This window comes from Silene latifolia, chromosome 8 (genome assembly GCF_048544455.1).
Source record: "Silene latifolia isolate original U9 population chromosome 8, ASM4854445v1, whole genome shotgun sequence".
NCBI classification, from domain to species: Eukaryota; Viridiplantae; Streptophyta; class Magnoliopsida; order Caryophyllales; family Caryophyllaceae; genus Silene; species Silene latifolia.
This window is the reverse complement of record NC_133533.1, coordinates 96796383-96868471: the sequence shown is the minus strand read 5'-3', so window position 1 is coordinate 96868471 and position 72089 is coordinate 96796383. Positions and strand designations below refer to the sequence as shown.

Sequence of the window (72089 nt, the reverse complement as noted above, 5' to 3'; positions counted from 1 at the left end):
AAACTTTGTCTCACTCTTATTATATCTAATGGATGTTGAACACTCTATTTTCTCTCCTTAAGAACAATAAGTTTTCTCACCAAATTATATTAATTTGCTTCTCTTATTTTTGTGTGTATTAAAACTATTAGCACCAATAGCTTTTTATACTACACTAATCTCAAAACCTCCAACAAGTTATTAATTGTTCTAATTAAAACAATCTCATAACATATAGTGCATTGTATGTTCCATCTTGTAAAACGTAATCCATCTACACATTTACATTGTAACATCAACACACGTATTTCACCATTTAGTATTAGGAGTTTTGGGGAGATTAATCCAACAATTTTCTCCCTCGACCCAAAGCTCCAAAAATTTCCACTATTTCAGAAAAGCGGACTTTCTTCTTTACGTCGGCCTTCCTTTTCACGCTATGTCCTTCCACATAGCAAATATTGGTTTTCGTCTTCCTCCCTTGCACCACCAAGCTTCTCCCACGATACACTTTGCACCACTTACTGTGACACCCCCATACTCCAAGTGCCTTACCAGGACCACTCAGGTATAGAAATGTCACCATCTCGGTTTCCCGAGGCAATGATAATCAAATGACAATAACGAAACATCATTTAAATAGTATAAAGTTTAAAGTGATTAAGTCCAAATTCAAACTGATAAAAGTATAAAACATGTTCTCCAAAAACCAAGTGTCTAACAACTAAACAAAATGTCTGCAACAGCGGAAGACTCTTCTAACTGCAAGTGATGACTCATCCCAGCTAGCCCATAAGCACCGTATCAAACCTGCTCAACAACTGCTCGCCATCCCCGAATGGATCACCACAGTTATACAAAACAAAGACGGGGTCAGTACTAATCACACAAATATATAATCACAATAAGACAGAAATCAACACAGCTCAATCGTCACATCAACCCAAAATCCATCACCAACTCCTCAAACTGACTACACACTAAAGTGTGTAGCCCTGCCAGAGTACCCATCGCAACAGGTTACTCCTCGCCGCCAGTGGGGGACCGCAGCCGTTCCCACCTAAGCCCCGCTCATCTCCGCGAGCGATAAACCCAAATCCATTAATGTGCACATCCCTTCTGTGGCGAGTTCCACAGAAGGCGAATAATGGGCGTGAAGTCACTACCTCAAATGACTCCACTCAGCCAGGGACGCACCCCGAAGAACACAGACAGATACAATTACAATAATCAACAACAACCAAATCCAACATTTATTCTGTAATACCCAGGATATTCAAGGACTTTGTTGACCGACCCTGTTGACCAAGACAGACAGTAGGGATGAATAGGTGAGGGATCAGGCTTATAACATGAGCTTTATAGGATTGCTTACTCGACCTAGCAGAGGCTACTCGGCCGAGTATCACCTATAATCGACCGAGTAGAGCCTACTCGGCCGAGTACTCCAATACTCGGCCGAGTATGGCTGCTGTCAACGCGTTAATATAAAACGCAAGTTCGCGAGATTCATTTCATTTTTCATTTCTTCGACAATTCCTCTTTCTCTAACCCTAGCCTACCTCCATCTCCTATCACCCAATTTCTACACACTCTCATACATATAGCCTAAACCTCCACCATGGGAAGGACGGGGTTCGCTTAGGAAGGATGGCGTGCGTGGTGGTCGTCTATGTCGCCGTCGATGCGCTTTGTTAGGTAAGTCTCTGCCTTGTGTTTCTTTTGGGTATTTTATTGAGGATAGTTGTGTAATAGGAAGTGGTTATCGTTGTAGGATGCATATTGGAGTCCTGCTTGGTTGTATATGGATGTCTTTCATGGTTTGTGACGAGGTAGGGTTTCCCTACTCAGTACTGTTAATTGATTGAGATTGTTATTGTTCCATAATTATTGTTATCTGCTGACCATCGGTGTCCGGGCTTTGTTGTGACGGTGTTGGTGTGGAGATGTGGTGACAGATGTGATGTTGTGTGTGTTGTGTTTGTGGTGGAGTCACTTGCGGGAGTGGCTTCACACCCTAGTTCGCCCTCCGTGGAACCCGTCACGGGAGGGGATGTGCACATTAAGGGACAGGGATTGTTAGTCGCTCGTTGATGAGCTGGACTAGGTGGGATGGGCTGCGGTCACCCACTGGCGGCGAGGATTACCTGTTGCGATGGGTAATCTGGCAGGGCTACACACGTCAGTGTGTAGTCGGTTACTGTGCGAGATCGGGAGACTGGGTTAAAGGATGATCAGCCGGTTACATTGTTTATTTGTTTTACTTTTGATTAGTCAGTACTGACCCCGTGTTATTTTGTGGTATCTGCGGTGATCCATTCGGGGATGGTGAGCAGTTGGCTTAGCAGGTACTGTTAGACCTGACAAACAGATCGGGTCATATCGGGTTCGTGTTCGTGTCACATGTAAACGGGTCACAGACCCTCCAACCCAAGCCCGACCCAATTAAATTTTGTGCCGTGTTCGTATCGACCCACTTACATAAATGGGTCATCAAGCCTCAACCCTAACCCATTAATTTCGTGTCGGGTTCGGGTCGTGTTTTCGTGTCTTGTCCATATTTGGAAAGTTTAAGTATATTTATGTGATGAAAGATCAAGAAAAATTAGGATTAATTTAGTAAACAGATCTTTCGTGTCGGGTTCGTGTTTAGAGAGCTCAACCCAAACCCAACCCAATTAAATATCGTGTCGTGTTCGTGTCAACCCACTTACATAAATGGGTCATTAAGCCTCAACCCAAACCCGTTAATTTCGTGTCGGGTTCGTGTCGTGTTTTCGTGTCGTGTCATTGTTTGCCAGCTCTAGGTACTGTTGCTTGTGGCTGCTAGGATTGGAGAGATCGAGTCATCACGCTACCGGTCTAGAAGTGTTGTAACACGAGTGTAGTAGTTCTTATCTTTATAGAGGAATGTACACCGAGTTATGTTGTATAAGATACATTAATGCGTTATAAATGTTCTTTTATTGTCCTCTTTGATCTACTTCCTCGGGAAACCGAGATGGTGACACCCTCAGACACGGGGATGGTCCTTGGTAAGGCATTCTGGTGCATGGGGGTGTTACAAAGTGGTATCAGAGCCGACGATTTTGGAACCTGAACCAATGAATCTCATGAATGTAGGGTGTCAACTAAAATGAACCTGGTGTATGTGCGTTGGGAGCCCCAGCCGATGCTAGATTTTGGGTGAGTAGGCGCCCTCATTTCAAAATCATGGCCCCATCGAACTTAAGCCAGACACGGGAAAAAGAGTAGCTAGTAAGAGTCGTTGATTGCTTAGTGATGGTTGTTGTGTGCATCTATGTTTATGATAATGTGTGTCAAGGTATGTGTGGAAAAGCCTAGAATGAACGAATGAATTGTTGCAATGTGTGGCCATAGGTGAGTCAATTAATTGTTAGACAATGGTTGCGTTGTGTGATGATTGCTGTCTTGTAAATGTTGGTTAAAGGTGAATACATTGTGGTCAGCGGAATGTGTGATGAGGTAGTATAGGAGCTAAACCTTGGCAGGTACTGCAGTTAATTGCTACGTGTGTTACACCCCTCGATGAGGCATCAAAAGAACTATTAATTCTAAGCGGAAAATACGATATTTTTAAAACCTTGAAAAGTTTGAAGTGTGAAATCCACCAAAATGATCAAATAAAAGTGAAAAGTAAGATAGTTAAGTTTTACAATTAAAAACGAAGTGCGTTGGGGAAAAGATATCCCACGAATAGGTACAAGCCTAAAGATAGGTGAGTCTAAGAAAACGATAACTAAGGTCCAAGGGTCAACGTTCTCGCTAGCCCACTACAACTCAAGACGGGAATTATTATTATTATCATCATTATTATCCGACCAAAATATTTATTTTGTATAACTTAAGCTTTAAAAATCATGTTTAATAATGAAATTAATTAAATTGAATAATTTAAAATATAAATAAGACAGTAGATGGTTAATTAAATTATAAATGTCAAAATGGAAAATTCGCGGGTGTTACAATCACCCCATCTTTTAAAAAGTTTCGTCCTCGAAACTTGAAAATAGAAATGAAATGTCATATAAAAATAAAACCGGAATGTTGAAATCGGTAACCCAAAACATTAAAAGGTTACTTATTGTAAGAATTAAAATTTCCTTCAAAAGTTTCAAGTAGGGTTTTCCAACAACACCAATTCTCGTCAGAGGAACGTAGGCGTTCTCGTTGCGCATTCAAGAACGTCACATTCCAAATCAAAGATAAGGCCAAAAGCAAATTATTTGTATAAATCGAAAGTCAAAGTACTTTCAAAAACATTAATGAAGAATTTTCAAAAGTATACGTCTCATTCATGGAACGGAATTGTTCTTGTCGTGCACACAAGAACGCTAACTTTCCAAGTCATAGAGAGATTTAAAACAAAAATCATTCGCCGACAAGCGTAAAACAAGTTATTAAATGTCGCTAATAACGTGTTCTAACATCCGATCAACGTTAAAATCAAGAGAAAAGGTGATCCACTCAAGTTTTCCTTTTACAAAAGCTAAAATAGAAGTAAAAGTTTCACTTTTAAACTCAAAAGGGAGTCAAGTTTGTGAAAACATAACCTCAACTTTGACAAAGAAATCATAAATAGATCAAGGTTAGTAGAAATTGTTTAACATATCAAGAAATCTCGGGTTTAGCAATTCAAAATCATGATAAATAAGTCCATACTCAAAGAACAATTAGGGGACTAAATCAAATTTCCTTTTCAAATTTGTTTTTAAAGTATGTAAGATTTGTAAGAGTAACATCAACTTTTAACAACGAATCAAAACTGGTATCTTGAAAGTTTGGATAAATGGAACAAAGGTACAGTAACTAGACATCATGGATATCGATATGCAAAAAGGATTCAACTTAACTAATCAAAAGAGCTATGATGAAATTCCCAGGGTAAGAATTAAAGTAAGGTCAACAAGGAGGTTAAAGATAGAGTTTCACAAGTTACGAGTGTCAAACTTAAAGGAGGAGCATGATGAAGCGAGAAAGAGAGGTATGAACGGTAACACTTATGGCCAAAGAAGCAAGGGAATTAGTCAACAAGGAAACGCTAGGTACTCAAACCTCAAACAACAACATCATCCTAAACTGTTCCGAAAACTTCTTAAAAACAAAACTTATAACCACAACACTCCCAAAGATTTCCTCAAATCACTTATGTTACTTCACCCTAAGCAATTCCATGAAACAAGGCACTCCACTATGAGTGTAATCTCATCACTCCAAATCCTCAAACATCTACAAACCACTTCCATAAGATCAAAGTCAAAGTTTCCAACAAAGCTATACTCATATTCAACTGGTCTCATCTGTAAGTTTCCCAAAATGGTAAAATCCTCAATCAAGGATCCTAATCTCAAGTTCTAAATTCCAGGTTCCTCAAACATCCCACACGGTTCTCATTTCAAAGCAAGGTGGTAACAACTCAACCTAAAACTCTTTCCATGAAAGTTCATCCTACTACACATTCTTTTGAGAAAGATACATAATCACCCAAGTTTGAAAAATCAATAGGTTCTCGAGTCCTTCTCTCCCTTTACTTATTACGGTTTCCCAAAAGTGGAACTATACTCAACTACAACATCATCCCATCATATCAAGTACTCAATACCACCACAAAGTTTATAAAACTATAGGGTTAACAAATACTTCTCAATACTAAGTCTCTCTCAATTGAAGAACTCTCAAGGGTCAACTAATATCAATCACATCACCAATCCATTATGGTCATCAACATCCCAAGGAGTATTCTTTCAAATCTGACATCCTAGAACTTTAGTTACCAACAAGTCCTCAAGAAACAAGATCTTAGTTGTCACAACGCCTTACCACCTCATATTTCCTCATTCTAATACCAAAAATTGAAACTATGTCCTTTAACTTAACAATTGGCGTCAACCATACCATTATCCTTTCTAGCTACTAAAACAAGCGCTAAGACTTCCCAACAACGTAGCTTGGTCTCACTCTCATACCATGCCTCAAGTAGTAAACAAGATCACTCACTTAGACCAACTAATAATCCCACAATTAGCATTTTTCATAAGGAAAAATATACATTATCAAACTCTTATGTCCAAGGTAATTACGTAAGCCAATCACAAATTCGACTTACTTAGTCAATCCTATATCCTCAAATCCACCATTCAATTCCATCCATTTTAAGTCAAGTACTAAGCACTAGTATCCCAAGACACGTCTCACTATACTTCCCAAGCCTCTCAAATCCCAAACATAAACAACAAAGCTAAGTTCTATAACCTTAGTAGCAAATGAACCTCACACCTGACACACGGAATCCACCAATCAAATATACTTAATTTATCAAGGATCTAGGTATAAGAATTACTAAGTATGTCTCATCATACCACCTAGGTCTTTCCAACATCACAGCCTTTCAAAACCAGGGTTAAGGGTCCGACACAAACAATCTCCTTAAAAGCCAACTTATTCGACCAAGGTTAACATCCCATAAGGCCAAGATGAAGGTGTACATGAGGGGTCTAATAAGGAGAAAAGGTACAAAGATAACTCCCAAGATACGGGATAAGAGTTGTGAAAGGTATAGAAGCACAAAGATGAGGGAATGTGACAAGGCACTCGAAGAGAGGGAGGTATCTTCAAGACGGGAAAAGACATCCCTCAAGAGAAAGAGATCCACAAGCAAGATGTTATGGAAGAAGAAACAAAAACGAAGGATAGGTCGGGTGAGTACTAAACTAGTTCCCAAGGTTACGCAAAAGAGAGTTTAAAAGGGAAGGATGAGCATCATGGGATACAAGTAAGGAAAGTTTGACCAATGATAGAAAATACACCCGTAGCGGTGTCGGGAGGAACGGCGGCTCCAACTCGATTCCCGACAAGGAAGAATCTTCTTGGCTTGGCTTCCGGAGCATGAGGGAGAGGAGAAGGGGTAGTCTTCTTCTCGGGGCAATTCTTAACGAGATGTCCGGGCTTCTTGCAATGGTAACACTTCAAGGGCGTATTATAGCATCCAATCCCGGGGTGATAAGCTTGCCTACACTTGAAGCACTTGCGGTTCTTCTTAAGCCTATTAGTAGATGTAGGGACTTGTCCTTTCGGCTCTTGCATTATTGGCTCTTGTCCTCCATGGTCTTGTACTCCTTGTCCTTGGACTCTTGGCACCAACCTCTTCTTGCTAGAAGGTGACGAAGATGAGGGCATAGATGGCCTCTTGCCACGGCGGTTAGAGCGATGATTAACTTGAGCATTGGCATTCCGTTGATTCCGAAGAATTAGAGTAAGGGCTTCCATGATAGTATTCTCCACCTTGGTTGGTCGTGCCATCTTCTCAAGACTCAAAAAAAAAACAATCATGTTAGCACCTAACAAATAGCATGCACAAAGAGACTACCAACTTAGGTCCTTAATTCTACCCATCTCTCATTCATTATTCAAGGTCAGGTTCATATTTAAATTCGGGGTACACGTGTGTGCGTCGGGAGCAACATATGCTCTGATACTAACTGTTACACCCCTCGATGAGGCATCAAAAGAACTATTAATTCTAAGCGGAAATACGAGATTTTTAAAACCTTGAAAAGTTTGAAGTGTGTGTAACACCCCCCATACTCCAAGTGCCTTACCAGGACCACCCAGGTAAAAGGATGTTACCATCTCGGTTACCCGAGGCAATGATAATCAAATAAACAATAATGAAACAACATTTAAATAGTAATACTTTAGTGAAAGGTTACAATCCAAAAACCAAACCAAAATACGAGTACATGTTCTCAAACTGACTGTCTACTGATTTAACTGAAATGTATATAAAAACTACTAAGCTACAGCGGAAGACTTCTATCATCAGGTCGTGGCACATCCCAGCTATCCCAGTACTCAACTCATACCTGCTCAATATCTGCTCACCATCCCCGAATGGATCACCGCAGGTTTTAAAAACAATAACCGGGGTCAGTACTATTTACATAAATTATATAACCAAGAGAACAGTAAACAATACAGCTCATACAATCATACACAATCATTCACTCCACTCCATCTCCGTCACCGACCGTCCCTTTGGACCACCCGCCAGTGGGGACCGCACCGTACCCACCAAATCCCCGCTCATCATACCGAGCGATAACCCTGTCCCATTAATGTGCACATCCCCTTCCGTGGCGGGTTCCACGAAGGGCGAAACTAGGGCGTGAAGCCACTCCCTCAAGTGACTCCACTCAGCCGAGAACGCATCTCGAGAACCACAGACAAACAATCACAATATCAACAACCGTCTGAATCTATCAACAATGTATAATCACAACCGTCTGAATCAATCAAGCACACTAACTACAGCACAATCACCACACATTATGTAAGTAATACTGAGTAGGGAAACCCTACCTGGAAAGGACAACAATCAGACGATCTCACAGCTGATATCAAAAAGCTTCCTCTACGAAACCTCCTCCTAACATAGAAACACATAATCACCACCATGCATATAACACAACAAAACCCCCAATTCCCAATATTAGGGTTTAACTAACTTTAAAGAAACATCATAAAAACGGTATATAGGTCTTACCCTCGACGCAAGGATCACAACGGTGTAAAGAAAGGTGAAATCCGACCTTCCAAGCTCCGGGATTTGCCAACAATGCGATTAAAGCTAATAACGTAGTTTGCTTTCTCTTCTCACAGTGATTAGGTTTTGAAAAGTGATTTAGGAACAATGACGGAAGTATTATATACTCTAATCGCATTATTAACAAAACCCGAGAAAACAACCCCCGTAAACCGGATACTCGATCGAGTAGCTAAGGTACTCGATCGAGTACCCAACAGGTCAGAAACTATTTTTAAACGCAACTCACTCTTACTCGACAGAGTAAGGCCTACTCGATAGAGTACCCCAAGACTCATAAATACGGAGTATTACAGTGAAATCCACCAAAATGATCAAATAAAAGTGAAAAGTAAGATAGTTAAGTTTTACAATTAAAAACGAAGTGCGTTGGGGAAAAGATATCCCACGAATAGGTACAAGCCTAAAGATAGGTGAGTCTAAGAAAACGATAACTAAGGTCCAAGGGTCAACGTTCTCGCTAGCCCACTACAACTCAAGACGGGAATTATTATTATTATCATCATTATTATCCGACCAAAATATTTATTTTGTATAACTTAAGCTTTAAAAATATAATATTTATAAAAATCATGTTTAATAATGAAATTAATTAAATTTAAAATTTAAAATATAAATAAGACAGTAAATGGTTAATTAAATTATAAATGTCAAAATGGAAAATTCGCGGGTGTTACAACGTGTGCTTAAAGGTGTAATGTAACCGTTTAATAGCAAAGTGAGGAATGAAGGTAGAAATGAAGATCGAATTGGTAATGGATGTACAAAATTCGTATTGGTGTGTGGGTATGTGGTAGGATAGTCTCTAACTGTGACGAGCCGATTGCACGGAACTCTGAACTATGTTATTTCTTTTGCAGGAACAATAAAAATTCAATTCCGTCCTCACTTTTAGGAAACTCGACTGAGTAGCAATTTGTACTCGACCGAGTAGACTATACTCGGCCGAGTATGAAGGTGCTCGACCGAGTGTCTATTTTGTGACAATTAAAAATCGCTACTGTCCTTGAAAACTCGACCGAGCAAGAGGAATACTCGACCGAGTAGTCGACACTCGGCCGAGTATACCCAATACTCGACCGAGTACTGCTTTATCGGGACTTAAGAGGGTTATACAAAAACCCTATTTTCGTTCCATTCTTTCTTATTTCCGCCTCCCATCTTCACATCTCCTTCTCTCTAAAACTCCATACCCTTCCTTTCTCAAGCTTTTTGGGTCAATTTTTGGTGGTTAATTTGTTCTCTCTTGCTATAAACCAATTCAAGGTAAGGTTTTAATTCGATTTCTTCCTTTGTTTTCAAAGTTATGGTATAACTTTGTCAATACTTCGAATTTTCATCTTAGGTAACTGAAATTAAGCATTCTTCTTGCTATTTCTTGGATTTAATTGTGTATAAATCTTGATTATACCCTTATTGAGCAATTACATGGTTTAAAGTTAGATTTCGAATTCTAGGGTTTGCTAAAAACGAAATACCTTCTGTTTTGTTTGATTATCATTCAGTTTGAGACAATTTGAAGCTGGGAACGATGTAATGAGTAAAGTATTTGGTGATTTCTGATAAAATTTGTCTTAAAAGTTCGTCACAAAATTTGTTTACCATTGAAAAACAGTCCGTCTTTTGCGGTAAGTGTTGGTGTGTCAATCTCTTTGTTAAAGCTTGTTTCCTTGCAGCATGGTGAAAACCAGAGGCCTACCCAACAAGAGGACCCGTCCTAATGTCCAACTTGAGACGGGTCAGTCAAGCAGTGGACCTGTAGTCCCACCGGTGGAGGCATATCAATCGGTAGTTTTCGCTGATTTCAAGCAGCGCAAGGCCTTTGTAGCCTTGATGAGGCGTCCTTTCCGACCTACTCGGTGTGTGAACCCCGGGATTTTAGAGACCTTGGGGATTCGGGGAGACATAATTCATATATTTGAGATTTTGGGCATGGAGGGGTTATATCATTTAAGGAAGAAGTCCTACCCCCACCTGACCTTAGAATTCCTGAGCTCGTATGAGTATGATAAGAAGGAGAAGACCGTCTCCTTCCGTCTCATGAATGTGGACCACGAGCTGACTTTGGATGAGTTTGCGGGCCATCTGGGTTTGGAGGAGGAGGGGACGGGATACCTGAGTGATGTGGCTAAGAATAGTGGTGCCCCTCTTTACCTTCCTTTCTTGGTGAGCCGACCTGCCCCTAGTGCCAGTGCTATGCTGATCAATGATGTGCAGTATGTTTCCCTTCGTATGTTCCTGAGGATGATGACTTGTTTGTTGTATGCGAGAGATGATGTGAGTAAGCTTAATTCTCATGAGGTCATGTTACTTATGTCTTACCTTAACTTTCACCGTAGGAAGCCGTTTTATTATAGTGCCCCAGGGGTAATGTGCTCTGGTCTGGAGCGTATGGCACAGTCTGAGACCCGACACATTGCTTGCGGGGCCATAGTGACCCGTCTAGCTCAGCGACTGGCTGATTTTGAGGCCCCACCTCCTAAGGGGGATGAGTATGTGGAGACTGGTCCTACCATGGACGCCCAGTATTGGCGTCAGAATAGGTGGTTGAGGAAGTTGGATGACGGGCCTTATGCCTGGAGGGTGAGGGGATCTATGTGGATGGTACTTCCTGACCCTGCCCATCTCCCTGTTGTTGACCACTTGGCTGAGTGGGAACCATGTGCTATACCCAGGCCTGAGCCCCAGACCTATCTGATTGATCCTACCATTCTTTTGGACCTACCTGAGCTAGTCACCGTGCCTGAGGGACAGCAGCAGGCACCTCCCCCACCTCGAGAGCGCCGTAGGGTCAGGCAGTCTAGGACAAACCCGGTCGTACCTGAGCCCTCTTACTCCGCCCCTGACTTCTACCCTTACCAAGACTCGCCCTACCCCCGGTGCATGACCCCGGGATGCGGCCGAGTGACTTGGCCGAGCGGATCTCTACTACCTTGGTGCTCCACAACATGCGTGAGATGGCCCATAACCGGGCGTAGGGACACAAAAGACAACTGACATGCGGTGGAGAGGACTGGGTGGACACGGGAGTCTTCCACGGCTACGGAGTTGACCCGGTTTCGGAGGCCCTTTGGAGGAGACAGAGTTTGGCGCCTCGCGGGACCATGGGGAGCCAACTACGGCGACCCGGCTAGAAAGGGATTACTCGGCGGAGCGGGCTTTCCGGGAGCGGGTAGTTCGGGTGCGGTACTTAAGTGCGGTGGTGATGATAACATGGAGGAGGGTCCTGGCTTTTGATCCTTTTGTTGTATTTACTGGATTGGTTTCTTTTGTGTTGGATGTTTATTTTCTGGATTTATTACCTACTGTTGGATGACTGTACCCGGCCATAAGGCCGTTCTATATTATAGCTTATCGTGTGGAGACGTGTTGGATTTGGTTATACTTGTCTTTGCGGTTGTAAATTTGGTTGCGGGTAAGTTCGTAGAAGGCGTCATGTTGAATTACATAGCTCTCTGCCTGTTAAAACTCGGCCGAGTGTAGCCACTACTCGACCGAGTATAGCTTACTCGGCCAAGTATACAATTATACTCGACCGAGTAGAGCTTACTCGACCGAGTAGCCACTCATACTCGGCCGACTACTACTGTTACAGGAACCGTACGTGTTTGATAATTATGAATTGTAAGGCTTATGTGAACATTTGTATGATTGAGTGTGTGGGTGCTTCATAGTATCGCTTAGTGTAATCAATTGTCCAAAAGATGGACTATGATCACGTCACAGGTATGCATTTGCTTGGATAACATATCAATTTATGAATGTTTAGTTATATGGCAGTGGTTGACATCAAGGAACTTAAATTGTTCAAGGTGATGCATGAGTCTTTAAATAATATGGAAATGTAACGCAGTAACCAGACGATGTTGTAGCTGTCACCAGTCTTATACGTGTATATGTTTGGTTACAATTATAGCAAGTCCAACTGGATGAGTGAAACTGGCGGTCGGTATATGACTAAAATGACAAGTTAAAGAATAAAGCTGCTATCATTCGATAACATCATCTTTAGATGTATATAGAATACTTGATTGCCATATTATTTTGTTGCTATGGGTCACAAATGAGTAATGTCGTAGGTTAAGTTTTATAACATGATTTAAAGTCATTACAGTCTGTGAGTAATGTCACAGTTAGGATGTATGTGTTAATTGTGGGTATGGGAAGTGATTAGTGGTGAACTTCGGGGATGAAGTTCCTTTAAGGGGGGAAGAGTAATGTCGCAGAAACAAATGATTAAATTATGCCTATAATACTGGAAATCACATGTATGTTATGTATGTTAGTATTCGGAATTACATTCATGATACAGGTTATTGAAGTTACATTTATGTTTCCTTGAAGTTGTATCTATGTTATATTCAAGTGATATGAATGTGCGTTGAACCACTTTGTATGGGTGTGCGGAATGTTGTGCTGTTTTAACAAGTGGGTGCATATGAATTTTTTATGTCCCGTAAGTTTGTGTGTGGTAGTTGTTGGCCGGTAATACTCGGAAGAATAGTTGTGATGGATGATTGTTGTTTGAGTAATGTGGTGTGGTGGTACTGTCAGGATGGTCTGAGTTCGTACGCTTTTATGTAGGTGGATAGTGTAATAGTGTGTAACCCTGTGGTGAGTGGCGTGTGGGCGGAACTTCGGGGACGAAGTTCTTTTAAGGGGGGAAGACTGTAATACCCAGGATATTCAAGGACTCTGTTGACTGACCCTGTTGACCAAGACAGACAGTAGGGAAGAATGGGTGAGGGATCAGGCTTATAACATGAGCTTTATAGGATTGCTTACTCGACCTAGCAGAGGCTACTCGGCCGAGTATCACCTATAATCGACCGAGTAGAGCCTACTCGGCCGAGTATGGCTGCTGTCGACGCGTTAATATAAAACGCAAGTTCGCGAGATTCATTTCATTTTCCATTTCTTCGACAGTTCCTCTTTCTCTAACCCTAGCCTACCTCCCTCTCCTATCACCCTATTTCTACACACTCTCATACATATAGCCTAAACCTCCACCATGGGAAGGACGGGGTTCTCTTAGGAAGGATGGCGTGCGTGGTGGTCGTCTATGTCGCCGTCGATGCGCTTTGTTAGGTAAGTCTCTGCCTTGTGTTTCTTTTGGGTAGTTTATTGAGGATAGTTGTGTAATAGGAAGTGGTTATCGTTGTAGGTTGCATATTGGAGTCCTGCTTGGCTGTATATGGATGTCTTTTATGGTTTGTGACGAGGTAGGGTTTCCCTACTCAGTACTGTTAATTGATTGAGATTGTTACTGTTCCATAATTATTGTTATTTGCTGACCATCGGTGTCCGGGCGTTGTTGTGACGGTGTTGGTGTGGAGATGTGGTGACAGTTGTGATGCTGTGTTTGTGGTGGAGTCACTTGCGGGAGTGGCTTCACACCCTAGTTCGCCCTCCGTGGAACCCTCCACGGGAGGGGATGTGCACATTAAGGGACAGGGATTGTTAGTCGCTCGTTGATGAGTTGGACTAGGTGGGATGGGCTGCGGTCACCCACTGGCGGCGAGGATTACCTGTTGCGATGGGTAATCTGGCAGGGCTACACACGTCAGTGTGTAGTCGGTTACTGTGCGAGATCGGGAGACTGGGTTAAAGGATGATCAGCCGGTTACATTGTTTATTTGTTTTACTTTTGATTAGTCGATCTTGACCCGTGTTGTTTTGTGGTATCTGCGGTGATCCATTCGGGGATGGTGAGCGATTGGCTTAAGCAGAATCTTTGTTGCTTGTGGCTGCTAGGATTGGAGGGATCGAGTCATCACGCTACCGGTCTAGAAGTGTTGTAACACGAGTGTAGTAGTTCTTATCTTTATAGAGGAATGTACACAGAGTTATGTTGTATAAGATACATTAATGCGTTATAAATGTTCTTTTATTGTCCTCTTTGATCTACTTCCTCGGGAAACCGAGATGGTGACACCCTCAGACACGGGGATGGTCCTTGGTAAGGCATTCTGGTGCACGGGGGTGTTACATATTCATACTCTGTACATTAGTGACAAAAGTGCGGAACTAGAATTTGCAGTTGGAACAACAAAAATATGTCAAAAAGACAAACGAGTAATACCATAAACTAAACTCAAAAATTTCGAAAAGTTTAACCAAAAACTTCGAAATTTCATTATCTCATCTAACTACTAAATCCCTTAATTCCGCCACTGAATTAGATACACAAATGTCAACCAGAGACCTCATCCAATAACTTATACCTTTTCACCTTATTTCTAAACACATGTTTAATGACAGGTGGCCCACCACTATTATTATTATTATTATTTGAATATTTTATTGATGACATCTCTACTGATGACTTGCTCCTCCTTAATTTCTCTTCATGGGCTACAACCGGGCCTTGATGGACCGCTGTGATTCGTTTCCGACCCGACGGTGATCGGGCCTCGTCCGAGGGTGATCTCATAATGGGCTTTTTAATTGGGCTTATGGGCTGTAAACTTGTGGGCCTAGGCCCAATCTTTGGTCCATTGAGATTAGTTGGAGATTTTTTTGTGTTGCGTTTTTCTGAAGGGGATGAAGAGTTTGAAGGGATATTATTTGAGATTATGGTGTTTGTGTTAGATAATCAGCGTCTTTTTGGATTAACATTTCATTTTAGATTCGGGTCGTGGGTCAATTATTGACCCTAAAAAACGGGTCAAGTAGACTCGGATCATGTTTTGACAGGTCTGGTGAACTCTATAATTAATATTTAAGTATACTGAAATAAATATAAGTGTTAAATTTGAGTTACTCTTCTTCTATTGGGCCTCGTCCTATATTATGGAGGCCAACAAAAAAGAAGTTGATAAGATAAGATTGTACGTAGGTAGATTAAGGTTGTGTTCTTTTTCGATCAATTTTAATTTAGCTTTATTAATATCAGTTCATATCACTCCAGTTTAGCTACATTCGATTCAATTCAACTCATTTCATCTCTACTAAGTTCAGTTTGGCTCAACCTTACTAATGATGATGATGATGATGATATCTATCCGTGCCAAGTCAATTGTTATAATTTGCTTTTTGGCTATTACTCCATATACATAAGTGAAAAAAATCTTTAACATAATTTTCAATCTATAACAAATAACATAAAATATACACATGTGATCTTGTTTGACTGATCCTAATAAGTATATCAAGAATATTAAAATTTTATAATTTTTGCACGTTACATTTTTACATACGGATTTTACTTTTTTACATACCAGTCTTATCTAGAACCTAAGCAAATTAACTTTTCACATACGGATTTTACTTTTTTACATATCAGTCTTACCCAGAACCTAAGCAAACTAACTCTTACATCACTATCCGTTAGTTTTATATTCTCAAATCATAAAATAACTTGGGTAGTGACTAAGGGCATGTGGAACGATAGGTCGCAAGGTCGGACCTTCTCCCATCATTATTCATTATATATATAAAAGAAGTCCCCTTACCTGCTGATGTGGTAGCCTGAGAGTTCAGGAATTTTAATTTGGAGTTTTCTCATTAAAAGGGTAGAATTGTCCACAAAGTCAAATAGTTTAATAATTCACTAAGAAATAAAAGGTAAATTAGTCATTACGTTTCCATCTTGGTTACAGCACATAAATGCAATTCCCTAAACAAACTCACTCATCTTCTCAAAACACATTTGCCCAGACAATCTTTCAAATTTCTAACCTAACATTATTTCACCATTATACCTGAGAAAGATAACTCAAATCCTCAAAATAAAATCCCAATAGAAATTAGGCTCAAATACTCAAACAATGAGTACTCCTCAAACAATTCTTTCACCGTTGTGATTTGAGGGATAACTTCTACCGAGAGTTGATTAATTTTTCTGCAAACAAGAGCCCGTACGGTGTGGATGTTTGGGGTTTGGTTTGGGTCTTTTCTTTCACCTCTTTCCTTATTTCCAAAAAGAAGCGTGCTTCAGTCTCTCAAACTTCTACTCAGTCCTAACTTCTAACTTATACCCATCCTCTCACCAATGCTCATCAATTCAATTCTCACCTCAAAACAAAATATCAACCACTGTAGCAGCAACAATAACCGCAGTATCAGCAGCAACAACGACAAAAACCACAGCAACAGCAGGATCGACAATCACAGTATTTTAATTGATTGCATGGACGAGTCTTATATTAGCATTGCTTCTCATAAACAAGCTAGATTTGATTAGATAATTGAGGGGAGATCGGGAGAGAAAGTTTTGGGGTTTAAATTAGGGTGGTGCTCATTCATGGACGGGTTTTACTCTTTTATAGACGTAAATGACTATAATACCCCTTTTATATTAATGATTTCCGTTTAATACCCTTCTTTCATTCTTTCTCCACTTTATTTAATCTTGATCGGCATTCTCTCTCTCCACTTTATTTAATCTTAATCGGCGTATGCCTCTTACTGTTGGTCTTGTGGCTCTTGTGCGATGGATGCTGCTCCTTCTTTTCTTTACTTCAACAGCGAAAGGGACAGGATGTCTGTCCAAGTTTCTTTGTCTAATAATGCTAAGATGAGAAGGTCAACTCTTTTATTTTTTCTAATTGTAGGTTGTCATCCTTTACCCCCAACTCCGGCAACGGTGTTAAAAACACTTATTTTGGGACGCCCATGTCTCCCTCTACCATGCCACCACCACTCCACCAGCATCACCGACACAACTGCCGACCGACATTGTGCTTCTCTCAACGTCGGCGGCCCCCGTCTCTCACCCCAACGCCGACGACGGTTTAAACAAAACTCTAATTTAATTAGCATAAATTAATTCCTTATTTGATACTATAATATAATTAAGAATTAGAATTATTACTTATCAATACGAGAATTAGCATCCATGCTTGTGTAATTTGAATATTTGATGGATTTGAATAATTTTGTGGATTTGAGTAATTTTGTGAGGGAGAGAATTAGAGAGAGTTTTTTTTTTGTTAAGCAAATGGTATACTATGGAAAAATAATGAAAAAAGTACATGAATGAGTAAAAACCGTACATGAAAACTACGTTAAATTGTTGAGGCATTAAATTGAGTAGACTTAATTAGGTCATTAGGTCAATTCTGGAAAGAATTTGATTTAGGTGAGTGAAGATGACAACATTAGTGATTTAGTGGTATTAGTGAATTTTTTTTCCCTCTAAAAAAGTGGTGTAAAAATGATCATTTCAAGTTAACCTACACGTGTATAATGCAACATGGAATACGGCTAAACTACCAAATTGGTAAAAAAAGTGAAGGTCATTTGCCAAATTGGTAAACAAACTAAAGATTGTGACAAATTGGTAAAAAAAGTGAAGATTTATGACAAATTGGCCAAAAATGTTGCATCTTTCTCAAATTTCTTTTATTCCAAATAAATTGACAAAACTACATTGTTCAAATAACTCGATTTGAAAAAAAAAAATCCCATCCGCAACTCGTCCTTAGCAACTGAACTATGATCCCGATTTCGAAATAATCCAACCTTACCCAAACTCGATTTGAACCGAATATTTCTTCAATTTAATGATTTGACCCAAAAATAATGAAATCCAAAATGGCCTTTATTCAAATGTTGCACAGCCTAATAATCGATTTCGCCACGAATGACTCGTATGGCGTAACTTATAATAATTAATAGTCTAACCAATAAATTTCTCTTAAAACGACATTATCCTCTTTCTACAAAAGCTAAAGCATTTAAAGGGCTCTGATTGGTTTCCTGATTTAAGGCATTTTATTTTCATTTTCTAAAGTTGGCCCACCACTAACTTGTTCACATTATTTAACCTGATTCTGTAAAAGAATTTTTTTTTAAACATGGATAATTAGAATTTGGAGAAAATTAAGTATTTTAAACCATATGAAAATACGATTATCCTACCCCCAAAAAATTATTAAACAAAAAACGTTGTTGGTTAATTGTTAAAAAAAATCCGAAATTCGTAATAGTTATAACCACAATGAAGATATAACAACAAGAAAAATTATTAAAGGAAATTTGAAAAACGGATATTGAAAACAGAAAAAGGATAAATTTTTGAAGAAAAATATTCTAGCAGATTTAATCAACCAATTTTTTTTTTAAAAAAAAATACATATATGATATAGAAAAGTAATGAAACAAAATTTAATAGAAAGATCGCAAACTATTAACACGAGATCTACGAATTTACAATAATGTCTATATTTTAAGACAAATATTTAACTTTTTCATTTGATTTTTCCTCTTTAGTTTTGTAATCATTAATCATTAATTAGCCATAAAAAGAGGTATGCAAGCATTTATGCAATTAATATTGATGAATTTCATAAAATATGAAGGTGGTGATTTTTATTGAGTGTGTGATGAGGCATGCGATGGTCTTTTTGTCATAAGGAGGCTGTCGTGACAATAACGAAGCCATCATATATGGTCGTTGTGTTTAGCGTAGTGACAAAAAGAGGTGTTGATGAGAAGAGGAAGGTTGTGCATGTAGCAGAGTTGATGGTGGTGGGGTTACGAGAGCAGAAGGATGTGGATAAGTTTACCAGGAATCTTAGGGTGAATGAGGTATAAGTGGGATCGATTTGGATGACGAAATAATGGAAATAAATGTAGATATGAAGGCTTCTAGATTAACTGAGGCTGAAATTGAAGGGTTAATTGGGCCTGATGTACAAGAAAAAGATGTAAATATTAAGTAAAATAATATCAAGAAACAAATTGACTTACTCTTAAAATGGGCGAGAATGCTACTATCATATAAATTGGTAGTTTAATTTATTATTAGTAAACTAAAATTATTACTCCGTATTATTTTTTTATTATAAACCGGAACTATTATTATTATTATTATTATTGTTGTTGTTGTTGTTGTTGTTGTTGTTGTTGTATTTTAGGCTCAATGTCCATTTTTTTTGTTGGGCTTTATAGTTATGACGGTTTGATTTACCATGGTTCGTATAATATAGCGCTATTTTCACTTCTGTCCATGTTATGAGTAGAATATCTCTCTTGCACTTTGTAAAATGATGAATTCATCATGTAATTTTATTAATCAACTGTGTGTAGAATACAATGATCATATATCAGTATTTATAGTGCAACTTACACCGACTTTCAGTTGGGTATGTAACAAACTAATTTAACAACCTAACTAACTACTATTTTGTCAGTTAGTGAATACTCTAACACACCCCCCTCAAACTGGACACGTCAGGAAAGGAGAGTCCAAGCTTGACAGAGAGAAATCTGTGTTGTTCATAGCCTAAAGGCTTCGTCATGATATCTGCCAGTTGTAGAGCTGACTTGACATGCTGAGTGAGTAGGAAGCCTGCATCTTGTTTATCACGAACAAAATGACAGTCGATGCTTAAATGTTTCGTCCGTTCGTGAAAGACTGGATTTTGTGAGATGTGTTGCGTTGCCTTGTTGTCACAATAGAGTGGGATAGGCTTAGGTATAGACACACGCATATCATTCAGCAGGCCATCCAACCAGACCATTTCTGAGGTAGTGTAGGACATACTCCTATACTCTGACTCAGCAGTACTCTTACTGACTGTAACTTTTTATTAATCTATCTATAACATTAAAATTATGTTATGTTCATTAAATATATACATCTTAAAATCTTAAATGAGTTAATTTATCTATCAGATTAATTCAATTTTTTTATTAAAATGCACTTAATTATATAACATATACTCATATTTTACTTGCATTAAATTAGACCCGTTAATATATTAAAACTAGTGTTAACTTAAATTTGCATTACAGATACTAATTGATTCTTTTTTCAAGCTTGTCTTATGTTCTATTATTGTTGGGTCAACTTCCTCTTCATGTTGTCTTGTGCTACCTTCGTTACGATGTTACGATATCTTAAATCTTAGTACAAAGACATGGATGGTAGTCTTTTTTTTTATTCCTTAATCTTGTTTGTTATTCAGCTAATAAATAAATAATTTTTGTAGCATCGCTTCTATGGAAAGTCAGTACTCCTTGGATCCATCGACGCGACAATGATGGATCTGAACGCAAGGGGCAGTCTTACCTCCCAGCAGTCGTTAGCAGACTTTGCTAACATCATCCTTAAATTGAAGTCCGGGTGGTCTGTTCAGTACTCCCCCGTAATAGTGTTTGGGGGTTCCTACGCCGAAAGTAAATAATATAATCTAATTTCTTTAATTTTTTGTTTCTGATATTGTATTACAAATTTTGTTATTAACTGATTTTCTATATTTTATTTTTTCTTTTACAGTGTTGGCGACTTGATTTAGGATTAAATATCCTCAAGTCGTTAACGGGGCACTAGCATCTTGGGCTTTGTCTTGGGATCGGTGGATTTGGTTCCCAAGAACCAATACTGCTCCATTGTTAGCCGTGACTTCATGGTATGTCCAAATTTTAATTTTTAATAATTTCTAACAATTTCGTTATTTTATTCATTTTAACGTTCATAACTTTAACCCTAAAGTTTTGATTTTTTTTTTCAGGTTGTGAACAAAAATGCTACGACTACATTTCCCGATCGCGGGGAATGATTGATGAGGTGGCGGACCATCCAAACGGTCTTGACAAGCTGTCGAAGACTTTTAACACTTGCGGGTAATTTTTTCTATTTCAGTTTAGAAAACAAATCTTATCTTAATAAAACAAGAACATTTAAAGGATTTCTGTGCAGCCACGTTATCATAGAAAGGTTTTTTTATTTTATTTTTAAAATTCCGGAAATACGGGTCCCAAAGAGAAAACTACGGAATTAATTACAAAATAACGTCTGTTCTGATGTTATTTGCGAAATTGTTCGGAACGTACTGATTTAATTATTCGAATACAACAACTAATGTAGTCTACCATGAAATTTTCCAACATTTGGCATTTGGAATGATATAGACTATTTTCGTTAATTCTACAATTATGTTTCTTCAATTTGATTGTAAACCCTTTTCAAATTTGATAACTATTTCCATTTTATAGCGATATTTATATTGTTTGCTTTTTATTATTTCCCATATATTGCATTTATTATATACTATATACTATATACTATGTTTCATGTTATAAAACCGAATTAGTGGGGTTTATATCACATATTTAAAACATGTGCAAGTTTCAATCCCTTGCAAATTTAGCACGTGTTTTATTCTACTATCAATATATAAAATAAATACAAATTAAAATATCCATGTATATTACTTACCATTTTTTAAATTTTTACAGTGATTTCAGTGATTATAAATTCATACTCATGCAAATTGCACGGGTTGAAAACTAGTTTGTCTTAAACTCAAAACGAGTCAAATAAATATCACTTGTATATATAAAAATGCATACGGATTAGGGAATATCAATATATTTGTCTTATATACACAAGTGGTATGATACTTGATCCTTTTTATGCTTAAGACGGATAGTGTCGTCTTAAATGAAAATTTGTGTCGGGAATACTCGTACTGCCATATTTACCAAGTTTTCAATTTGTGTATATTTGGGTCATTAATTTAGGTAAGGGTACTTTGGTCAAATTTAATTGTAAGAATAGTAATTACATAATGTTTTAGTTTTTTAGCCAATTTGTCATAAATCTTCACCCTGTTTAGCAATTTGTCATAATCTATAGTTTTTTTACCAATTTGACAAATGACCTCCACTTTTTTTTACCAATTTGGTTGTTTGGCCCATGGAATACACAAAACCATTGCCACTTTGCCAGTCTATGATTTGTTATTTGTACAAAAAAAAAAAAAAAAAAAAAAAAACCAAAACCACTATATACTAAAGAGCATAACTTAAAATGGTAAGAATTGTTTTGTTTCTACTTAAATTAGTACGTAAGATGTAAGAATTATTTTTTGTTTAGAGGTTTTTATCTTAGTACTACTTAAAAAGATTTCATAATATTTTAGTAATTGTGTATATATGTATTTTTTCTGATATTTTAATATTTATAAGTTATATTTTAATTTTATAATGTCAAAACACAAAATTAAGTGAATTTATATGTATAGTTTTTGAGCAATATTGTATTTTTTTTAACTTAATGTCTAAGTGAACAAGCTCAAATTTTTTTAAAATAAAACTCATAATCTTTAAAACAAAACTTGAAAACTTTATAATAAAACTCAGAAATTACATAAACAGTTGTACTACATCAAAGGTATAATTTATGAACTGAAAAATATAGTATGCACTAAAAATTTACAAATTCAAATTTTTCATGTTTCACCATAATAAATCCATGGGTAGTTGGGGACTAAGGAAGAATTAGGTGAAATTGTAGAGCTCCAAAGTTTCTTAAGAAAAGTCACAAGAACAAACGACCAAAACCATAATATAGGTGTATAATAGATTATCTACATTGGTCAACAATCGAAATTTGAATTGAATGGGGAAATTTGAATGAATGAATGGAGTCGAGCTTGTAATACTCGTATTTATAAGTCTTGGGGTACTCTATCGAGTAGGCCTTACTCTGTCGAGTAAGGGTAAGTTGCGAAATAAAATAGTTTCTGACCTGTTGGGTACTCGATCGAGTAGCTGGGGTACTCGATCGAGTAAGGGGGTACTCGATCGAGTACCTTGGGTACTCGATCGAGTGTCCGGTTTACGGGGAGTTTTTCTCGGGTTTTGTTAATTATGCGATTAAGATATATAATCTTTCCGTCATCATTCTAAACACTTTTACAAAAACCTAATTTACTGTTAAAGAGAGAAAGCAAGTTCATTCATCATCCTAATCGCATTGTTGACAAATTCCGGAGCTAGAGGTGTCGGATTTCATTGTTCTTTGCATCATAGTGTTCCTTGCGTCAAGGGTAAGTCCTACATACCAATTTTATAGCGTTTGGTTGACTTTGTTTAAACCCTAATTTTGGGATTGGGGGTTTTTATGATTTGTTGTGTTGGTAATGATTATGTGATTATGTGATAGGAGAAGGATTTGTAAAGGAGAGGTTTTGAGACAGCTGCTAGATCGTCTGATGATTGTGTTGCTTTCCAGGTAGGATTTCCTACTCAGTATTAGTCCCATAATGGGATATTGGTGATGTGTTGTAGTTAGTTGATTGATATGATGATTGTAATTGTAATTGTGATTGTGATTGTGGTTGTGTTTGTGATGGTTCTCGAGATGCGTTCTCGGCTGAGTGGGGTCACTTGCGGGAGTGATCTCACGCCCTAGTTTCGCCCTTCGTGGAACCCGCCACGGAAGGGGATGTGCACATTAATGGACAGGGTTATCGCTCGTACGATGAGCGGGGCTTAGGTGGGAACGGCTGCGGTCCCCCATGGTGGCGGTAGTCCAGTGGACAGTCAGTATTGAGATGATGGGAGTTGGTGGTGTGTGTGTGTGTGTGTGTGTGTGTGTGTGCGTGTGTGACAGTTCAGCTGTCTGTTTATCTTATTGTTGGATTATATAAATTGTGTGATTAGTACTGACCCCGTTTAAATGTTTTAAAAACTGTGGTGATCCATTCGGGGGTGGTGAGCAGTTATTGAGCAGGTATGAGCTGATGCGTATGGGATAACTGGGAGGAGTCACCACGATGCAGTTTAGAAGTCTTCCGCTGTGCTTGATAGTTTTATAGTTTTTGATAGTAGATAGTTTTGGAGAACTTGTATCTCTTTATCAGTTTTGGGTTTTTGGCATGTAATCACTTTAAACGTTAATTATTATTTAAATATGTTTCTTTATTGTCTTATGATAATCATTGCCTCGGGTAACCGAGATGGTAGCATTTCCATGCCTTAAGTGGTCCTGGTAAGGCACTTGGAGTATGGGGGTGTTACAAATGGTATCAGAGCGACGATCCTGAAACCTGTAACCAATGAACTTAATGAACATAGGGAGTCAATTAAAATGAACCCGGGGTAAAAGTTGTAGGAGCTAGTGCAAAGGCTTGGGAGACGTCCTAAAGCCGCAAGGGGTCGCCCTACAACTTTGAACCGGTCACATGGGAAAGTGTTTGTCGAGTCGTATGTGTGTTTGGTTAACTGGTTTATGAATGTGATGGAATGTGTTAATTGTTGGATGTTGAAGTAGAAAGTTGAGCATGTGAAAGAAAATGGTGATATGAGGAAACTTGTTGATGAGATATATAGAACTGTGGTTGGAATGAGAAACATGATGGATGACTCATAATGTGACATAATAATAACATGCGAATAGAAATGTTGTGTTGTATACGTATATTTTGTCTGCATAGAGTTGTATGATAAGTTTATGTACTTGTCCACGATTGTTCATAGGTATATGTTGTAAGAAGTGTGTAGCTGTAATTGATGAATTAGTTGGAAGAGATTAAGTAAGTAATTGCATAAGAATATGAAATTCATGGGTGGAGCATGTTTATGTGGGTAAATCGTGATTGACAAGTTAAATAACCTATGTGCATGATGAATGTTGTTGCTTGATTTTTTTGAAAATAGTAACGTATGATTACGAATACTGGTTTTATGAGTTTTAATTTGGTTTTGTTTGCTTGGTTGTTGTTTAAGTCGTTTGGGAAGTAAAAATCAATAGTTGTGTTTTTCGTTTATAAAGAGGTTGTCTTTAAACTGTTATAACTTGAGATGCATAAATGATTTTGATGTGATTCCAATTGGAGATGATAGCTTGTCCTTTTACGATTCTAACGATAGGTCACACGCCCAAATTGACCAAGAAATGAGGGAGTTATGACTGTTTTACGAAAACCGGACAAAGATCTTGAGAATTAGGGTACTCGATCGAGTATCCTGGTACTCGATCGAGTAAGGGGGCACTCGATCGAGTACCTCAGTTACTCGATCGAGTAGCCCTGGTGATTTGTTTTACGTGCTTCTGATCTTCACCTACTCGACCGAGTAAGTCACTTACTCGATCGAGTGGCCTGTACTCGATCTAGTGACCCCTGTTTTGGGTCATATGCTTATCTTTTGAATTCGTTGCATATTATGTTTAATTCAAAGTTATTATTTTGCTCTTTTATGCATGGTTTTACATGTATATTGGTCTTGACGCGTAAGTTACCCAATCTTGTGGTATAGTGAGTGGCACCTGTGGTGAGTATGAGTTCGGTGGGAGGACATGAGTTATATGTGTTGTGATAGATAGTGGGAAAAAGAAAAGGAAGATTGGTATGGTGTATAGAGACATAGAGCATGTTTTGTGAGATGAGATGAGTGATATGTTTGTATGTTGAGTAACGTAAAAGTAAGTGAATGTGGGCAAAGGATGATGTGAGTCTAAGGAACGTGAGAATGAAAGGATTGAGAGTAAGGATATGGATAGTGACAACCTGAGATGTGTAAAGGATTATGGAGGGAGGTAGTTAAGAGCCGTGTGGGTTAAGAATATACATAATGAAAGTTCGTTTTAAAGGGGTTGGGAAGAGTGGTATATAGTGAACTTTGTGGAGGCATGTCGCGGGGTGGAGATTTGGCTTTTAAGAGATGAAACTATTGTGGGTTTTCCTTGGGCAATTAGCGGTATGAAAGGAATTTTGAGTTCTAGATATGTAAGAAGGGAGATGCAATTGTTGAACAGTAAACGTTGATTTTATGGATGGATTAGTGGCAAGGGTGATTGATGACATAATAAGAGAATATTTGTGGTAAGAAAGAATGAGATGATATCGATATGAAATAATTAGATGTGAGTTTTGGAGCAGTGAGAACGTAACTGGATTTCTAAAGAGTTAGCTAGAAGGAATAAGGAGTTGAACTATTAATTGGTATTATTGAGTGTAGAGAGAAAAGAAGGATAAAAGTAAGCTGAGGAAAATATTCACCGGAATTATGTGATATAGAGGTAAGGAATCATTGAAATGTGTGATAGCGTCATGAGAATGTTAGTTAATGGTTATATGGGAGCTTCAGGACAACATGTTTAATAATGAGTTTCGAGAAATTAAGGAAAGTAAGAAGTTAGTAGAATATCTGCATGATATGAGATTTTGGTGGAAAAATGGATGATGATTCAATTAAGGAAAATATTGGGAAGAATGTTGAGGTAATTTTGTTCATGGATTCGATGTTCATTGTTTGAGATGTTAACCAAAGATAGAAAAGAAATCATGATGTTTAGAGATGAGTGAAGAGGTTTGATGTCCGGACAGTGGTAGTGTTATGGTCTTTGACTAGTGGTTAAGGTTAAGGGTATATTAGAAAAGTGGCAATTCTAAAGAGGCTGATTTTGTAAAGACTGAATTGATAAAAGTATGGTTGTCAGGAAGTATAAGACATAGTCTTAGGAGGTGGTTTCTCATAATGAGTGTTAGTTGTATGGTTATGTATGGCGGAAGGTCTTTGGTGATGCGAATGGAAGAATGTGATGAGGGCATGCGAGTTAAGCTCGGACAACAGGTAACCTTTGTTGAGTGGTAACTTACGTGGTGAGGATTGACTAGTTGGTTGTGATTACGGGTCTATGATATGTGTAAATGTTTGTGTGAGGTTCGGACCTCACAAGAAGTGGTATGGTGTGATAATTATAAAGTTGTTTTATGAATGTTCGTAATATATATGTTGGACACGGTAGTTTAATTGAATGATATCCAAAAAGGTAATAATTTGATTAATTTGACATGGCTAGTTATAATTTTATGTGTATTAATAACACACGTGTATTCCGTGAAATGGTAGAGATGATGTTCATGAGATGCTTATCTGTTTATTCATATAATATGTTGCGTTGTGATTGAGTAAAGTGGATTTGAGTAAGTTTTCTTGTCCGAAAGGTTATTTCCGAGTCAGTATTTATGGAATTGTATGTAGTTGTGATGTCTATCGATATGGTTGTGGTGCCTCGGGTGGTGATCCGGGCTCGGTACATAGTGTTGTGATGCGGGTATTTTCGCACTACGGTGTGGCTGTTGGTGGCGGTGTTGTGATGCCGTCACCGGTTGTGGTGGAGTAGGCAGGATGATTATGATTCGAGTTTCAAAGTACATATCAGTTATACATAGATTGTTGTTTTGTTTGATATTGTTCCCTGCGAGTTTCAGTTTGTGTAGATAGACAGTTGTCTTGTTTATTGATGTTTTCTTTACCTGGTTAAGTTGGGAATGAGGGTAGAGTATGATATACATAGAGTTGTATATGTTTTCGTTGTTGTCATAGTATAGTGACATTATGTTAATGGGACACGGTTGTGAGAGGTTATTCTGATAATTATGATCTTGTTCTAGTTAAGGTTTCAGTAGACATGGTAATGGCAAGTGAGTCGTAGAACATGTGTGGTAATGACCCGAAAGATGCAGGTGGTTCATAATCTTTTGTTGAGACAGCGAGTGTAGGGTATTGGGAATTAGTGTCATGCTAAGTTGTGTATGAGTTTTGCGGTAATGGAAGAAAGAACTTGAGGATCTAGTGTGCGTGTACGTAACGAGTGTGGATCGTGAGTTATGCTTCTGGGAGATAAGTGCCTTACATAGAGAGGTATGTTGTTTTGCAGTAATAATGAAGAGTTGGTATGGTGATTTTGCTACGAGTTTTATGGTATAGGTTAGGTGGTATGCCAAATGAGTTGAGTTATGAGAAATGTTTAAGTAAGAGAGCCTTGGATATATGCATGGTGAGTGTTTGGTTTATAGACGGTTATCTTTGACATGTGGTGGTAAAGAGGGGAATGAAAAGATATATCTAGGATTTAGTATTAGTGAGTTACGAGGACGTAACATTTGTCTTAAGAGGAGTAGATGCGATAAAAGAGAGTTTCATGGTGGTGCATGTTGTAATATAATTGGAAGTAGAGTGTTAGCGTAGCGTGAAGGAGGGATTTGTTTTGTGGATGATACTTATAAAAGGCCATGGCCGTGCTTGTAGTAGCGTGATGTTTAGGAGTGTGAGAATATTTCACTAGTGTTGACAGTTGGATGATGAGGTTATGAGTGTGAGTAAACTTCGAGGACGAAGTTCCTTTTAAGGGTGGTAGAATGTAACATTCCATTTGATGTCTATGAGTGTCTTGATTTTAGATTTGATAGTTGATGATATTATGGAGCTAGCAGCATTAGAGGATGGTAATTGATTATGTATGGAGTTGGTGTCGTGAGAAATATATATATGAGGTAGATACGATATAGTGATCATGTTGTGGAAGTAAACATAGTTAGTAGAGTGGGGGTTAAGAGTTCATGTTCTATGTCCGGTCGAGTTCTTGAGTCCTTAGCTAAGTTGTTGTGTCTTGGTCGAGTCAGTATGGTTGTTTTTATGTATGGGTTGAACTTCGGGGACGAAGTTCTTTTTAAGTAGGGAAGACTGTAATACTCCGTATTTATAAGTCTTGGGGTACTCTATCGAGTAGGCCTTACTCTGTCGAGTAAGGGTAAGTTGCGAAATAAAATAGTTTCTGACCTGTTGGGTACTCGATCGAGTAGTGGGGTACTCGATCGAGTAAGGGGTACTCGATCAGTACCTTGGGTACTCGATCGAGTGTCCAGGTTTACGGGAGTTTTTCTCGGGTTTTGTTAATTATGCGATTAAGATATATAATCTTTCCGTCATCATTCTAAACACTTTTACAAAAACCTAATTCTTGTTAAAGAGAGAAAGCAAGTTCATTCATCATCCTAATCGCATTGTTGACAAATTAGGAGCTAGAGGTGTCGGATTTCATTGTTCTTTGCATCATAGTGTTCCTTGCGTCAAGGGTAAGTCCTACATACCAATTTTATAGCGTTTGGTTGACTTTGTTTAAACCCTAATTTTGGGATTGGGGGTTTTTATGATTTGTTGTGTTGGTAATGATTATGTGATTATGTGATAGGAGAAGGATTTGTAAAGGAGAGGTTTTGAGGCAATTTTGCTAGATCGTCGATGATTGTGTTGCTTTCCGGTAGGATTTCTACTCGGTATTAGTCCCATAATGGGATATTGGTGATGTGTTGTAGTTAGTTGATTGATATGATGATTGTAATTGTAATTGTGATTGTGATTGTGGTTGTGTTTGTGATGGTTCTCGAGATGCGTTCTCGGCTGAGTGGGGTCACTTGCGGGAGTGATCTCACGCCCTAGTTTCGCCCTTCGTGGAACCCGCCACGGAAGGGGATGTGCACATTAATGGACAGGGTTATCGCTCGTACGATGAGCGGGGCTTAGGTGGGAACGGCTGCGGTCCCCCATCGGCTGGGGTAGTCCAAAGTGGACGTCGGTATTGAGATGATGGGAGTTGGTGGTGTGTGTGTGTGTGTGTGTGTGTGTGTGTGCGTGTGTGACAGTTCAGCTGTCTGTTTATCTTATTGTTGGATTATATAAATTGTGTGATTAATCGACCCCGTTTAAATGTTTTAAAAGCTGTGGTGATCCATTCGGGGTGGTGAGCGATTATTGAGCGGTATGAGTGATGCGTATGGGATAAGCGGGAGGAGTCACCACGATGCGTTTAGAAGTCTTCGTGTGCTTGATAGTTTTATAGTTTTTGATAGTAGATAGTTTTGGAGAACTTGTATCTCTTTATCGATTTTGGGTTTTTGGCATGTAATCACTTTAAACGTTAATTATTATTTAAATATGTTTCTTTATTGTCTTATGATAATCATTGCCTCGGATAGTAAGAGATGGTAGCATTTCCATGCCTTAAGTGGTCTGGTAAGGCACTTGGAGTATGGGGTGTTTCTGAGCGATCTGGCAATGAATGGAGCCGATTTGAATTTGACCCAATTGAATAATTTGAATGAACTAAGCTGATTGGAGCTTAATTGAACTGAAATAATATTAATATTAATACTATTTATTATTATTATTATTATTATTATTATTATGGTTATTAATATTAATATTATTAATATTATTATTAATATTTTTTTTATTGTAAACCGGAAATTTTATTAAAAATAATAATAATAATTATTATTATTAGAAGAAGAACATTAATAATAATAATAATAATAATAATAATAATAATAATAATGCAGGACTTACCGTAGTGTGCTGGGGTATCGTCTGGGTGTTCCGTTATTCACGGTATCTAGGCCATGTCCTGCTTGCTCTCGGGTTTTTGCTGAGGATGTTTTTGGGGACCACGCTGTTTCTTGTCTTGATCTTTGTGGGCGTTAAACATCGGCATAATCTTGTCCGGGACACTCTTTTCGATATCCGTTATAGATCTGGTATTACTGCGGGAAAGGAGGTTGATATCGGTTTGGTTGATGGACATGGTGGCTCTCTTCGTCCTGCGGATTTGTTGCTTTATTCTTGGGACATGGGGCGTGATGTGTGCGTTGACTTGACAGGTTCTTCTCCTTTGACTCGGGAGGATGACGGATTTTGTGCTGGCGGGTTGTCGGCTGATCTTTGCTCAGCGAAAGTGTGCTAAGTATGTGGATTTGTGCGCGGTAGCGGGTTATGGTTTCCTTTCTTTCTCTTTCTCTTCACTTGGGGAGCTGGGTTCGGATGCTGTTGCCTTGCTCAGGCGGATCCAGAAATTCTCGGTATCTTAGGATGCGGGGGCTCGGGTGGCCGCTTACATTTTTACTAGACTTAGCTTTGCTATTGCTAAGGGTGTGAGAGCCCAGATAGTCTCTCGGCTCCCCACCAATTTCATGTAAACTTTTATTTTTCTTTTAATGAAAGCTGCGCGCATCCTTTTAAAAAAATAAAAAATAAAAAATAGGGATATTTCACGTGGTGCCCCTGAGGTTTGGCTTAATTCACATGGTACCCCTGCCTTTAAGAATGTGCACATGGTGCCCCTGAACTTTCAGTTTAGTGCACCATCTGCCCTTATTTATTTTTCTGTTATAACGGTGTTAAGTTCCTTGCCTTTTCCCTCATATCCTTACCTTTCCCTCTTATTTCCCTCATAAACTAATAAACTAAATACAACTCTACCACTTCCTCATAAAGACAAAACAAAACTACAATGATTATTGAATCCATTCCAAATCGCCCCTGAAGAACAATTAAATCGCCTTCATTGTCAATTAAATCGCCCTTCTGCGTCTTCGTTGAAAGTGTTGTCTTCATTAATCAGGTCAATAAATTACCCTTGGTGGACGAGATTGAGGTTGTCAATCGGTATTGGGTTTCGGTACCACATTCAAATCATGGGTTGGGTTGTTTGATGGTGGTTGCGTATATGGGTTCGCCTGAACTGGTGTTGACGGTTGAAATACGGAGCCATGGTGGTCACGGCTTGGTTGTGCAAGTCTGTGGCGACGGAGAACGGTGGTGCAACCTTTTTTTGTGGCTCATTTAAGGTTGCATCATGGAATGGGCAATGGTAGAACTAATTTACAATCCGATTTATGGGAAACCCCTTATTCATCTGAGAGATTTATGGGTTCTGAATTTGATGCCAGAGGTCATGATTTTGAGTTGATTCCCTTTGATGCTAGCAGCACTAATTCATGGTTTCCATTGAAAATCGAGAAAGAACAAAGTTAATTACAAACCAAATTAATGATGGCGGATTGGATTTATGGGCATTAATTCATGGTTTCCATTGAAAACGGCCATATTAACCATCAACTCAGCTCTACTTTGTTCTCCTCCTCGTAATCAGCACTAATTCTAGTTAATTACAAACCAAATTAATCCAATCCTCAATTAGAAGGAGCGAAGACACCCGGCGAGAACGGCGGAGGTCAGAGGTGGTTAATATGGCGATTACGAGGAGTTCGGTCTGCGTCATGGTTGCCTGAGTTGATGCTTGCGATGTTGTGGTTTCAGGTTCAGGTTCTGGGCAAGAGCTGCGGTGGCTTGAGTAGTTGTCGAAGATTGGAGCTGCAAAGCGATGTCGAAATTTAGCCACGGAAGCTGCACATTGCTCGTTGCTCGTTGTTGGCTGCTGCTCGTGGTGTAGCGAGAATGATGGCGAGCTTGGTTGAGGTGTCGTAAAGGTGCTGCAATTAAGGTGATGAATTGATTGTTGATAATGGAGGTGATAGGCTGCATGTTGCCGTTGGTGTGAATGGAGGAGGGAGCACGTTGAATGGAGGAGCAAGCAGGCGCGCCTTGGTTCGGGTTCGGGTTTTGTTTAGAGATGAGTGAACACAAACCGGGCTTCAGGTTATGATTCCGAGTTCGCGGGATTGAACCTGGGGGCGCGATGTCGGTTGTTGCACTCTTGCTTGGGGTTCGGTTTCGGCATTACCAAGGATAACATGGGGCGCGGGGGGAGGTGTGATTGAAGAAGATAGTAAAGATATGGTTGTATAAAATGAAATGTGAGGCCAAAACTAACGTCGTTATAACAAAAAATTAAATAAGGGTAGATGGTGCACTAAACTGAAAGTTCAGGGGCACCATGTGCACATTCTTAAAGGCAGGGATACCACGTGAATTAAGCCAAACCTCAGGGGCATCACGTGAATTATCCCTAAAAAATAAATAATAATAATAATAATAATAATAATAATAATAATAATATTAATACTATTAATTATACTAATTTGAGTGATTAACTAGGTAGCCACCATGAACCACGGTTCACCATCAATCTAATTAGGTGAAATAATGGAGCACCGATTTGCTAGATTGATGTTCAAAGTCTAGCCGTTTATCGTCCTAATTTGACTGATTAGGTAGCCACCACGAAGGACCAACAATCCTAATTTAATTAACTAGATAAATAAAAATCGACATACCCTAATTTCATCTTTAACAAATACCCCCTCTCATCCACTCTTTTCTTCCCCTTTGAAGTGGGCACGGAGATTAAGGGTGGGGAGTATAATATTGATAAAGATATGAGTGGGGTTTGGTTATTGGAGAGAGTTATGAATAATTAGGATTAAATATTAATAAATGAGATGGGTGGGGTTTGGTTATTGGAGAGAGGTAGGAATAATTAGAATTAAATATTAATAAAGGATATGGTGGGGTTTGATAAGTGGAGAGAGGTAGGAGTATAATATTAATAAAACTTTTCCAAAAAGGAAAGGGGAAGAAAACCTGAATAATCCGTTTTAGGAAATAGAGAATAAAAGAGTGGATGGGAGGGAGTATATAAAATTTGGTTGATTAATTAAAACTTAACAAATAATATTAATAATTGATAACAAGTAAATTAATTTATTATTTGATAAATTAGAATCCATCTTGTAAGTTTTAAGTCATTTGAGCAATTAAATTAAGTTTTATGGAAAAATGTTGATTTAAGAGTTCACTTGGTTCTGTTTTAGGTGAAAAGGGTACAAAACAGAACGTTATGAAAAAGTGTATGTGAAAGAGTAAAGTTCGTATATGAAAAAATAATTAGGTATTAATAATAGTAATATTAATATTAACAATGTTATTAATAATATTATTATTAATTAATATTCATATTCATATTAATAATAATAATAATAATAGTAATAGTAATAGTATTAATTATTTTAATATAAATATTATTGATTTTAATAACCATAATATTCATAATAATAACAATAATGAGAATGATTAATTAATAATAAATTAAAGATATTCTCATATAATTCATAAGTCTCCTATGATCCTGCATGATGGTTTGCTTGAGGCTCTAGGCTCTTAGTGTGATGGTAGTTTCTATTTCCTTGTTTAGTGGAGCTTTTGCCATAACCTAGTGGTTATGCCTTGTAAGAAAACTCATGTATCCTCTTGAATATATGAGAATATCTTTTTTTGCAAAAAAAAAAAATTAATAATAATAATAATAATAATAATAATAATAATAATAATAATAATAATAATAAAATATATGATATTAATAATATTAATAAAAACTACGGAGTATTAAGTATAAGATTCGCAAAATTGAAATGCATTTGAATTTAGTGGAGTGAATCGAATCAATGGAGCAGAGCGAAGAGGAGTGAGAAATGAATGAATAGAGATGAATTTGAATGAATAAGAAATTTGAATAAGCCGAGTGAATAAGTGAATGAAATGAAATGGTGAAAATAAGCCAGAAAGAACAGGGCCTAAATAATACTTAAACAATGCTTAATGCTAGCATGTGACAATGACGAAAAAATAACGGAACAGGAAAAAAAAAATCAATGTCAGTTTATCTTAAACAATACCGGCAGTGAAATACCAAAAAAAAAAAAAAAATAGGCTTGCGTAAATAAAAGATAAATTGTGTCGTTTAAGATTCATTTTGCCTTAAGGTTTTTCTAATTATGGCTCATTTTTATAAGAAAGATTCAAAAGTTGGATTATTAGTGTTAAAAGTAAAAGATTAAGTTTTTCTTTTCGAAAGAATAGTGAAGGTTGAGTTATTTTTGTTAAATTTAACTATTACGAGTACTAATTAGATATAACGTTTGACTTTCATTTCATAAATTTATTAAATAAATTGTATTTTAAAAATTACTAACAATCCCATGATTTTTCACGGGTGTTACACTAATTACATTGTACTGTACTAACCTCGCGCATACACAAAAAGGCTAAATTGGTTGAGATAGCTATTTAGTACAGTATCTATACAGAGAAAGAGGTTACCAAGATCTGTCACTACCACCATTTAGGCTAAAGTCCACAGCTATGGTGAAACCTACTCGGATCCAACTGTGGGCGGAAACTGTAACACGCAACAAAACAAGTACTCAGATCCAACTGTGTGGTCGAAAACCCACATAATAAGCATGCAGTACTACACATACATATTAATTTCTTCCCCCTCCGCCTTTTCACAATGTAAAAGGTTCTTACCTTGGCAAATTTGTTATCTTCTGAAGGCCATACCGAAACCTGATACAATCGAAAACAGGCCTGAATGCTATGTCAGTCTGAGAGATGACTGTCATCTGCAAGCTGCCTCCCCTTCCTCATAACACTACTCTGGTCTCTGGCCCTTTGCTGCAATATTACATCACTCCGAGTCCGACTCTCCATATTATCTCAAATAGCAATATTACATCACTCCGAGTCCGACTCTCCATATTATCTCAAATACTTGGTCAGCACTTGACAAACATGATTTCTAAGTTATACCATCAGTCAGACTCACACCACCTGTTCCAGCCACTCGGCTGCCAACTCTATTTCCTCAAAACTCCTCTAGGACCGCATAAGAACAGAATTAATTACCACCGGTCAGCCTTTTCAATGGTCCAAGACCTACTCATGTACTCCCTTCGTCTCAATCATTTATTTACCTTTCATTAAATACCCCTCACAGAGAATAAAAAAGGTAAGCAAATGAATGGGACGGAGGGAGCATAAACTTAAGTTCGTCAAAGACACTGCCAGAATTATAGAAAATGCCATTGAATCAGATGCTTTTTAAACCGCTACAACATTCAATAGTACCCCCAAGCTGCTTCTTACAGAAACTCCACCACGATTAACATTAACATCATCAGAAGAAAACCCAGTTACAGCTTCAGAATAGAGAATGGATTCTTCTCCACCATTTCTCTTTAAAAAAACAACAATCTCCAGTTCCTAGTGGACTTCTACACAACAATCTCTTGAAACCCTTGGAAGCATCAACAAGTCCTTACAAATCTCCAGTTCCTCCTCCGGATCAAGACCAGCAATTGTATTAACGACCAACCTCTTCAGGACACCCGCATTTCTAAGAAGATGCCCCATAAGTAACAATGGACCATCATGCCCACAAAAGTCACGCACTTCAATCACTTGGACATGACATGAAAAGGGATCTAGAGGTATATCTGAAAGTGACACTAAGTCATAGTTGCAGTCATCCGGATAGTAGTCATTTGGACAATGACAGCAATGAAAGCCCTAGAAAACAAATTTCACAAAGTGAGAAATGTATCGCTAAAAGGTAAACAAAAACTAAAAATTGGTTACAATGAAAAACTGTGTCACACATATTCATATGTAAGGCAGTCTCACCCAAGCATTTGGGTTAGTTATGAATTAACAAAGCCATTATTGGTTGATGCTAACCGTTTCAAAGATGAGAGTTTCAAGTTGAGGAGATTTGGCAAGCAGGCTAGTTACATATTCCCACACATCATAGCGACAGTCAGCAATGTGTAATCTTGACAGGTTATGAAAATCAGGCATTTGCTCGTCATCGTCTAGCTTGAGAAGAATCTGTACCAAGACAAATTTTAATAAATAGAACGCTGAAAATATGTTTCCATTTTCAATACAGCAAAATACTCTATTATATGGCTTCGGATTATGATGGAACAAAGTAACATGACTTTAATAAAGTGATTCTTTAAAATGTGAGTTAGAAGTCGTATTTTTTTTTATGCAGTTTCTGACTTTCTGTAAATAGCTAGTGTTGTAAACACAAATCAAATACATATACCTGTGCTGAGTCCATTTCAAAATGTAATTTTGTAGCTTTATAGGCAGCGGCTTTTAGGAGTTCACGTTCATACTCGACTGTACCTTCATTCATATCAAGATCATCATATGCACTACACTTGAAAACTAGCTCTGCCCTTACAAAAGAGCAAGAATATTTCCACGACGGAACAATTTTCACACCAATATTTGAACTGTAAGCTAAATATGAAAGATTAGGGGCGTCAATCTCAAATGTACCAAACGAAAAATAGCAATGCTCTATAGTTAGCATTTTGAGTAATCCAGTACAATAAATTACGCGACCTTCAGTTTCGTAGTTGCAATATTTGAGAGTCAATTCTTCAAGCAATTCACAGCTAGACAGCAATCTTTCCATTGAATTAGAATCAAAGAATACAATGAGCTCCAGATGAAGGATCTTCAGTTTTGGCAACGAGGCTGATAAAGGGATTTCAATATAAAACCACCCACAATCTATAAATTTCAAATTCTCGAGTGTATCACACATGAAAAAGCCATCATAATCAGGCACATTATCAATACGATAAGTACGATCAGCAATCTCGTAATGAAGCTGTTGCACACCCTTTTGTAATACATTCCTAAACCATCGATTAAATTCTGAACCATTATAGGTGCCTTTACAGAGTAGACTAAATTTCTTGATGGGCGAACTTTGGTGTAATTCCAAAACATTATCAACAAAATCCTTAAACCTTCGAGTTGCTTCTATTCTCTCATTTTGTTCCAGATGACCAAAACATGGTGCATCATCAAAAGAAAGGCAAGTCGTCAATGTAAAAAGGTATCGCCATCTTGTTGATAGAATACTTGTGCTCACAGCACACCTAGTTGGTAGAAATGAAAGTATGTGACCAAGCAGTTCATCAGGTAAACTGCTGATCATATCCAAACAATGCCCACGTGTTGGGTCTTCTAGACGTTTACCAAGTTTCATAGGTGGTCTCATGGTCTTTACAGGACTCTACCTGAAATGTAATGCAATTGCAGGCAAAATCAAGGGATAACCATGCTCGTTATACATAAAACTTATCGAGAACTGAGCAACCAAGATCATCAGTTTTCCAAAAAAAAGAAATAGTCAAGGAGAACATCTGATCAAATGGATTTTTAGCAATCTTCAGTTGAGTTTGTTCTTACAGAACGATTTTTAACAATATTTAATAAAACAGAACATGAACAAAGTAAAAAACTGAACCATATTACCAGTATGTACTGATTGGAACACCAGTTGAGATTCTTCTTCCTCCTTGATTCTAATGATTTTTTACCAAAAAAAAAACTGATTGGAACACCAGTCACATTAAGGTGCAATGACTTAGTAGTCCTCCATCAAATCTATCGCCGGCTTTGACTTTAATCAACCTTTCTCCTGTTGATATATTTCTCACAAACAATGAACGGGTAAACGAATGATTTGGACGGAATAAATAATAGGTAGAACTTTGCTGTCGATTGATTGATAAAGTCAGAGATTAGGAATGAATGTACGATAGAACTACACAAACATTATATTAACGTGCTATCGACAAAGTCTACGTAGCTAGAGATTAAATGTTAGTAGTAGTCAGTAGTCACAATTCTTAAGATCTTATTCATTTAACAAAGTCTGAACTTTTTTTAATACAATGAAGTAAATTGGCAGGAATTTAGTAAATGGAAGGACCATAAAAGTTGAGGAAGAAAAGGTAAGTACCTCAAGCAGCTTCCTACAGAAACTTCACCGCGATTTATAATAGCATCATCAGAGCACAGTCTATACAAAACAGAATTGATCACTAGGTGGCAGGCGCTACTTGAGCCATTCAGGGAGCTAATACGACCTGGCGTAGAACGCTTCGAAGGTTGCATCAAATCTGCATTTACAAGGGGGCAACTCCTTGAATGAACGAAGCAGTTCAACAGTCTAATGGAATGCATATATGTAAGGAAGAAAAACCCGGCCTAGAGGGAGTACTAGGGGGTCAATAAAAGGACCGTCTCAGTAAATATGTGTTTATATCACCAAGTTTGTATATATATAGAAGGGAAGTAATGAATCCGCGAATGCAAAAGGTACCTACCATCTCTTTCAAAAAAAAAAAAAAAAAAAAAAAAAAAAAATGAAATCTAATCACCAAAAAAATGAATCGGCCTTAAACAATGAAATCTAATCACCAAAAAAATGAATAGAGACCACCATCTCTTTCAAAAAAAAAATGTACATACCTTACATGGTGAAACCTAATCATTAAGGGAGAACAAGGAGTATAATGAAGTAATGAACTAAAGTACGCAGAATGTTCAACATTAATGAACGTAATAGATAAGAGAGAATATTTAAACTGGTCGCTCTATGTATGATTGTCCAAATTTAACACGATAAGAGGATCACTATTTTCTTTTCAAATCCTTCCATTTCTATCTCTTTTGAATCCTCTAAATAAGTGATTTTTTTTTGCACGAAATTTGTCAGTATTGAGTTCCAATTCTATCTTCGAGATGTTCTTCTTACGCTAGTTCATTTCTACACGACAATCTCTTGAAGCCCTTGGAAGCATCAACAGGTCCTTACTGATCATCAGTTCATCCTCCCAATCAAGATCATCGATTGTATCAACGACCAACTTCTTCAGAACACTCGCATTTCTAAGAAGATGCCCCATAAGTGCCAGTGGACCCACATGTCCACAAAAGTCACGCACTTCAATCACTTGCACTAGACATGAAAAAGGGTCCAGAGGTAAATCTGAAGGAGACACTGAATCACATAAGCAGTCGTCTGGACAGCGGACATTTGAACAATGGCAACAATGAAAGCCCTGCAAACAGATTCATGAAGTGAGAAAAATACCCTTAAGAAGAAAAAACGGCTACAAATAAAAACACTGTTAAACAGATTCTTGTGTAATGCGTTCTCACACAAGCATTTGGTTTGATAATGAAAAAAGCTATTATTAATTGGTGCTAACCGTATCAAAGATGACAGTTTTAAGTTGAGGAGATTTATCAAGCAGGCTTGTCACATATTCCCACGCAAAATAAGGACAATCTTCAAGGCATAATTCTGTCAAGCTATGAAAATCAGGCATTTGCTCCTCCTCATCTAGCATTAAAACAATCTGTACCATGACCAATATTTATTAATTTAAAGATGAAAATATGTTCCCATTTCCAATGAAGGCAAAGACTCACTACTCTGTCTCTCAATAATGAATCACTAAAGTTTCTACATTTTGCTTCTTTTAAAGATGAGTTAGGAGTCATTGCATATTCTCAATGTATTTATGTATGGTTAGTCTGTAAACAGTCCGCGTTACAAATACAGGAGCAAGGCGTTGTGCATACGCCGATTCCCTAGTCCGCCATTTATAGTATTCATTCAAGTGATAATGTTCCCAATATGTGAGGAATATAAGGGGAATAAGTGGTAAATAAGCGGTAAATACAAATCATATATATACCTGTACTGAGTCCATTTGAAAACGTAATTCTGTGGTTTTACCGGCAGCAGCGCTTAGAAGTTCATGCTCACACTCAACTGTATCTTCGTTAGTAACAAGTTCATCATATGCACTGCGCTTGAAAATTAGCTCCGCCCTGACAAAAGAGCACGAGTATTTCCACGATGGAACAATTTTCACACCAATATTTGATTTGTAAGTCAAATATGCAAGATTAGGGGCATCAATCTCAAATGTACCCAACAAAAAACAACAATCTTCTATTTTTAGCACTTTGAGTATATCGCTACTATGAATTGCATGACCTTGAGTTTCACACTCGCAATAACTGAGAGTCAATTCTTCAAGCAATTCACAGCAAGACAACAACCTCTCCATTGAATTAAAATCAAAGAATACGATGAGTTCCAGGTGAAGGATCTTCAATTTTGGCAACGAGGCTGATAGAGGAATTTTAATATAATACCCACAATGTATAAATTTCAATTTCACTAGTGTTTCACACATGAAGAAGCCATCATAATCAGGCAAGAAATCAGTATCGATATAATTAGCAAGCTCGTAATGAAGCTCTTGAACTCCCTTTTGTAGCGCACTACTAAACCATCGATTGAAATCTGAAGCATCATAGGTTCCTTGACAGACTAGACAAAATTTCTGCAATGGCGAAATTTCGTGCAAGTCCAAAACTTTGTCAACAAACTCCTTAAACCTTCGAGTTCCTTCAATTCTCTCATTTTGTTCCAGATGACCAAAACATTGTGCATCATCAAAAGAAAGACAAGTCGTCAATGTAAAAAGGTATCGCCATCTTGTTGATAGAATACTTGTGCTCACAGAACACCTTATTGGCAGAAACGAGAGAATGTGACCAAGTACATCATCAGGTAAACTGCTGATCCTATCCAAACAATTCCGACTTATTGGGTCTTCTAGATGTTTACCAAGTTTCATAGGTGGTATGATGTCTTTGCAAGGAGTTTACCTGAAATATAAGCAGAATGAAATAAGGGATAACAATGCTAAAGAAGCGCATTCTAAGGAACCGGGAGATTGCCGCGCGATTAATGCTTTCTTCGTCTCATTTCGGATATTTGAGAGAAGGTTTTGATACTTATTCCCTGCTAGGCTGCAAGAAGCACTCCTTCTCAATCCCATCCCCCGACCAACTTAGACTTACCAAAATCAAAAATAAATTACATAATACACCAATTTCAGCATTTTCTCATGTGCTTCCATTTCAGAACTGAAGATAATAAAATGCAAGGGGATTCAGAGGTAACCAACAAAAGAAATTGAACAATACTCTCTCCGTCCCAATCATTTGTTTACCTTTGATTAAAATACCCCACAAAGAATACAATTGGCAAACAAATGAATGGGACGGAGGGAGTTAAAAAGACATAAGCAAAGTGAAAACTGAAAACAGATTACCAGTATCAATATGAAATGATGGGGTTGAGATCCCTCTTCCTTCTTGACCAAAAGCCTGATTGCCAAATTTTGAAGGATTCCACTTGCTTCCTACTAACTTATTAATTCGTTCATCACATATATTGCCGGCTTTGACTTTTGTTATACAAGTTGGCTTTAACAAATTTTCAATGGGACTTGGTATACCCTTACCGTAACCGAACCTCAACACCAGTATCAATATAAAATGATATGATTTCAACATTAATGATCATAAAGGCAACTTCAGTTCTGTTTTCTCGGTCAGCTTAACCGAATTTATGAGGAAATTTCAGAAAACCGATGATTGCAGTGAAATCAATTACATGGAAAAGAGATTCATGGAGAGGTTGGACTAGTCAGTTCAATACAACAGTCTTTCAAAGCCTTTGGAAGCATCAACAAAACCTTTCATATACGCAGTTCTTCCTCCATGTCAACAGTGTCAAATTTACGCAAGATCAACTTCTTTAAGGATCCGACATTTCTGAGAAGATGCCCCACATATAATAATGAATACTCGGAGTCACAAAAGTGATGCACTTCAATCACTTTGGCATGACATGAAAAAGGGGGTAGAGCTTCATTTGGAGGTGATTCGGAACCGTCATAGTGGTCAAGGCCCTGAAATAGAGAACCACAATCCACAAATGAGGAAATTTCTTAATTGCTCAATATCTACACCAAAAGGAAAAAAATCAATTATTAGTTGATGCCAACCCATTCAAACAATTTTCTATTCTTAGAACTTTAAGTAGTCTAGTAGAAATCATAACATGACGGCGAGTATCACTGTTACAATTCTTGAGTCAATTCCTGGAGCAATTCACAGCCAGAAAACAATCTTTCCACTGAATCATTATATAAGATGCTGACATCCTCAAGATAAAGGATCTTGAGTCTTGGAAAGCAGGCTGATAAAGGAATTTTAAGAAAATAATCCCCAATACCAATCATTTTCAATCCCACTAGTGTTTCACACATGAAAATGTCATTGGGAGGCTCATGATCCACCTGCACATTAACTTGATAATCAAGATCTTGAACTCCCTTTTGTACCGCATAACTAACCCATGCATTTATATCCGACTTATCGTAGTCACCATGACAGACTAGACTAAATTTCTTGATGGGTACAATTTGAAGCAATTCCAAAACCTTTTCAACAAACTTCCTAAATCTCCTTTTTTGAACCGGGTCTATGTTCTTAAGGCATCCGAAACGAGGAACATATGGCCCACCATCAAAACATGGTGTATCGTCAAAAGAAAGAAAAGTCGACAATGTAAAAAAATGCCGCCATCTAGTTGTACCCACGGCACACCTTGTTGGTAGAAACGAAAGCATGTGAGCAAGCAGTTCATCAGGTAAACTGCTGATCCTATCCGAACAACTTCTTCTTGTGTAAATGACATGTTTACCACGTTCTACAGATGAACTCATCTCTCTACCTGAAATGTGCATGCAAAATAAAGGGATAACTATGCACGTACAATACATTCATACTAAGCAGATATGGCCTGGTAATTAACACCCATTATGGGATTCATATACTATTATACAAATCAGACAGTACCAAGTTCAGAAATCAGAAGATAACCAATCTCTACGACCTAGGTTCCATGGACGAACATGAGCTAGACAGCCTTAATTCTTTAGCAAAAAGCAAATGAGGCATTTTCCAAAGAATCGCAGGTACTATAATTAGTCCATACTCAAATGATGAACAATCAAAACCATCAATTTTACACGCACCAAATTAAAACCAACAGAAATGAAATTTTATCAATAACGAAGTTGATGATTACATTTCAGGGGAATGAACAGAACCCCACATATAAATAAAGTGAAAATTAGGAAGAAATTACCTCTATTTACTGATCGGAATGAATAAAATCTTGGTGTTAAGGTTAAATTGAACTACTTGGCGTTCTTCTCATCAAGGTAATTTGGGATTGGGAATCGTCGAAAGTGAGGGCCGGGGAGCAAAATGAGGTGAACTAGTAGTACTAAAATATACCCCACAGATGTCTTAACTCCTAAGTAAAGGTCGTGTTCTTTCTGACTTATTTTCAGCTAACTTCAGTTCAGATCAGCTCTATTCAGTTCAGTACAGTTCAGTTCAGCTCAGCTCAGCCCACTCCAGTTCAGCTCCGCTAAATTCAGCCAATTTTAATTTTGCGAATCTTAAACTTATTTGTTTTTATTAATATTATAAATTTGTTATTATTATTATTATTAATTTATTATTAATTAATCATCTTTATTATTGTTATTATTATGAATATTATGGTTATTTAAATCAATAATATTCATATTAATATAATTAATACTATTACTATTATTGTTATTAATATGAATAGGAATATTAATTAATAATATTATTATTAATAATATTTTTAATTTGAATATTACTATTATTAATACCTAATTATTTTTTCATATACAAACTTACTCTTTCACATACATTTTTTCATAACGTTCTATTTTGTACCCTTTTCACCTAAAACTGGACCAAGTGAAATCTAAAATCAATATTTTTTCCTAAAACTTAATTTAATTGCTCAAATGACTTAAAACTTACAAGATGAATTCTAATTTATCAAATAATAAATTAATTTACTTGTTATCACTTAATAATATTATATGTTGAGTTTTAATTAATCAACCAAACTTTATTTATTTGTTAAAGTTGAAATGAGGGTCTGTCGATTCTTATTTATCTAATTAATTAAATTAGGATTGTTGGTGCTTCGTGGTGGCTACCTAATCAGTCAAATTTTGATGATAAACGGCTAGACTTTGAACATCAATCTAGCAAATCGGTGCTCCATTATTTTACCTAATTAGATTGATGGTGAACCGTGGTTCATGGTAGCTACCTAGTTAATCACTCAAATTAGTATAATTACTATTATTATTATTATTATTATTATTATTATTATTATTATTATTATTATGTAAACCTCTTATTTTTATTTTAATGAAAGCTGCGCGCATCTTATAATAATAATAAATAAAAAATATTAACAATAATATTATTATTAATATTAACAATAATAATATTTTAATATTAATATTAATATTAATAACTATAACTATAATAATAATAATAATAATAACTATTACTATTATTATTATTATTATTATTATTATTAGTATTAGTATTAATATTATTTCAGTTCAATTCAACTCCAATCACTTAGTTGATTCGGCTCTATTGATTCGATTTAGTTCACTCACTTATTCGATTCGATCAGCTCAGCTCCATTCGATTCATTCGGCTCCATTGATTGATTGATTCACTCAGTTCGATTCGGCTCTAAAAAGCCAGAAAGAACAGGGCCTAAGTTTAGGTTCAAACCGAAAAAATAGGCCGAATCGGATCTATGCTATGGACCGAATTGATCTGCGTCCGGTCCTCAACCCTCAATTCTTGAAGTTTTGATTTTCGATCTTGTTTATGACCGGTTAATTTTGATCCGGAACAAATGAAAAATGTAGGTGTTTTGAAGCAAAATTTAGGTGTTTTGTTACCAACTTTTACAACTTTATAAGATAATCAAGTATTTCATTTTATAGATTAGACAATATAATAAACGTAATATTGGTGGTTATTTATATCAAAGATACTTCATTTAACTTGTACTCCATATATTTGATTTAATAAAATAAAATTTTAATTTTCATATGCTTAAAAAAATACAAAAGTCATAAATTCGGTCCAAACTCAGTCGGGAGCGAAAAATACGAGTTTGGTCCAGTTCAACACTGAATTTTTTAGGTCCAGTCTTCGTTCCACCTAAATATTTAATTCGGTCCGGTCCGGTTCGTTTTGGACTGATGCCCACCCCTACTCTCAACCGTTGATTTGTTTATTTACTACTCTCTCCTTTTACAAATGTTTCTCCCATTTACCTTTTCGAAAGTCAAAGTTTTAGAACTTTGGCCATGTATAAACTAAAAACTATATTATTTCATAACATAATTTTTACATAGTTACATTTGTAATAAAAAATCGTCCAAAAAAAGGTTGTTTTCAACCGATAATTTTAAGATATAAGTGGATAAAACGATGGTCAAAGTGTCGCCTAAGAGACTCTGTATAAAGTAAATGGGAGAAACATGTGTAAAGGGAGAGAGTAATACAGACTCCCTGCCATACATGTACTATATTTATAAAATAAAAAAATTTAATGTACAATTTATAAATTTTAAATTGACAATTCATTAATACGAGTATTTTATAGCTCATTCTTGTATTTTAATGCTGATGAAAAATTAAAAACTCTACAAAATTAATACAAAAAATTTAGGTACAAAATTATATTTTAATAAAATTATATTTTGGGATATTCTATGGTGTACCCTCAAGTTTTTCGATTTTCTATGGTATACCCCTACATTTTTGAAATTTTATGGTGTACCCCTGAATAGGGATGGCAGTGGGTCGGGGACCCGACCCAGACCCTGAGGGTCGGACCCTAATGGGTCGGGTATGAGTCTCATTTTTTCAGACCCAATGGGTATGGGTCGGGTATGGGTCGGGTATGGGTCTTAAGAAAATATTTCGGGTCCGGGTCCGGGTCTAAGTTATGAGACCCATACCCGACCCTTAGACCCTTTATTAAAAAAAAAAAAAAAAAAAATCAAAATCACAACTTTTCTGAATTCATACTGGCAGACCGTAGAAACCCAACTAAAGTCTCTTTCTCTTCCCTCATCCCATAAAGTGATAAAACCCAACTAAACTCTTCTGACAATACCACCACTCCACCACTGACACAAGAAAACCACCACCACAGCACTGATACGCGACTGGCAACCACCTCTCTAATAGGTGGAGATCGACAACCACCATTAACGGCAGCCAGCGACGGCCAGATGGAGACGGCTATCAAGTACGGTATTGATTTTTGGGTTCCGAGTTTAATTCTTTCACATGTATTTGTACGTAAAATTAATTTAGGTCTTCTTTGTCTTTCTTAATCTCTTTGGTATGTATATTGGATTTGGTAGTGTACAATAGAGATTAATAAACTCATAATGTTAAAGTAGTATGATTTTTTTTTTTAATATTATAGACCCCATAGTTGTTAATCTGTTACTAAAGTGGCTGAAACTCGGACCCGCGGGTAGACCCAGACCCTACCCTTACCCATAGGGTCCGGGTATGGGTCCTCAAATTTTAGACCCTTGCGGGTCTGGGTCGGGTACGGGTCCAAAGGGAAAATCTCGGGTCGGGTCCGGGTCTAGGCGGACCCTACCCAGACCCTACCCATTGCCATCCCTACCCCTGAACTTTATACATTTGTTTATACTATGCCCCTATTTAATGTCTTTGATGTGGTAATTTCTTAATTAACCTATTAAATCGTTTATTTAATATTCTAATTACACGATAGCTTACTCATTTACTTATTAATTTGCCGAATTACCCATTAACCCACCAAATAGCATACGAATCTAACTAAAAATTCATCAAATCTCCATTATTATTTCCTGAATTATAACTGAGGTTTTTAATAGTAACTTGTGCTTATTAAAAGTGATTTCTAATGCTTTTCACACAGAATGGTAATACGACATTAATGAGTTGGAATAAATGTCAAAATACGGATTATTGATTGTGATAAAGTTAACTGAGGTCATGATGGAGAAATAAGTAAGAAGTTTAGGGGTATAATGTAGAATATAAAAAATGTAAGGGTACAACATAGAAAACTGAAAAACTTGAGGGTACACCGTAGAATATCCCTTTTTTGATAATGTTTTTATAATAAATTTAAAGGATTTACTTTTTTAGTTACATTTTTTTAAAAAGACTTTTTCTTTTCATAAAAAGTCTAGAGGTGTTGTGAAATAAAGATAGTAGAGAATTATAGATAGAAGTTAGAAGGGAGACAGAAAAAAGTCCCGGTGATTACATAACTTGATCTGTCTTGAAATGATCCATGCTTTGGCTTAACTTCTCGATCGTTGAAATAGAATTCATTATAGTTAATAAACTTGAATCTTCAATAAATAGAAATCCTTGCTAACTTCAATATCATGTTTCTTCGGATATCACAATATGGATATGGTCATTTTAAAATAGCTCTTGGATCTTCATGTCAAATAATACCTCCATAATTATGATAGAGTTTCTCCTTAATAGATGATATAACATTATATAATCCTGAACAAATTATCATCTCAACAACCATGATGACAAGACTATAGCGTAATAATGCGCTTATAGTGCTACCTCGTTAAAAATCTTGCTAGGACAAATCCGTTGGGACAAAAAAAACCTAGTCGAAGCGAAAAAGAGTGTAGCTATCATTCCTTAATTCCTTATCTTAAGGACGATAAATCCGATAATTATAATTATTGAATAAATCATCCTTTACCTTTGAGCGGTTTTCTTTGGTAAAACCACATGTGTATGAATTGACATTCTCATTGTAGACTTTGACTACATTATTTTTCAATCGTTATGGCATTTCTGGATCATAAACTAATTTCACATGTTTAGCTAGAAGCTCATCTAAATAATTATCCTCATATGCTCCAACTTCAGGTTGAGACAATAATAATTTTCTTTAAGTAACTCTACAGGAGTTTGAATTTTCCATTTCGGAAATAATCACGATAACCTTTTGATCGTGTCGTAGAGGTTTATATATAATCACGAGTTCCCAAAACTCAATTAATAAAACATCATCATTTGATGATCGTTTATAAGTCTGTAAAATATATTTATCTTTTTAAACATTTATCAAAGTATAACAATATAATTAATTATGTGCATGCATATGATATGTAAATAATTCAAAACAACAAAATAAAACAATGCAATAATGTAATAATGTATATATATATATATATATATATATATATATATATATATATATATATATATATATATATATATATATATATATATATATTAAAACTAAGATGCAAATGATGAACATAATCTCTAAATGCACAGTGATGATGACATGATAATGCAAACTGTACAGTTTCTTTTCCAATAATCGTAATCTGAATTGACTTCAGGTTAATGAATGGACTTCAAGTCCATGACCTCATTCATAATCATTGATTATGTCGACAATAAAATTGGACTTATTTATAAGATCCCCACTATCTAGTCCATTAAACTCCGCGCGCAAATGCATATCGGTTCCTTAACCATATCTATATAATTTCAACATCTCGCGATATTGTCAGTACTGATTTGTGATATCTAAATATATATGGTACCATTCCTTTTCTATATAGGTCATCTATTATCATTCAGATATCTAGCTATGTCACTTCCAGAATATCCAAATTTTCTTACTCCATATGAGTACCAACTGTCCAAACTTGCCATTTTCTTATTACTTGAAATATGTAAACCGATATGACTCTCACACTACATTTCACGTGTGGTTATTGTTCAGTTTGACAAGAATCTAATTTTCGCTACATCAACTTTCGATAACTAATTTATAGGTCGGCATATAGGGTTATCGATCTATAACTAAATCATAGATTTCAATGTATTGAAATATCACATTTTGACAAGGTGAAAAAGTGGTATCATAATACATCTTCATAACCAAATGAATACCATCATTTTACATAATTGTATTCTTATTGCATTAGGAGGGGGTATATATACACATACAATAAGGGTAGAGTTTCCATAAAATAATATACTCTAAAATATTCTAAGATATGGATATCCATATAATAATATTTCATAACAAGAGTCAAATTTTACATACTATTATTATGAGCTTCATTTTTTGTAAATACTTCAATTTAGGGGCGTTTTTGGTGGGGGTTCATGGGGTGAAATTGAACCCCATTGATCTTTAGGAACAAATATTATGAAAGACAAGTAAGGCCATGTTCTTTTGGACTGAAATTGTCTGAACTGAACTGAACTGAACTTAATGGAGATGAACTGAACTGAACTGAACTTAATAGAGCTGAACTGAACTGAAATAAAAATAAAAAGATAATAATAATAATAATAATAATAATAATAATAATAATAATAATAATACTAATAATAATAAAATAATAAATTTTATAATATTATTATTCATTATTATTATTATTAATAATAAAATATCAATATAATAATAATCTAATAACTAATATAAAAAATAAAATAGTAATATAATAATAAATAATATATATTAGTAATGTAAATAATATTAGTAATGTAAATAGTATTATAATATATTAAATAATATAATATATTAATAATAATAATAACTAAAAAACAAATATGATAAGTATAATATAAATATTATAAATAATAATAATTAATATAAATAGTAATAATAATAATAATTAATATAGATAGATGGAAAATAAAAAAACGGTTTTAGAGAGACGAATTTTCTCTCTCTATAACAGATTCTCTGTTTTACTCCCGCCATTGTTGCACTTCGCGAGCTCCCATGGCACGAGGCAGAGGTCGACCGCCTAAGATTCGAACACCATTGGATTCCTCGTCAACTACTGATCCTTTTGATGCTGATTTGGTGTGTAATTCTGACCTATCTCAGTTTTCCCCAAATCGTAGTTCTCCATGTTTAAATGATCTACTCGTTGATGCGATTTCTGCTGTTAAACCTCGTCTTTCTGTGCGTAGTGTTTCTTCAACTCGTGTCTCTCTCCCTAAACGTCCTAATAATTCATCGAATGACGCCACTAACGGTTCGGATTTAGGGATAATTACAAATGTTTCTGTTGACCCTCAAGCTCAAATCTGCATCACTAATCCTAGTACTGTTGTTAGTAATGATGATCAGAACTCAAAAACACCTAGGATTGTTGATGTTTCTGCTGATGTGATTATACCTGCTAGCACCATTTTATCTTCTGATACTGCAAATCTGGGTTCTACTATTGACCCCGTTTCTTTTCAAGAGAATCCCCGTAAAAACTGGGCTGATGTTGTAAAGCCTAAAAATCCCATAGGAATGAGCTTATTCTTTCATGAGCAAAGTAAGGTTTCCTCTGAAATCGACATTGATCTTGAAGATTTCCAAGAGGAATTAAAGATTTGGAAATTCACTCTAATGGGCAACATTCTTGGTTCTAAACCAACTTTGACTCAAGTTTCTGCCTATGTTGAGAAAAGTTGGGGGCATATTGCCAAACCCATTGTCCAATACTTCAAAAAAGGGTGGTTCAGTTTTCGATTCCAAAATGAGGAGGACATGGTCAATGTTCTTAAGGGTGGTCCATGGAAAATGGGTTCTTACTCAATCATCCTAAAACAATGGTCTCCCTCTTTCTCTACTGCAATGGATAGGATCTCCCTTATCCCTATATGGGTTTTGTTTCCTGATTTAGACCCATATCTTTGGTCTTCTGCTGTCCTCAGTAAAATGGCTAGTAAGATTGGAAGACCTATGTTTGCTGATATGCCTACCACTTGCAAAGAAAAGCTGTCCTTTGCTCGGGTCATGGTTGAAGCTGACATCTCCTCCTCTCTTCCTGAGCTGATAACCATTAATACTCCTTTTGGTCCCTCAAAGCAAAGGATAGATTATGAGTGGTTGCCCTACTATTGTGCTGAATGTGGAAAAATGGGACATCAAGCTCGAAGTTGTAAGAAAAGAAAGACAAAGCCTATCCCAAATAAGGCTCCTGCAAAAGTGTTTAGGCCTGTTCAGAAGCCTTCTTCTGTTGTTCCTACTCCCTGTCTGCTAGGTGGTACCCCAGTGGCTAGTGCTGATCAGCATGGCTCCTCACAGGGTCATCAAGCTCAGGCTCCTGCCACTGGAATGCATCAAGAATGCAGCAGGAAGGAGGGGGTGGCAAAGACTCAAATAGCCTTGAAGAGAGTCTTGCCCCCTACCTCCTCTGGTTCTATTCTAACTACTCACAATAATTTCTCTCCTCTTGAGACTCCTGAAGCTGAGGAAGTGCTGGATAACTCTAATGACTCATCTGCTGCTGTCCCTCTGCAGCAGTCTGAGTCCCAACATGAGACAGAATTGGTTAAGCCACTCTCTGTCCAAGATACTGGCACTGTGACTTCTCCCCTTATTGAAGATTCTGAACTGTTGCTAGACTCCTCTCTGCTAGGTGGTACCTCAGGAAGCCTAGGTACAGGAAGTTCCCCTCTGCAGGAGAGCCTCCCTCCTCCTCAGTTGGAAGCTCCTGGTCCCCTGGCAACTGAAAAGCATCTAGAATGCAGTCATGGAGTTGGGATGGAAGAGACTCAAATAGCCTTGAAGAGAGCCTCTTCATCCATCATAGTGGATGCTCCTCCTTTGGTTCTTCTACCACTTTCTCAGGAAGCTATTACCATTCTGGTTACTAAGTCTGAACTTGCCAGTAGGGGTGAAATTGTGGGGGAACATGACCCTCCTGATATTCTTCCATGAAAATCTCTTCTTGGAATATTAGAGGTGGAAATGATCCCCTCAAGCAACGTGAAGTGTTAAATTTCATTGGACATAATAACATTGACATTAGTGGAATTCTAGAAACTAGAATAAAGGAGCCTGTTGCTAAAACTCTTATCCACAAGCACTACAGGAACTATAAGGTGGTTTGCAACTATGAAGCTCACTATAATGGCAGGATTTGGCTCATTTGGAGGCCAGCTCATGTAACTGTTAAAATTCTTCAAATTCATTCTCAGTTCATTCATGGTGAAGTCACTCATCATGCCACTGGGCATGTCTTCCATTTAACTATGGTTTATGCCAGTAATAATGCCAGAATTAGAGATGATCTCTGGGCACATCTCCAACATCTTAGCACTCAAGTGCAACAATGGCTCATTCTGGGAGATTTTAATGTGGTAAGGGACATTAGTGAAAGAGTTAGCAATACTCCTCCAAACTTAGGAGATATTCTGGACTTTAATTCTTGCCTTCTCCATTGTGGGGTTGATGATCTTCACAGCACTGGGTGTGAAATGACCTGGACAAATAAACAAGACATTGATTCCATTGTCTGGTCAAAGCTTGATAGAGCTCTTGCAAACTCTTCCTGGTTGAATACTTTCCCTGGTACCTGTGTCTCTTTCTTGCCCTCAGGTATTTCAGATCACTCCCCTGTTCTGGTCAATGTTTTTGATGATAAACATAATGGTTCCAAATTTAGTTTAATGAGCCTGTTTCTGGCTCCATTATGTTTAAACTCTTTCAAAAGCTTAAAAATGTGAAAGGCAGGCTAAGGAAGATGCATAGAGAGAATTTTACTACTTTGGATCAGCAAATTAAGGATAGTAAGGATGCTCTTCATAAATGTCAAGAGCTGCTCCAAACAAACCTCTCTAATCCCTCTTTGTATGATCAGGAGAGAACTCTCCTTGCCCATTATATTGAGCTTAGGAATATGGAAAGCTCCATTATTAAGCAAAAAGCTAAAATTGATCATATCTCCTTTAGTGACTCCTCCTCTAAATATTTCTTTGCAAAAATTCAAGATAGGAAGCAGCAGCAAATTATTGGAAAAATTACTGATAGAACTGGTTCTGAGCAGACTGGAGTGGACAATGTAGCTGCTAGCTTCATTGACTACTATAAGCACCTCCTTGGCTCTTCAAAGACCACCTTGCCCATTGATGTCAATTTCATCCAGCAAGGCCCCTGTGTCCATTCTGATGATCATGTAATGCTCACTAGGCCTGTGGATAATGTGGAGATTAGAGCTGCTCTTTTCAGTATTGGAGATGATAAAAGTCCTGGTCCAGATGGCTTCTCCTCTGGATTCTTCAAGCACTCTTGGGATGTGGTTGGTCCTGATTTCTGTAAGGCTGTTCAAGCCTTCTTCAAAAATGGTAGACTCAGTAAGCAAGCAAATGCTACACTCATTGCTCTCATCCCTAAAAAGAAGATTAGCAACACTGTAATGGATTTCAGGCCTATCTCCTGCTGCACCACTTTTTATAAAACTATTAGTAAAATCATTGCAAATAGGCTACAGGTGGTGCTTCCAAAGCTGGTTGGTCCAGAGCAGGCTGCTTTCATCACTGGAAGGAATATTCATGAAAACATCATGCTCTCTCAATCCCTGGTCAAAGGTTATAGTAGGAAATACTTAACTCCTAGATGTCTCATTAAAGTGGACATAAGGAAAGCATTTGATTCTTTGCAATGGGATTTTATCAAATCTATCTTACAGGCTCTTAATTTCCCTACCATTTTTACTGACTGGATCATGGGTTGCATCACCAGTTCTTGGTTCTCTATCAAGTTGAATGGGTCTGTGCATGGTTTTTTCCAGGGCAAGAGTGGGGTTAGACAAGGGGATCCCCTCTCCCCCTATCTCTTTGTGCTTAGTATGGAAATTCTTTCTAGGTATCTGAGAAGGATTTGTACACAGTCTGATGTCTCTTTCCATCCTAAATGCTCTAAGCTTGCACTCACTCACCTGATCTTTGCTGATGACCTTATGATTTTTACTCGAGGTGATGTGCCATCAGTCACTGCAGTTTTGCACACTTTGGAGAACTTCTCTCACTGGTCTGGTTTATCAGCTAACAATGATAAAACTGATATTTACTTTGGTGGAGTCTCTTCAAATGTCAAATTACATATTCTTCAGGTTACTGGTTTCACTGAGGGTAGCTTCCCCTTCAGATATCTGGGGCTTCCCTTACATACTACTAGGAATACTTTTGATACCTATGGCAGTCTTCTCACCAAGATTCAAGCTCTGCTACATCACTGGGCAGCTAAAACTTTCTCCTATGCAGGGAAAGTCCAGCTTCTTAATTCTATTATTTTTGGTATTATGAATTTTTGGTGTGCCAGTGTCCTGATTCCTAAAAATGTTCTCAAAGCCATTAATCGTCTCTGCAAGGATTTCTTCTGGAATAATGTTGAAGGAAGACAAAGAATGGTTTTTGCCAGTTGGAAAACTATTTGCTCCCCCTGGCATGAGGGTGGGCTTGACATTAAGGAGCTCCTTTCATGGAACAAAGCAGTTCTGGCAAAATGGCTCTGGAGTTTGGCAAATCATCATGATGGTCTTTGGTGCCGCTGGAATATAGCCTATAATATGGGAAATAATTCCATCTGGGACACCATTAGCAAACCTCACCATTCTGAAAGTTTTAGAGGTATTCTTGCTGTAAAAGAAGAAATTCTCTCTAAGACTGGTACTGCTTCTACTGCTCATACCCTCATCAACTCCTGGGCCAGAAATGGTAAGTTTCATTTTAAAGCTGCCTACGACTGGTTCAGAAGTCCTGCACCTGCTCTCCCTTGGGCGCCTGCTCTCCAAAACCATTTCCTTATTCCCAGTCATAAGCTGCTCACTTCCTTAGCCATTCAGGGTAAGTTGGCTACAGTGGACAACATAGCTGCACGTGGTTTCTCCCTTGCAAACAGATGCATTTTGTGTAAGGAGGATCAGGAAACTCATAGCCATATTTTCTCCCATTGCTCTTTCTCTACCCAAATTTGGTCTGGTATTTTTTCATGGCTTGGTCTATCTAGAAGGTCCTATGACCCTGCACAGGAGCTGCTCTGGTGCATTGAAAAAAGGCACCTTAGGCATTGGAAAAATGGTTGGATCCGCTGCTGCATTGGGGCTATTTGCTACCATATTTGGTCTGAAAGGAATGCTAGAATCTTTCTAGGAGTAGAAAACACAGTAGCTCAACTCATTCATGTAATCAGGAACACTGTTAGTAGTCGTATTTTAGGGAAAGTTCCTAGCAAGGACTATGAGAAGGCTGTTCATAGGCTTACTCAATCTTGAGTTTAGCCTTATGCCTTAGGGGTTATTCCTTTTGTATGAATTTCTTGTCCCTCTTTATTTGCCCCATGGTGGATGAATAAGATGGACTATAACTTCTTGCAAAAAAAAAAAAAAAAAAAAAAAAAAAAAATAATAATAATAGATGTAATATAATAATTAATTAATATAATAACAATAAATATGTTATTAATAATATTAATAAAAATAAATAAAATAATAAAATAATAAATATAATATAATAAATATAATAGTAATAATAATAATAATAATAATAATAAATATTATTACCCTAATATTGCCATTAATCATAATAATATAATAATAAATAGTAATATAATAAATATAAATAGTAATATAATAAATATTAAAAATAAATTTTAATAAAACAATAACAATAGTAAATAAATTAATATAATAATAATGATAACAATAACAATAAGAATAATAATATTAATGTTGAAATAAACTACTCTAAACTGAAGTGAATTGAACTGAACTGATCTGAACTTATTAGAACTGAAATTAAGTCCAAAAGAACAGGGCCTAAGAGCATAAACCTGAGAGTGGACCAGTGGTTAGAGTAGACTACATGAATTAGTGTTCATGAGTTCGAATCTCATTGTGGATAAGTTTTTGCTCTCTTCTAGTAACCTCATTTTTAACTCATCATTAAATACCTAATTAAAAGGTTACTAGTACCTTGAAGCCTCCGACATTAAGGCCCTGTTCTTTCTGGCTTTTTAGAGTTGAATGCATCTTGAGTGAATCGAATGGAGTTGAATCGAACTAAATGGAGTCGAAAGTGAATCGAATCGAATTTGAATCAATTGAATGAGCCTGAATCGAATCGAATGGAGTTGAGTGAACTAAATAAATCGAAACAAGAGATGAATCGAACTAAGTTGATTGAGTGAATTGAATTGAAATAGTATTAATATTAATATTAATATTAATACTACTACTAATAATAATAATAATAATAATGAATTTTTATAATAATAATAATAATAATAATAATAATAATAATAATAACAATACCAACAATAATATTTCTCGGCTCCCCACCAATTTCACGTAAACTTTTATTTATCTTATAATAATAATAATAATAATAATAATAATAATAATAATAACAACAATAATACCAATAATAATAATAATAAATTTTATAATATTATTATTCATTATTATTATTATTAATAAAATATCAATATAATATAATAATAATCTAATAACTAATATAAAAAATAAAATAGTAATATAAATATAAATATAATATATATATATATATATATATTAGTAATGTAAATAATATTATAATATATTAAATAATATAATATATTAATAATATAATGTATTAATAATAATAACTAAAAAACAAATATGATAAGTATAATATAAATAATAATAATTAATATAAATAGTAATAATAATAATAATAGATGTAATATAATAATTAATTAATATAATAATAATAATAATAATAATAATAATAATAATAATAAATATGTTATTAATAATATTAATAAAAATGAAGAAAATGAATAAAATAATAAATATAATAATAATAATAATAATAGTAATAGTAATAGTAATAGTAATAGTAATAGTAATAGTAATAGTAATAATAATAATAATAATAAATATAAATACCCTAATATTGCCATTAATCATAATAATATAATAATAAATAAATATAATAAATATAAATAGTAATGTAATAAATATTAAAAATAAATTTTAATAAAATAATAACAATAGTAAATAAATTAATATAATAATAATGATAACAATAAGAATAATAATATTAATGTTGAAATAAACTACTCTAAACTGAGTGAATTGAATCGAATGATCCAACCTAACTAAACCGAATCGAATCGAATCGAATCGAATGAATCAATGGAATCGAATCAACTAAATCGAACTTAATAGAGCTCAATCAATCGAATGAACTTATTAAAACTGAAATTAAGTCCAAAAGAACAGGGCCTAAGAGCATAAACCTGAGAGTGGACCAGTGGTTAGAGTAGACTACATGAATTAGTGTTCATGAGTTCGAATCTCATTGTGGATAAGTTTTTGCTCTATTCTAGTAACCTCATTTTTAACCAATCGTTAAATACCTAATTAAAAGGTTACTACTTACTAGTACCTTGAAGCCTCCGACATTAAGGCCCTGTTCTTTCTGGCTTTTTAGAGCGGAATCGAATCGAAATGAATCGAATGGAGTTGAATCGAATCGAATCGAGCTGAGCCGAATCGAACTAAATGGAGCGAGCCGAATCGAATCGAAATGAATCAATCAATGGAGCGAGTGAATCGAGCTGAATGAATGGAGTTTGAATGAATCGAATCGAATGGAGCTGAATAATCGAATCGAACAGAGCCGAGCCGAATCGAATCGAACAGAGCTGAATTATTATTATTATTATTATTATTATTATTATTATTATTATTATTATTATTATTATTATTATTATTATTATTATTATTATTATTATTTTTTTTTTTTTTTGCAAGAAGATATACCTCATTTTATTAGAAAGAGGATAAAAACTTACAAAGCTATCCACTAAGAGGCATAAAGCCTTAAGTAAGACGAGCAACGAGACAACTAGGAAGAGAACTACAAGCTAATAGACGATGTTTGACAGTAAATTGAATCTGATTGAGAAGAGATACAGTAGAATGCTGATGACCCGTAAAAATTCTTTGATTTCTCTCCTGCCATAAGTAGTAGACAGCAGCAACAAGGCAAGTTTGTCGCCACATATGCTTCCAATGTCTCTGACCCTGAGTTTGTGCCATCCAATGGAGTTCAGTCCAAAGATTATCAGAACGATTGCAAAGGTGCATCCACTGAAGTAATGCATGCCAGACTTCCTGAGAGAAAGTACAGCTGAAAAAGAGATGTTCATGGCTTTCTGCAGCTGCCTGACAGAGAACACATCTGTTTATGAAAAGCAGGCCCCTACTAATAAGTAGATCAACCGTGGGTAGATGTTTAGAAGCAGCTAAGATGGCACAGATCCTATGCTTAGGAACAATAGCATTCCCCTGCAAAGATTTATACCAGTGGACTGTCTCCCCCTTATCTCTGAACCAGTGGTAAGCATCACTGACCTGGAATTGGCCCTTCCTAACCCAAGAGTTTAGAATTTGGGTAGCAGCATCAAGAGAACCAGAACGAGCCACAAGATAGTCTTTTACTGCAAGAATACTACAGAGACTCTCAGAATAGCGATCCTTGGCACTAAGAGTCCAAATAGACCCAGAGGAGAGGATATAGGCTTTATTCCACAAAGCCCAGATTCCAGAAGAGTCATTCTCCAAGAGCCAGAGCCATTTTGCAAGGAGGGCTTTGTTCCAGGAAAGAATTTCCTTAACACCAAGACCACCCTCTTGAACAGGTCGACAAATAACCTTCCAGGAGTGGAAAACATGCTTCCTGCAGTCCTTATCAACATACCAGAAGAAATCCTTGCAGATTTTAGTAATACGTTTTAAAATGGCTTTGGGAAGTAAAGCACTAGCACACCAAAAATTAGTAATGCCAAAAATAACAGAGTTGAGTATCTGAATCCTCCCAGCATAGGAAAGAAAGCTATTAGACCAGTGGAGGAGAGAAGTCTGAACTTTGGTAAGGAGGGTACCATAAATCTCAGTAGAATTTCGACAAGAGTTCAGAGGGATGCCAAGATATCTAAAGGGGAAACTACCTTCAGTAAACTATTATTATTATTATTATTATTATTATTATTATTATTATTATTATTATTATTATTATTATTATTATTATTATTATTATTATTATTATTATTATTATTATTATTATTATTATTATTATTGATGCGCGTAGCTTTCATTAAAAGATAAATAAAAGTTATTATTATTATTATTATTATTATTAATTTTTTTTTTTTTTTGCAAGAAAGATATCTCCATTTTTATTCATCCATGAAGGGAACAAAAATAGAGTAGACTTACAAAAACTATCCTCTAGAAGCCTAATACAAGGCTCCATATCAGAATCAACTATGAATATGTTCTATTACATCACTTAGCTCACTACCTTTGCTTTGTGCAATCAGCCTGATGCCAACAATATACTTAATACGCTGCAAAAGGATGCTTACATTCCGTTCCTGCCCTTTGAAAATCCTTAGATTCCTTTCTTGCCAGATCTGATTGATTGCCACTGTAAGACTTAAGACATACCAAATGTGCTTCCAGTGCCTTCTATGCCTTCGACTTTGGCTCCACCTAATCTCTCTCTGTAAATCCATTGCAGGACGTATGATGGACATCCAACTCAACAGAGTTTCCCAAAGTAACTTTGAATAAGGGCATTGGAAGAATAAATGGGAATGAGTTTCAGAATTTCTTTTGCACATAGGACACCTATTAATCAGAACAATCCCCTTCCTAATGATATTATCAGATGTTGCCAGTTTCAGTTCAGCAGCAAGGGAAGCAGTGACCCTGTGTGCTGGAATGATGATAGGGTTAGCCAGAACTTTAGACCAGGTGGAGGGTATACCAGAAGCTCGTAACCCATCATAAGCAGTGGCTATATTTACCTTGCCATGCTGCACACAACTTTTAAGAAAGGATTGGGCAGCATTCAGGGTTCCAAATTTTTGAAGACAAAAATTCCTCACAGCCAAGATGCTTCTGAAACTTTCAGAAAACCTGTCAGCAGGTTGGACAGTCTAGATGTTACTACCATTCAGAGCATAAACCCTATGCCAACGTGCCCAGAGACCATCAGAGTGTTCAATTCTCCAAAGCCAACGTAGAAGCAGGGCTCTATTCCATGAAAAGAGCTCTTTGATGCCAAAGCCTCCCTCAGACCAGGGGAGACAGATGGATTTCCAACTCTTCAAAGTCATGTGCCTGCACCCATTAGTGACTTGCCAAAAGAAATTTTTGCTCAACCTATTAATCACTTTGAGCACCCCCTTAGGCAGCAAAATGGTAGAGCACCAGTAGGTTTGCAAACCAAGCAGAACTGAGTTTATTAACTGCAAACGCCCAGCATAACTCAGAAAAGTGGATGTCCAATGATGAATAGCTCCCTGGACCTTAGTAAGGAGTGGGCCAAAATGATCAAGGCAAAGCCTAGACACATTAAGGGGGACCCCTAAGTATCAGAAGGGAAATGTACTTGGGGAGAATCTGGTGAACTGCAAAATTGCTGACTGAACATCAGGGTGCACTCCTCCAAAATAAATGGAAGTCTTATCAGGATTAGCAGTAAGTCCTGATAGTCTGCCAAATTTATCAAGTACCTGAACAACAACAGCTACAGAAGGTACATCTCCCCTTGTAAAGATCATTAAATCATCAGCAAAGATGAGATGAGTGAGATTCAATTGAGTGCACTTAGGGTGATAAGAAACATTAGGCTGTTTGCAGATTACTCTCAAATACCTAGAGAGCACTTCCATACTCAAAACAAAGAGATGTCTCACACCACTCTTACCTTTGAAAAATCCATGGCTAGTACCATTAATTTTAATTGAAAATCAGGAGCCTATAATACAAGTCATAATCCATCTGATGAAGGTTGCAGGGAAATGAAAGGCAGTCAACATGCTTTCAATAAAGCTCCATTGCAATGTATCAAAAGCTTTACGAATATCCACCTTCATAAGACAACGAGGAGTGAGGTACTTCCTGCCATAGCCTTTGACCAAAGCTTGGGAAAGCATCATACTCTCAAAGATATCCCTTCCTTTTATGAAAGCAGCCTGCTCTCCTCCAATGAGATCAGGGAGGAAAGGTTGCATTCTTTTTGCCAATATCTTGCTGATAACCTTATACACAATGGAGCAACAAGAAATGGGTCTATAGTCTAGAACACTGTCAGCTACCTTCTTCTTAGGAATTAGAGAGATGAGAGTAGAATTAGCCTGCTTAGAGAGTTTCCCGGTTTTGAAAAAATTATCAATAGCCCTGCAGAAATCCCCCTCAATAATTGGCCAAGAATGCTTAAAGAACTCAGCTGAAAACCCATCAGGTCCAGGGCTTTTATCAGAGCCAATACTAAATAAAGCCTCCTTTATCTCAGCTTGAGACACATGGCCCTGCAATTTATGCCAATCTTCAGTATGAACAGTACTCCCTTGAGCAATATAGCCCTTATCAAGATCCTCAACAGGGATAGCTTGTCCCAAGAGACTGGAGTAATAATCCACAAAAGCAGAAGCAACACCTTCAGGCCCTGATCTTAGTATGCCATTCTTGTCCTTAATTGAACCAATCATTTGCTGAGCTTTCCTTTCAGCAATCTTGGCAAAAAAGAATTTAGAGCTGCAGTCATCTTTATTTATTGATTGAACTTTAGCTTTTTGTCTAAGCATACTTATTTCTGCTTTTTTTTTAAAAACTGAATACATCCAGGAGATCATGCTCTTTTTGGATTAGGGATGCTGACAGAGGGTCAGATTGTAAAGCAGATTGGCAGTTGTGCAGTGCAGTTCTAGCCTCCTGAACCTGAGCACTCAAGTTAGCAAAACTAGGTTTATGAAGGCTAAGCAAATCAGACTTAAGACTCTTCATTTTACTGAAGAGGATGTGCATTGGAGTACCATAGTGAGTGCCCTTCCACTTATTATTAACACTGTCATCAGGAGGGGACTTAGTCCAACAGTTCAAAAAACTGAACCGTTTCTTGACAACCACCTCAGAAAAAGCAGTGACAAGAACTGGGGAGTGATCAGAAATTCCTGCAGGAGGGAAAAAAACAGTTGAATTGGGATAGTTGCTCAACCAAACTTGATTGACCAAGGCTCTATCCAACTTGGACCAGACTCTAGTACCCGTTTCTTGCTTGTTAGTCCAAGTAAATTCACTGCCAGTCCCATTAAGATCATCAAGTCTAGCTTGCAAGAGACACTGATTGAACTCCAGGATGTCATTCATATCAGGTGGGATGTTGCTAATGCGTTCATTCAGATCTCTAACAACATTAAAGTCCCCTAAAAGGAGCCATTCCTCATTAAGATTAGAAGCTGCAACCAGATGGTTCCACAGAGCTCTTCTTTGTACACCATCATTAAACCCATAAACCATAGTGAGCCAACAATTTTTGCCAGAAGCATAATGATGCAGTTTACAATGGATGAATTGCTCATGCACAGTGAACTGATCCAGGTGGGTAGTGCTAGGGTTCCATAAACACCATATGCGACCATTGTAATGAGCAGTATAATTGGTGACAATATTATATTGATTAAAATGGTTATTGACAATTCTCTTCGCATGGTGCTCCTTAACTCTAGTTTCCAGAATTCCCAAAACATCCAATCTATTAGTTCTCATAAAAGTATTGACCTCAGCCTGCTTTAGTGGGTCATTCAGTCCACGAATATTCCAAGCAGATATCTTCATGGTTGAACTTTATCAGGTGGGTCATCATCCTCTAGAGTTCCAGCAGAACTAGTTCTAGCAAAAGCACTGAAAACCTCATACCTGTTAGAAGTAACAGTCTGAGTAAGTGTCTGGTGGACTTTGACTAACTGAGTTTTTGAGCCAAGGGGTCCAAAGTGCATTACAACTCTCTTCACTATGTTATTAGCCTTTTTCCTGAACGGAGATAAACCTAGTCCTTGACATCCTGAGCTCCTCCAATCAGGGAAAGAAGCAGATAACCCAGTAGAAGAGGTTGAGGTACCACCTATCCCTTGGCCTCCTGCCAGTTCAACAATTGGTTTCAGGGCATTCCTCTGCAGCAAAGAAACATTGCCATAACTAAGAGCTTTTTGGCCTAGCATCAGGGGTCCAGAATGCCTTATAGAAGGAGGAATAGACACAGCTAGCTTCCTCAAAGGTGGATGAACTTGCTGGGACTTATCCTGCTCTGAATTACCACCTCTCCCTATGCATTCTGAGCCATGTTTCCTAGAAATGACAGTGCTCTTGGCAGAAGGAACAAGTTTATAGACTTTAGAAGGTTTGACTGCATTAGAGGATAGGGTTTTTTTATAACCCTTTGCCTTAGCCCCTTTACAAGTCTTGAGCTCATGCCCCAACTTTCCACATCCTCTACAGTAGAAAGGGAGCCACTCATAAGTGACCCTTTGAGTAGAAACACCATGGAAAGGAGTTTTGATAGTGATAGTATCTGGCAAAGGCTTGGCAATATCCACCTCAATCAGAACCCTGGCAAATGAGAGCCTAGTTTTCCTGGTTGTGGGATGGTCATCAAAGAGGGGCTTACCCACCTTACTCGCAACCTTACTCAAGATCCCATCAGTCCATAAGAAAGGATCTAAATCTGGAAAGAGGACCCAGATTGGGAGGCAGGAAACTCGCTCCATTTCTTGTGAGAATCCTGGGCTCCATTGTTTCAGGATTAAGGACTTGTTTCCAATTGTCCAAGGACCATCTCTAAGAACTTGATTCATATCATCCTCATATTTGAACTTGAAGCTAAACCATCCCTTCTTGAAGTATTGAACAGTGGGTATATTAACATGATTCCAAGATTTTTTAACAAAATCTAGAATAGCCTGCAATGAATATCGTGCTCCAATGAGATTACCCATGAGTGTGTTATCCCAGAAGGCTAGTTCATCCTTGAATTCATCAAGATCAATCTCAATAGTATCAGAATCAACACTACCAGCACAAAAATGCAAGGGCATCCCTAATTTCTTGTTATCAGAAACAATACTACTCCATTTTCTTGAATTAGAAGCCACTTTTTGGGGATTTGAAGGAACTTTAGGTAAATCAGTTTCAACAACAGGTGCTGTAAGAGAAGGATCACAATTAAGTACAGAATCAGGCACAATCAGACTCTCAATGGGTTCCGCCATTAAAACATAGGATACACTAAGGTCCACAAGCATGTCTGAATTCACCCCAACATTTACAGAATTCTTGACAATAGAATGATTACTGCGTTTGGATGTAACTTGAGAAGCAGATTTCATTTATTATTATTATTATTTTTTTTTTGTTTTTTTTTTTATTATAGAAGGATGCGCGCAGCTTTCATTAAAAGAAAAATAAAAGTTTACATGAAATTGGTGGGGAGCCGAGAGACAATCTTGGCTCCCACACCCTTAGCAACAACAAAGCTAAGTCTAGTAAAAATGTAAGCGGCCACCCGAGCCCCCGCATCCTGAGATACCGAGAATTTCTGGATCCGTTTGACCAAGGCAACAGCATCCGAACCCAGCTCCCTAAGTGAAGAGAAAGAGAAAGGAAGGACACCATAACCCGCTGCCGCGCACAAATCCCCATACTTAGCACACTTTCGCTGAGCAGCATCAGCAACAACCCGGCCAGGCACAAAATCCGTAATCCCAGTCTGAGTCAAAGGAGAAGAACCTGTCAAGTCAACGCACACATCACGCCCCATGTCCCAAGAATAAAGCAACAAATCCGCAGGACGAAGAGAGCCACCATGTCCATAAACCAAACCGATATCAACCTCCTTTCCCGCAGTAATACCAGATCTATAACAGATGTCGAAAAGAGTGTCCCGGACGAGGTTATGTCGATGTTTAACGCCCAGAGTACTGTAGACACCTCGTTTCTGCACCTCCCGCAAACCACCCGGTGATGATTGGGCCGCATGTTTGGTACGCGAAACGATTTGTGACAGTTCATAACTTTATCATCAAGTGATAGCTCAAATACTTGTGTCTACCTCATGGTCGTCATCTAGGTGTCATTACGGTCGTTTTGGCAGTAATTAGAGTTCATTTGGAGTCCGGGTCAAAAACCGTCTTCATTTCCTAAAAAAGTCAAATCCCGAGTCAAAACAATGTGCTTGTCTACCTAAGGTTAGGATGTCATAAAATGTTGAGATTATATCTCATTTTGAGTCCCATGTCACTTCATTGGGCTAAAACTAAAAGTTTACATTACAAAATGTGCATTTCATTTAGCTAAAATGACAACTCGACCTTTAGGCCCGTTTTACGAGATGATAACGACTTTTTTGGGTCAGGCCTATTTCACAGAAAGTTCTAGATCTCTTTCTTAGCTTTCCAACGCCACCAAAATCACCTTATTCCGAGTCTGGTAGAGAAAGTTATGCCTAAAATACGACAGGCTGTCAAACGCGCTTTCTTGCGCAGGAGGAACCCGCTGAGGAAAGGACGCAGCAAGTGCTGCGCCTCTTCCAAGGGACGCAACACTTGATGCGCCTTTTCCTCAAGGTTTTCTTTTTGTCCAAGTTTCCGTGTTTTAACCTAAGTCGGTTGTTTCCGGATCTTTCTCTCCTCTCCTAAACCCTAATTCCGTGATTAGTATAAATAGAGACCTTCGGTCTCACATATTTCTCACGCGAGTGTCCGCCCTTCTCTTCTCCCTTTGCATTCTAGACCACGTTCTTACTTTTTGGCGTCTACGTGCTTGAACTTTCGACCACGTAAGCTCGTATCTTTCTGAGTACCAGCCTCGTTTTGCATGACCGACCAATTTGACCAACTCCACCATAATCAACTTTAATCAATCTGTTTTAATTCCTCTTACGAGGGCACTTTCGTCTACATTCGAGTCGAGCATCACTAATCGTAAACTTAGTTCATCTCGTTTCGTCAAAAAATGTAAGTCTGAGGGTGTATAATCTCTCTTTTATTTATTGTTCTTTATTTTTGTAATCATATTGTAAGGTTTATGTCGAAAATACAATTAAAACCGATTTCTAAAACCCTTTGTTTAAAACCCCTTTTTACGGATTATCAGAAGACAACCGTCGAGAAAGGACGCAGGAACTGATGCGCCTCTTCGAAGGGACGCAGTACCTGTTGCGCCTCTTCGTGAGGCTGCCGCAGTTCCTGCTTCCTTTCTTCTTCCTTCGTCTTTCGTTATTTCGTTTGTTTTTCTTTTGTTTTCATTTGTTCTTTGTTTTAATACAACAATCTGAACATGATAATTCAACACATATTGTTCATCATCCTTAACATATAATTTGTCCTTAACATATGATTTATCATTAAATTCCCGACTTAAATCCCAAGTAATTAATATTTGCGGGTTTTCGTCATCAAAGTCAAATCCGGGATGTAGAAATTCGATTCGTTCATATTGGGTTTCTGGAATTCGACCTTTGATATATTCTCACCTGTTTATTATCATATTCATCATTTGTCCATCATTAATTCGTCATATTTAACCTAATTAGTTTGTCCAATTCATTAGTTAATTGATACGTGCATTTTATATAGTCTTTTTAGCCTATTTTATGCACGTATTTCTGTGTTTTTATCGTAGTTTTATGCTACGAAATGCCCCGAATATGCTACTTTGGGTTATTATGTCTTATTTGCAGGTATAGATCCGAAAGTAGTAGAATCAAGTCATTTACCGTCCGTTTTGCATGCATTTGAAGGAAGAGTAGATTTGGAGCGGGATATATTGCTGTCTTGGGATGCGTGAAGAGGTTTTGGGCGCTAAAAGGACAAGTCAAAGTCAAACTAACGAGAATTGTAGCTGTTGAAGTCAAGACCCACCTGATCGAGTGATTTATTACTCGATCGAGTGGTTTTAGGTGCAATAAATAGTCGATCGAGTTGCTTCCTTAGTCGATCGACCAGTCCCTTATGTGTAATCGGTCGATCGAGCACTATACATGGTCGATCGAGTTGTTTTTTCAAGTTGAGTTTGCTCGATCGAGTGATTTCTCTACTCGATCGAGTGGATTATCTTGGCTGGGCTTTTTAAGCTTTAATTCGTTAATTAGGTTTAACCCTACTTCTAATTTCTTATAAATAGGAGTTAGGGACGTCATTTGTGATCATCTCCTTTTATCCGGAGACACTCTACACTCTAATTCTCTCTTTTCTTTCCTTTGTTACGTTACACTGTCACTTTGCTCTCAATTTCCGGATCATTTATTTACAGTAATTTCTCTCCCTTCTTCTCTTTAATTAATTAATGTTTATTATTTGTTCTTTATTTAATTCTTGTTCTCCCTTCGTTATGCGTAGCTAATTCCCCGTAGTATGTTAGGATTAGGGAAGCCGTGGTAGCAATGCTTTAATTGTATTAAATAGATTAGACCTGCGATAGGAATTGTATTAGGCAATTTAACTGTTATCCGGTCGAATGAATGCATGCAGGAGACCATAAATCTAGTTAACCCCGACCTAGATCGAAAGATTGGAAGGGAAGGCTTGCTTAATTACAATAGGGTATAGCAGTGAGGGCGAAAGTTAAGCTGTTTACGCTCTAGGGCGGTTTAAGGACCGAAAGGTGACGACCATAGCTCTTCTTATCAATAGTCTAATCGTCTTAATATTTCTGATAGTATAAGATCTGATAGCTGCTACGGTGGACCGACTCCTAGCATACTCCCTTTTCTTCTGTTAATTTCTCCTTTTTATTTTTCTTGCTTTAGCCTTTAGTTTAGTTAGCACAATCAATTTACCCCCATTTGTGACATTAGACAGATAAACAAACAAATAGATAGTACACCGCCTCCCTGTGGAGATCGACCCTACTTGCCGCTGACTTCTGTTAGCAGTAATCTAGGTATTTTATTTTTGGTGTAGAAACGACCGCATCAAATTTGGCGCCGTTGCCGGGGAGGCAATCTATTTATTTATTTGTTTAATTTTATCTATTTTTAGCCTCAGGGGATTTTCCCCTTGAGGCCGTTCCGATCTTTTTCCTTGAGTCTTTGTTTTGATAGGCCTTACGGGTACTACCTAGACAGTTCTAGGTGAAAGAGTGATCAAAGGAAGGCTTGAGTACCTTTGACCCATCACCGATGTCCCATTATATGGAAAAACAGTGATCTACTTCGGGAGATGTGGTTTCACGAGCACAATGTTTGTAGTTGTGCCGCCACATCCACCCTATAAATGGCCACCGCAACAAGATCCTCCTGATATACAAGAAGAAGAGGTTGCGGAGCTGAAATCCTTACTGCAGACACTTGCATCTCAATTGCAAGATCGTGACCGAGAGAGGCAAGATCATGATAGACACACTTCTTCGCGACTTGAAAAGCTCGAAACTTACATTGCTCAGTTAGCAGCTGAGATACAAGAAGAAGAGGTTGCAGAACTGAGGTCTTTAATAGAGATACTTGTATCTCAAATACAGAATTATGATCGAATGAGGCAAGAAAGTGATAGACGTGCGGATGCTCAAATCATTGAGCTGAAGTCTAAAATTGCTCGATTAACGGTGAGTCGGATAATTGGCAACCGAAGAGGTATACCTTCGAGAACGGTTTTTCCCATGAAAAAACCGTGTTGCCCAATGCGGAGGATGACTTTTATGACTCGGACAACGAGTTTCTATCACATTTCATTGCCCCACACGAGGATTTCAGCGCTGTACAGGAGGAATCACTCGATCGAGTGACTTATATTAGTCGATCGAGTGATTTTCTAGAAGATAGTTCTCGATCGAGTGATGTTGTTCCTCGATCGAGTGAGATGCGGGAGGAAAGCAGTCGATCGAGTGCTTATTCTGCTCGATCGACTGACATGGCCATTAGGAGCTTTGGTTCGTCATTTTGGTTTGATATGGATGACGACTCTGACGATGATTACGGTGAACCTCCCCTATTCACAGCCGAGTCGGATACACTTGAAGCTGCGATCTACGGGGCAGATTCCACTGAGGAGGTAGATGAAGAAGCAGTTGAGGCGGTAATTGCTCCTAGCACGGATGAGGTATCACATTCTTTTATCAGTGATTCCGTGGTTGAGAGCAACCAACCTGAGGTAGTAAACGGTAATTTTATTATTGTTTGTATATTACCTCGTCTGATTCATGCATGTCCTTTTAATGCTTTACCCCCTCCCATGTGGACATATAATTTAACTGATTTTCACCGTACATGTCATCTCAAAATCGCTAATTTGAATTCAAACCATAATGTATTGACGATTGCTCCCGCGCTCCTTCATTTTGTGGATAAATTTAGGAGCGCCCATAGGAAATTTGTTCGGCTTAAAAAGTCAAACATTTTTATTTCCTATTTTGTTATTCCACTCTGGTGCTACTTATTGTTTTGTGTAGCACATGCGCAGCTATTTGACAGGTTGCTGCGCGCTTTGAGCTGTTTTGATCATGATTAATCATAGAGGCTCGAAGAAAAAGAAGGTCGAGCTGGGACCTGACTGAAGCTAGCGCTACCCGGGAGGCAACCCGGCGATTTTATTTTGTTTTTATTCAATTTCAGTTGTAATAAATGGTTCTTATACCATAAAACTTTCTCAGTATGCTTGTTTTGGTTAGTTGCGGGCTGTTTTCATTGCATTTGCAGGAATTACATTGAGGATCACTCGATCGAGTACTTGTTGTACTCGATCGAGCACTTTAGCTGAGAGATCTTCTCGATCGAGCAGTCAATCCTCTCGATCGACCACCTGCAGAAACAAAACCACTCGATCGACCACATCACCATTCGATCGAGCAGTTTTTGAGCGCCCACTCACTCGATCGACCACTGTTGGACGGACATCGAGTGTATTTGACTTGGATTAGCTTCCTGAGACGGTTTTCCGGGCCTTAGTAACCTCCCATTTCATGGTCGGTTTGGGGAGGTCCCCTTATTCGCGCATTTTGTGAGTCTTTCCGCTTTTACTCTCTTTCTCCTTCAGTTTGCATTTCCTTTCCATGTTTTGGTACAATGGGGGCATTGTACAGTTTGGTTTGGGGAGGTTATGCATCCATATCCGTGTCTGCATTTTGTTTTTACTGCATTTCAGTTATCACGTTTAATTTTCTGCTTGCATTGTTATTTATTTCATAAAAATTCAAAAAATTCAATAAAAATTCAAAAATTCAAAAAATTCAAAAAAATTTCACGTTTAATTTAGCATATAGGTTGAGTCGGAACGGTAGATTTCCATGATGATATTGCACTACATTTGTCTTTCTGCTTAAGCCTTGCAATAAACTGTTATTCTTTTAGCTTTGTCTTTTGCATAATCTACGAGTTAATGTTTAATTTAGCTGAACGAATAGACTTGACCTGAAATTTTGGTAGCCTACTTATAATTTCTAAGGATTTAGAGCCGTATAAGCTGGTGTCATTTGTGACCGGTTTCATGTAGGATTGTGAGTAGTTACTCCTTACATAACATGTTCATCAATTTGCACGTATATGAAATTCAATTGCTTTTTGCCTTCATACATTCGGGTTAGTGGTTGGTGTCACATGCAGGGAGGTGCTTACAATTTCCTTTTCTTTCATTTTACCCATAAACTCCACATTAGCCAAATTTGCCAGTTGACCCTTAGCTACATCCAAATTAGCCTACCTTGTCAAGCTAGTTTAGATTGATGTTTTGCGGTATATATTTCATTGTATCAAATATTGGCGCATATTCTATTGAATCGGAGTTGGTATTTTATGAAGAAAAGGAGGATGATGAATAAAAAGACGTGAAAAAGAAGAAAAAAAAGAGATGTTGAAAAAAAAGAATTCGAAAAAAGAAATGAGAAATGAAAAGAAAAAAAAAAACGTGATGGAAAAAGAAAAAAAAATTTGAAAAAATGAAAATGGAAAAAAAGGAAAATTCGAAAAAGAAAGAAGAGGAAACCGAAGAAAAAAAAAGATGTTTGATTATGAGACGGTTTCTGCTCCTATGCTCTATCTTATATCATTTGAGGAGTTAGTTTGGTTTGGTTTGGTGAGATTTTATGCCAAATGAAGGGCATGTGCTTAATTCATAATTGAGTTAGAATCGGATGTTGATATAAGGTTTTGTTTAGGTACTAGCTTGGCCGCCTATACCTCCACATTCCCATAAATGTTTTGCCTTTTCTTACCCATTGCCTCACTTTACCATATTTTTGTAAGCCCTCGGCTGTGACGGACCTTGTTTGGTTGGAATGTATGAACGGTAGCTAGAATTGTCTATCATATTAGTTGTATGCATGATTATGTGGGTCGTAGTCTAGGTGAGCGACTATTTTTCTTCCTCTCTTACATATATATGCTTGCCCTTTGCTTCATGAGAGAAAGAGTGACCCGTGAGAGTCCATTATTTAAGGTCTTGCAAGGTCGACGGTTCAGCTTTATTTATAAACATCTTATAACTCGTTGCATTTGACTGTTTAGCTATAAGTTTTAGTTTGCTTGCATTAAATTGGCTTAAGTGGGCATTTGTAGCTAGCTCTGAGTTATTTTTCCGTTCCATTAGCGTATAGTTTTGAGTTTACTCGGGGACGAGTAAAGGTTTGATTTGGGGAGATTTGATACGTGCATTTTATATAGTCTTTTTAGCCTATTTTATGCACGTATTTCTGTGTTTTTATCGTAGTTTTATGCTACGAAATGCCCCGAATATGCTACTTTGGGTTATTATGTCTTATTTGCAGGTATAGATCCGAAAGTAGTAGAATCAAGTCATTTACCGTCCGTTTTGCATGCATTTGAAGGAAGAGTAGATTTGGAGCGGGATATATTGCTGTCTTGGGATGCGTGAAGAGGTTTTGGGCGCTAAAAGGACAAGTCAAAGTCAAACTAACGAGAATTGTAGCTGTTGAAGTCAAGACCCACCTGATCGAGTGATTTATTACTCGATCGAGTGGTTTTAGGTGCAATAAATAGTCGATCGAGTTGCTTCCTTAGTCGATCGACCAGTCCCTTATGTGTAATCAGTCGATCGAGCACTATACATGGTCGATCGAGTTGTTTTCTGGCTGAGTTTGCTCGATCGAGTGATTTCTCTACTCGATCGAGTGGATTATGCTGCGGGCTGGGC

The 72089-nt window shown here is 37.3% G+C and overlaps 4 protein-coding genes across 12 annotated transcripts; all 4 read right to left on the bottom strand.

Moving 5' to 3' along the window:
* Positions 1-35714: 35714 nt before the first annotated feature.
* On the bottom strand, positions 35715-38086 carry LOC141597090 (F-box protein At4g22280-like). The gene is made up of 4 exons (XM_074417438.1): positions 37982-38086; positions 36753-37743; positions 36380-36529; positions 35715-36211 (listed from the first exon to the last, which is right to left on the bottom strand). The coding sequence occupies exons 2-4, from the start codon at positions 37722-37724 to the stop codon at positions 35906-35908; spliced, it is 1428 nt and encodes a 475-aa protein (XP_074273539.1). The 5' UTR covers positions 37725-37743; positions 37982-38086; the 3' UTR covers positions 35715-35905.
* On the bottom strand, positions 38057-43648 carry LOC141597088 (F-box protein At4g22280-like). Of its 9 annotated transcripts, XM_074417434.1 has the most exons (8): positions 43539-43648; positions 42995-43121; positions 41653-42294; positions 40219-41203; positions 39727-39876; positions 39330-39576; positions 38472-38631; positions 38057-38147 (listed from the first exon to the last, which is right to left on the bottom strand). In XM_074417434.1, exons 4-8 carry the CDS (start codon positions 41170-41172, stop codon positions 38132-38134), a joined length of 1527 nt encoding a protein of 508 aa, XP_074273535.1. In that variant the 5' UTR covers positions 41173-41203; positions 41653-42294; positions 42995-43121; positions 43539-43648; the 3' UTR covers positions 38057-38131. The 9 variants fall into 9 exon arrangements, with proteins under 9 accessions (XP_074273535.1, XP_074273531.1, XP_074273533.1 ...); XM_074417430.1 differs by lacking the exon at positions 38057-38147 and having other exon boundaries at positions 38392-38631; positions 42391-43121; XM_074417432.1 differs by lacking the exon at positions 38057-38147 and having other exon boundaries at positions 38392-38631; positions 42447-43121.
* Positions 42466-43113, bottom strand: LOC141595554 (F-box/LRR-repeat protein At3g59200-like). The gene has a single exon (XM_074415521.1). It carries the CDS (start codon positions 43111-43113, stop codon positions 42466-42468), a length of 648 nt encoding a protein of 215 aa, XP_074271622.1.
* Positions 43649-61779: 18131 nt separating the features above from the next.
* Positions 61780-62790, bottom strand: LOC141595553 (uncharacterized). The gene has a single exon (XM_074415520.1). The coding sequence runs from the start codon at positions 62788-62790 to the stop codon at positions 61780-61782; it is 1011 nt and encodes a 336-aa protein (XP_074271621.1).
* Between the last annotated feature and the right edge of the window lie 9299 nt (positions 62791-72089).

Bases quoted from the DNA above. Each gene is read 5' to 3' on its own strand.
- LOC141597090 (XM_074417438.1), bottom strand. From the start codon at position 37,724: ATGAGACCACCTATGAAACTTGGTAAACGTCTAGAAGACCCAACACGT. The intron at 36,530-36,752 runs GTATATGTATTT...GTCTTGGTACAG, and splicing joins TTGAAATGGACTCAGCACAG to ATTCTTCTCAAGCTAGACGA. The intron at 36,212-36,379 runs GTTAGCATCAAC...TTTGTTTTCTAG, and splicing joins AAACTCTCATCTTTGAAACG to GGCTTTCATTGCTGTCATTG.
- LOC141597088 (XM_074417431.1), bottom strand. From the start codon at position 41,172: ATGAAACTTGGTAAACATCTAGAAGACCCAATAAGTCGGAATTGTTTG. The intron at 39,877-40,218 runs GTATATATATGA...GTCATGGTACAG, and splicing joins TTCAAATGGACTCAGTACAG to ATTGTTTTAATGCTAGATGA. The intron at 38,632-39,329 runs GTAAGGACCTGT...TTGTAAATGCAG, and splicing joins GGAGGATGAACTGATGATCA to ATTTGATGCAACCTTCGAAG.
- LOC141595554 (XM_074415521.1), bottom strand. From the start codon at position 43,113: ATGAGTTCATCTGTAGAACGTGGTAAACATGTCATTTACACAAGAAGA.
- LOC141595553 (XM_074415520.1), bottom strand. From the start codon at position 62,790: ATGAAGATATCTGCTTGGAATATTCGTGGACTGAATGACCCACTAAAG.